We start from the raw sequence: 70,550 nt of genomic DNA, 5'->3' as shown, positions 1-70,550 counted from the left end.
CCCACAGTCTAAACACTTTTGCAGTCTCTCTCCAGTGTGTATTCTCTGATGTATAAAAAGGTGTGACCTCCGTATGAAACTTTTCCCACAGTCTAAGCACTTATGGGGTCTCTCTCCTGTGTGGGTAGCCTGATGTGTAGTCAGTGCTGACTTCCAATTCAACCAGCTCCTGCCCTCAAGGCATTGATAGGGTTTCTTTCCCGTGTGACGTCTCTCATCGTTATAAAGATCTGAGTGGTCATTGAAGCTTTCCCCACAGGCCAAGCATCAAAGTGATTTCTCTCCAGTATTTATTGCCTGAAGCATAACAAGTTGTGGTCTCAGAACGAATCCTTTCCCAAAACCAAGGCATTGATAGCATTTGTCTTCCTTGGGAGCTGTCTGCTGGGCTGTAGGATTCCTGTGTCCTTCTCCATATATAACAGATTCATCCATTTGCTCCCTTGCATGGTTTCCCAGAAGCTTCTCTGAACTCTGCCAATTTCCCCAGGCTTCTCCCTGTTCACAGCAATGGGAAAAATTCCCTTCAGCTCTTCTCATAAAGGACCACTCTAGTTCCACTTCCCCTGCTGAGAGAGAGACAATCCAGACAGGAGTCATTATGCCTGGGAGAAAGAAAGAGGAATAGCACCGAGGGAAAACCCAACATACTAAACCTGCACAGACGGAGCAATTGGATTCTGCCTCCACATCCCACCCAAAAATTCACACAAAAGGAATGTTGGAAAGGAAACTCCTTCAGGGAACAGGACACATGGGAAGCAACATCAATGATATCTGCTGCCTGCAGCCCTGCCCTGGGTGAGATGAGGAAGAACCGAGGGCACTTACTGATTTGACATTTCTGGGATTCTCAACTTTTTCCTTCATTCCCCAGATGGTTTGTGTGTCAGTCCTCACCTGTGCGGGCACCTCTTGAGATCTCTTTTTCCTCGCAGGCCTGTAGATCGGGCACCCACGGCTCTTCCCCTCGTTCCAGCTGGGTGATCAGATCAGGTTTGGGAAGCAGGAATCCTGTTCAGGGAGTGAAATCAGAGCAGATCAGGGTGTGTGGAGGATTGAGAGAGCCTCTGTCATAAAGGACATTCCGTGGGTGGCACCTGTCTCTATGCTGTGCTGGGGGAACATGGAATCCAAGAGGACAGGAACATGGTCACTGAGCCCCTTTGGGGGAGGCAGACGTCTGGGGAGATGGGTGGAATCGGGACACCCTCACTAGGAGTTGCTAGGATCTGTGCTCTCTGGGGGCCTTGCTGACACACACCCCGCTCCAGAGTTAAACTCCTACCTATTTCTAAGCTTGCGGAGCCCAGAGACTTCCAAATGACTGGAGCTGTTACTAAGGAGGGAAGTGAAAAGGGATTATGTGTGTAAATGAGAAACAACACAGACAGGACAATACACGGCTTCTCCACCTTGCAAGCTAGGGGGGTCGGGTGGGGATGATTTAGTATGTGCCTTAGGTCTTGACACCCTAGTCTCACTGGAGAGGGCACAGAGCTGCAAGTCTCTCTCACACGGCAGCTGTGCATTACAGAGCCCAGTCCCCTCCAATCTAATTAACCAGGGAAGAACCTGACCAGTGTCAGACACGCAGACCCCACGGCTTCTAATAACCGAGGGGACGGGAATCCCTTACCCAGCGAGGTCACCGTCTCATAGTTCTCCTGCATGACGTCCCTGTAGAGGGCTCTCTGAGCGGGGTCCAGCAGAGCCCCCTGCCCCTGGGTGAAATACACAGCCACCTCCTCGAAGGTCACCGGCATCTGGAACAACAAGAGTCCTGCACTGACTACCTGCTGCCCCAGCCACAAACCCACTAGTCACGGGGGAAGAGGCCCAGAAAAGAAGAATCCCACCCCCACCCTGCTCAGAGCAGCCAGGAGGCTTCAGGGGGTGGGAGAAGGTGAGAGCTCCTTGTCCCCCCAGCACACGGAGCAGGGCAGGGTCTTCTCATTTCCCACACTCCTGCCAGCCACAGGCTGATACAGGAAGCAGAGCTCTGAGCTGGGGACAGGGACAGGAATCCCAACAGCTTCCCTGCGTATTTCACAGCAGCCTCAGGCCAGTGGGATGTTCCCTGAGAGAGAAATGGGGGAATTTCCCCACCTCCATGGGCCTGTTCACAAAATCAGACCCAGGTTGATCATGTTCCAGCAGGTTTATCACACCCTGTCCCCTCACCCTGGGTGTTTCCTGCCCACCCCCCACCCCCAATAAACCCTCCCCTTGCAGCTCCCTGCAAATCCCCTACCTGAGCTGTCTCCATCACAGCCATTTCCCTTCCCTGTCCCCTGGAAGACGGGACGATCTGGAGCGTCATGTGGACATGATTCCTCAGCCTGTCGGGGCGAGAGGGGAGGTTACAGAAGGGGCTTGAATCCATGTCATACCCCGATTCCCCCCTGCCTCGGCTCCCTCGCTGCAGACAGATGCTCTGCGCTCTGCTGTGCTGGGAAAACCCTCAGTCAGTTTACCACAACACGGACTCGGTCCCTCCCCCAGCACTGAACCCCCTGCGACACCAGTAGGTCCCTCCAAGGGGCCCTTTGTCAGAGTCATTTCCCTGCCCAGCTCCAGCACTTTCCCCAGGTCCCTCCATCACCTGCAGGCTCAGGCTCAGGCTCAGGCTCAGGGGCTGGTCTGGTTAGAGTGGCTCCAGCCACTGGAAAAAATGCCCCTGGGCTGGTCTCAGAGGGGTGTGATGAAATGGGAATGTTCTTAAATGTTTTCTCTGAATACTGTGTGTGCGCCTCGGTTTCCCCATGTGTTACTCAAGTATCAAGCTGGTGGGATACAGGTGTGTGATCACTGCAGAGCCCTCTAGAGGGCAGGTGTGACTGCAGACTGGTTGGCTGGGCATAGAGAACGGCCAAAATTCTGTATCCTGGCAAGCGATGGCAGGAGCAGGTCCTCTGCAAGGAGCCAGCTGAAAGTGTTGGAGAACAGTGAGAGAGGGGGAGGCCAGGTGACCTGTTTTCCTGAGAAAGAGAGAAAGTATGGAGGAGGAGCAGCTGGGCATCACTGAGGATGGGAGCTGGAAATGGATAAGTCTCTTGTTTTGGGACTAAGAACATAAGAACGGCCGTACTGGGTCAGACCAAAGGTCCATCTAGCCCAGCATCCTATCTACTGACAGTGGCCAATGCCAGGTGCCCCGGAGGGAGTGAACCTAATAGGCAATGCTCAAGTGATCTCTCTCCTGCCATCCATCTCCATCCTCTGACAAACAGAGGCTAGGGACACCATTCCTTACCCATCCTGGCTAATAGCCCTTAATGGACTTAACCTCCATGAATTTATCCAGTTCTCTTTTAAACGTTGTTATAGTCCTAGCCTTCACAACCTCCTCAGGGAAGGAGTTCCACAGGTTTACTGTGCACTGTGTGAAGAACTTCCTTTTATTTGTTTTAAACCTGCTGCCTATTAATTTCATTTGGTGACACCTAGTTCTTGTATTATAGGAATAAGTAAGCAACTTTTCCTTATCTACTTTCTCCACATCACTCATGATTTTATATACCTCTATTATATCCTCCCTTAGTCTCCTCTTTTCCAGGCTGAAAAGTCCTAGCCTCTTTAATCTCGCCTAATATGGGACCCGTTCCCAACCCCTAATCATTTTAGTTGCCCTTCTCTGAACCTTTTCTAGTGCCAGTATATCTTTTTTGAGATGAGGAGACCACATCTGTACACAGTATTCAAGATGTGGGCATACAATCAATGTATAAAAGGGCAATAATATATTCTCCTTCTTATTCTATAGCCCATTTTTAATGATTCCTAACATCCTGTTCAGTTTTTTGAGCGCCTCTGCACACTGCGGGGACATCTTCAGAGATCTATCCACGATGACTCCAAGATCTTTTTCCTGATTTGTTGTAGCTAAATTAATCCATCATATTGTATGTATAGTTGGGGTTATTTTTTCCCAGTGTTGGGGTTATTTTTTTCCACTTTGGTTTAGCTGGAGCCCATCCTTCCTGTATAGGCTCCCCCTATCCCAAAAGTTTCCCCAATTCTTAATGAATCTAAACCCCTCCTCTCTACACCATCGTCTCATCCTCGCATTGAGACTCTGAAACTCTGCCTGCCTACATGGCCCTGCGCGTGGAACTGGGAGCATTTCTGAGAATGCCACCATAGAGGTCCTGGATTTCAGTCTATTCCCTAGTAGCCTAAATTTGCCCTCCAGGACATCTCTCCTACCCTTCCCTATGTCATTAGTACCTATATGTACCATGACCACTGGCTCCTCCCCAGCACTACACATAAGTCTATCCAGATGCCTCGAGAGATCCGCAACCTTCGCACCAGGCAGGCAAGTCACCATACAGTTCTCCTGGTCATCACAAACCCAGCTATCTATGTTTCTAATGATCGAATCTCCCATTACTGCCTCTTCCTAGTGACTGGTGTTCCCTCCCCCAGAGAGGTAACCTCAGTGCGAGAGGGTACCCTAACATCATCTGGAAGGAGGGTTCCAACTACAGAAAGGTTTCCCTCTGCTCCCATTGACTGCTCTGCTTCCCTGGGCCTTTCATTCTCCTCAACAGCGCAGGGGCTGTCTGACCAGAGGTGGGACAATTCTACAGTATCCCGGAAAGCCTCATCAACATACCTCTCTGCCTCTCTTAGTTCCTCCAGTTCCACCACCCTGGCCTCCAAAGCCCGTACGCGGTCTCTGAGGGCCAGGAGCTACTTGCACCGAATGCACATGAACGCCACCTGCCCACAGGTAATCATGCTGCACTCAGCGCAATAAACTGGCCAGCCCCCACTCTGCTGCTGGTTTTCTGCCTGCATGGTCTCCTAGTTAATGAAGGGGTTTTGTTTAAATCAAGACGTTTTGACTGTAGTTTAGATTTTAGTTTTCAGTAAAACAGCAGGGGGCCCTTGCCCCCATCCCACTCCCCTTCCAAAACTCCCTACTCTCTGTTAGCAGCCCCTGGTCACTTGTTCATTGCTTTATAAAGCCCTGTCCTGCTTGATAGCCCCGCCCACTGACTGAGGCTCAGCCAATTAACAGAGGCTACTAGGTTTCAAACCTTTCTTTGAAGCTCACAGCTTCCAACTCCCAGCCACAGCACATGGTCCTGATTTTATCTACCTCTCAGCTGGGAGAGCCCAGGGCCAGATCTGGTCTCTGGATCCTCCCCCAGATGGACTTTGCTGAATGTTCCTGATTTCTGTGCTAACAAGCTCTGTTCTAGGCTGTTCCCAGCTTGCCCCCACCCAGCTCTAGGTTCACCCCCCCACCCCCACGGCTGTTCCCCATTCTGATCCCTGGCTCCTAGTCCCAGGCAGGGGGGCTGAAACAATCTGTACAGTGGGGGGCGCTGAGAGCCACTGAACCAAACTCTGAACCCTGGATAGGATGGAAACCCCTTCAAGCCAGGGGGGCGGCAGGGCCCCACCGGCCTAGAGCCAGCGCCTGTGCAGCCTGCTCCCAGCCTCGACTGTGCCCCTGGGCCCCGCTCCTTCCCCGGCCCCCAGCTGCCCCCCCCCCCGCATTCAGTTTGGTCCCTGCCCACCTTCTGACCCCCTCCCCCAGATCTCCCTGAGCTGCAGCCTCCGTCCGCACCAGCGTGGCCAGGGGCAGAGAAACAAAGCAGCGGATGGGGGGGGGAACATGATCCCGCCCCTTTCCCGCCCCCACCGGGAGCCGGCGGCAGCTTTCCCGGGCCCTGGGCGGGAATCGCAGCCAGCTCCGCTGGGAGCAGCCTGGGGCCAAACCTCCCCCTGCAGCCCGGGGGTGCCAGGGGGTGGGCGGGTCTCTCCCACCTTCCCTCTGAGCGGGGCCCTCATCTCTGGGTCCGGCTCCGGTTCCACTCACAGGCTCTAAGGTCAGAAGGGCCCGTCATGAGCATCTAACTGAGGGGCTCTCACGACCAAATTTTTGGTGCCTGCCTGTGAGTGCTGGAGGGTGGTTCCCCCCAAGCCACGCTGCAGAGACTTCAGACCAGCCCCCCCACAAAGGCCTGGGGTCCCCCACCAGAAGGGGGGCTGCATAGGGCCCCAGAATAGCTAGGGGCGGCCCTCTGTTCTTTGCGGAGTTACAGACGTGCAGATGATAGAGATGAAAAGCCCCATTCGCTCAGACAATCGATGGCTTTGGGGCCAGGGCAGGGTCTCTATTTTCGGTGTTTGTAAAATCCCTTCTGATCCTCATTGACGCCTGGGGGTTACCATTTCACTGGTTTGCTTGTTTTCCCTAATTCTTTCCCTGCAGCCTTTACTGTCCCTGAATAGTCTTGTTTCTTAGGCTGCCTCCCCCTTTCCATTCCCAGGACAGGCTGGTTTAGCCTCAGACCTCGGGACACCCCCCTAGGGAGCCACTGCCTGATTCTCAGTCCTGCTCTCAGCTCAGCGTTGTCAGGGCAGTCACAGGCTGGTGCTGGCCTTGAGTTCAGTGGGCCGGACCCAGCCAGCCATTTTTATGCAGAACTCCCCAGTGTGCTGAGAGCTGCATTGATAACACCCGTATCCAGGTGCTCTGCTGTGCTGGGGCCTTTCAGATTGGATTCTGCAGCTGCCAGCACGTGGTTTGCTGAAATCTCATCCACTGGTGCTGCTGCAAACTCTGATCCCTTCCCTCATTCTGTAAAGAGGGTCTAAACTTACCATGCACAGGGCAATCACCCTGGATCCCAGAGTGTGACAGCCCCACCCATAGGCAGCGACTCCCTCCCTGGGTGCTCTGGGGCTGGAGCCCCCACAGGGAAAAACTGGTGGATACTGAGCACCCACCGGCAGCCCCCTATCAGCACCTCCCATCCTCCCAGCGCCTCCTGCCCACAGACGGGTCCAATTAGTACTTCGCCCTCCCCTTCCTGTGCCTCCCACCTGCCGCAACCAGCTGTTTTGTGGCAGGCAGGAAGGAGGCTGAGGGGAGAAGGGAGGAGCGAGGACACGGCACACGCAGGGGAGGGGGCAGAAATGGGCAGGATTGTAGCCTTGATGGAAGGGGTGGAGGGGGGGTAGAGCTGGGGGCAGAGACAGGAGTCGAGCCCCATTCTGCATAATGGAAGGCTCCCCACTGTGTGAGGTATTAGACTGAGAGCTCTTTTCTCTCCTTTCCCCCTCTAGGACATCAGAGGCACCACGAACAGGCACGTGGCTCCTTCTCACCCCCCCCCCTCACACTTCTTGAGCCTGGGCAGGGGCTGGGCACCAGGTGAAGCCACGTCTCCCCAGGGCACCTCAGCACAGTGTGCGGCGCAGGGGTCCCATTTCCGCCACTTTCACTTTGTTCAAATTAACCTTGAGGTTCTCAGCCCATAAACAAAACAGTGAATTTACCCATCCCGTGGGAAAGATTATAAGAACATGAGAACGGCCACACTGGGTCAGGCCAAAGGTCCATGTAGCCCAGTGTCCTGTCTTCTGACAATGGCCAGTGCCAGGTGCCCCAGAGGCAACGAACAGAACAGGCAACGATCAAATGAACAGAACAGGTAATCGTCAATTATGAACTTGTTGTTCCATCCTGGGGGGACTGGCTGCCTGTAGACACTGGGGATGTAACATGGGCCTTTCACTGCCAGCTCTCTGCTTACCATAGGTGCAGACTTTTATTTTTCCCTCAGAGTGCTCCACTCCCGCTCAGCCCCGAGCCCCTCCCTCTCTCCATCGCTTCCTACCCCTGATCCAACCCTTCCCCAGAAGCCCCCCCACACACCTGAGGCTTGCTGCTCTCTGCCCTCACCCAAGCACTTTCTCCAGCTGCCAAACAGCTGATCAACGGCCCCATCGAACAGCTGTAACAGGTGGGTTCTGAGCATCTACTATTTTTTTCTGTGGGGGTTTGAGCTCCAGAGCACCCCTGGAGTTGGTTCCTCTTCTCCTTAGAATAACGGGATTGAGCAGAGACCAAGTATAAACAGGGATATACAATGAGTCTTAGCCCACGTACTGTTGTTAATGTGTATAACAAGGCATGCTCTTGGGGGACACTACTGAGAGGATCAATTCAGGAAAGAGCAGGGCATTCACAGCCCAAGCCTACACCCAACCAGCCAGAGAGGACTTCAACAAGCAATTCCCTCCCGATTCCCAGTATCACCACCAGCCCCACTCTATATGGGGACGAACGGTTATGAAAACCAATACCCTAGTAAAAGAAAAAAAAAAGTTACAAGCCCCATACCCAGGTCAATATACAAGTCAAATCTTACCCACAAATCACGCTGTTGCCAATCCTTTAGAATCTAAAATCTAAAGGTTTATTCATAAAAAGAAAGAAATATAGATGAGAGTTAAAATTGGTTAACTGGAATCAAATACATACAACAATTGCAAAGTTCTTGGTTCAGGCTTATAGCAGTGGTGGAATAAACTGCAAGCTCAAATCAAGTCTCTGGAGTACAATCAAAACAGCTTTGGATGGGTCGTTCAGTCCTTTCTTCAGAGCTTCAGTTTCTAGCAAAGTTCCTCCAGATGTCAGAAGCAGAACAGAAGATCAAAATATAGGGGTTTCCAGGGCCTTTTATATCCTCTGCCATGTGGACGGAAACCCCTTTGTTCTTACTGTGGAAAATCACAGCAGCAAAATGGTGTTTGGAGTCACATGGGCGAGTCACAGGTCCATGCATGACTCAGTTTGCTGGTAGAGCAGCCATTGCTCACATGCTATCTTGAATGTTCCCAGGAAGGCTCCTCAGAAGTGGATTGGAGTCTCCCAAGGTCCACTGTCAGTTAAGTGTTTCTTGATTTGGCTCTTACTCAGAAGAGTCCTTTCTCAAGAAGCTGACCAAATGCTTCACTGATGCTACTTAAAATCAAACACATTGAGAAACAAGCAGATAGCCACTATTCATAACTTCAAATACAAAAACGATACACACATACAGACAGCATAACCATAACCAGCAAATTACAACCTTTTCATAGACATCTTACTTGACCTTCTTTGTATAATATTTGGTGCAGCTCTAGGACCTTGGTTGCAACAATGATCTATACGGTCACAGTTCATTTCAGTAACATCACAATGGGCAAATCGGTAAGGCCTAAATTTTAAACAATGGCCTAATTCTGTATGTCTTGAAATACCTCCTCAAAATACGGGACTCCAGGGCACGTGTTCCAGCTGCATCCACAGGAGGAACTGGAGTCAGTGGGCGCTGCGGGTGCCCAGCCCCTTGGAGAACCAGCCCCTCAGCACTTAGGTCAGTACCCAAATTAGGACCCTAAATCAAAAGAGATTCTTGACATTTGGATCCAGCCCCTCAGTGGGCTCTGGCTCCTGTGCCGGCTAGAACGGCTGTTTGTGCCTCCTCCCCAGCAGCTGCAGGCACAGGGAGCGCCCCTGGGAGGGGCGGGAGGGAGTGGGGTTGGGGCAGGGACAGGCTGGAGGAGGAAGGGGCGGAAAGGGATAGGGGGGTGTGGCCAGGGTGAAGCTGCATCTCTTGTACTCTGCACCCTGGCAAAGCCCCTTAAGACCATTAAAGCTGCGATGCGGCTCTGGGTGGAGCTCAGGACTTGCCTGGCTGCTGCTAAGGTCTGCACTGGCCCTTGCAGCCACTGAATAGGGGCCTGCTGAACCACCCCTCTCTCTGCCTCAGTTTCCCCATCTATACAATGCCTGTGTGTCTCTTCGCATTACAGTCTATGGAGGACGAGGGCCTCACGGTGCTGAGCTCTGAGCAGACGCTGAGCAAGTAGCCCCAGAAAGCGAATGAGTCAGTGTCCTGATCCTGAAAAGTCTCAATTTACTGAGAAAGGGGCAAAGCACAAAAATGCCACCCCAGCTGTCTGACTGAATGTCTCTCAGTAACCAGCTGCACACGGTACATCCCCAGGGCCCGGGGAGAGAAATGACAGGTACGATATGAACCATTCCAGTCTTTTTCCTTCCTGTAACCCTGTACCAAAGCACTGAATCTGCTCTGCTCTGCAATGCTGAGTGAAGACCCAGGTACCTGAGGAAGCAGCAGGGGAAAGGTGTTTGAATGATGCCTGCAAATCTCAAGCCCCGCGGAGACCAGCAAAAGATCAGCACTTCCCTCTGCTGAGCTGCAACGTCTATTAACCACGTTGTTAAACTGCTGCGACGCTGGACCCGGGTAACTAGCTGCATCCGCAGCAGCATCTCTGCCCAGCAAGGCTCCCCCGCCACAGCTGAATTCCCTCCCCTTGTCCCCGATGGCGGCTTCCCAGACTGCCCCAGGCCTCCTCATCCCATCCTGCAGCCGCAATGGGCAAGTGGCCTGAGAGGTCTCTGTTTATCCCACACCAGGTACCCTGCAGCCCCTAGTGCCAGCTCCCCGCACACCCGCTGCCCTCGGCCGTTGGGCCCCAGCCCTCACTTGAGGAACAGGAGCTTGGTATCCCCGCAGTCCCTGGTCTCTCTGCCTGGACTGACAAACAGGGAGAAAATGGGGGCAGGGCCTTGCTGGGAGTGGTTGTGTTACAGGGGCACCTGCCCCACTAGGGCCCAGGCTGAGCTCCCAGCACATTCCACAGGCCCCTGAGCCGCCATCAGATGGACTTTCAGCCTCGGTCCGTGTGGTGGGGGGGAGGCTCTGGGTTACTGCCCTGGGGGGGGGGGGGGGGCGAGGAGATTTACCTGCTCACAGGCAATTTTAATAGTTCTAAAGCTTCAACTTTTTGAATCTCAGTGTCCAGTGTCATTAAATAGTTCTGGTCTGACCAAAATATTGTCTGATCCCCCCATAATTTCCCACAACCATGAAAATTTTAATTGGAATGAAATGCTTAAAACCCAGATTGTTGTGCAGCTGTGAAAGTTTAAATCGATAAATATAAAAATAGCTTAAAATAAAGGTTTAACCAGAGGAAGTTAGAAGCAGCAAGAAGGAAAATGTGAATGAAAATAAAACAATAAAGGGAGAGCCCAGCAGAAATGGTGGAGAAGAGAAATGAGAAGAGTGACAGGAAAATATCCCTGCCAGGGGAACCAGCCTGGGGGCAGCAAGAGGGGAAGGGATAAAATTACAGGGGAGTGAGTGGGGAGGAAAGGAGCAGCCATGGGGGATGATCTGTGACAGGGAGGGGAGGAGAGTGGGAGAAAGACAGGACAATAAACAGGGATCAGAAGTGAGGGTTAGAAAATAGAAAAGGACAGTATGGAAGGAAAGGGAACGTGAGCAGGATGGGGAGATTTATTACATGTTACTGAAAGTGAGACTGTAACTCATTAATTCCCTATATTAATCCCTGGCCATTGGTGCTATTTTAGTGCCATAAAGAAAACTGTTCTCAGTAGCTGGGGATCTCCTTGCCGTGCTTTGGATATTAAGGCTCCTTCTCAGCTCCATTTACTTACCACCTCTAGTTACTTAGTGTAAATAAAACATTACAAACAATTCTTGTTTGTTCCACTTTAATGTTCCAGCTGCACACACACGCACTGTCTCTTGCTCGTCGAATACGCACACACTCTCCCCCTAACACACACTTGTTGTTACTTCCTGTTGAAATGAGCAAGGCATCTATGTTCTCTGCCATTTTATTCTTTCGAAGTTGGTGAAGGATTGCAGTGCTGTTATTTTGGGGGGTGAGGATTGACTGGTCTGTGCATTTCATAATTTTATTTCTCTCTTATGCTTAAATTTAATTCTTTCAGCTTTATTTAATTATTTAATTCCGGGGCTTTTAACATCACTGCCCATTGTGCTCGCCCCCATTGGCGGTGCTGCCGGTAGAGTCCAGCAGCTTCCAGATGTTACAGGCAGGGCCACCAGTGGGGGGAAGCAAAGGGGCAGCTGCCCTGGGGAGGCCCCAGCAATTTAAAAGGGCTCAGGGCTCCCAGTCGCTGTGGCAGTGGCGGCCATGAAGGGCTGGCTGTGGGACTCTGGTCCCCGGTCCTGCCCCTTCGGGGGGCCAGAGCCACCCCCCACCTTACCCAGAAGGGACCTGCCATACTGGTAAGTCCCTCTACTTACTTTCACCCCTGCCTGGAATCACGTTTAAAGTTGTCCTCCCTCCCCCTCAAAAGAAATCTGAAATGGTGCCTTGGTGAGCCAGGAGTGGCCAGGGGGCTGTGGGAGGGCCATGGGATCTGGCAAGATGCAGTCACCATGTGATGGCATGAAACCCTCAAATTAACCTGCTATTTCCTCATCTTGGAGTCACAGCTCTCCCAAGCTGCTCCAACTAATTCCTCCACCATTTGGTCTAGCTCAGGGGTCCGCAACCTTTCAGAAGTGGTGGGCCGAGTCTTCATTTATTCGCTCTAATTAAAGGTTTCGCGTGCTGGTGATACATTTTAACGTTTTTAGAAGGTCTCTCTCTATAAATCTATCAGCTGTTGTTCTATGTAAACTAAACAAGTTTTTTAAAATGTTTAAAAAGCTTCATTTAAAATTAAAATGCAGATCTTATCAGTTTAGTGCAGTGGTTCTTAACCTGGGGTGCACGCACCCCCTGGGGCAGGGCCGGTGCAAGGATATTTTGCGCCCTAGGCAAAACTTCCACCTTGCGCCCGCCCCCTCCCCCCCCCCGCACATTGGTTCATTGAGGGGCAAATCCCAGTGAGCCTTTATAGACCCCAGGGGCCAGCCTGCCTAGGGGCTGCTCCCCAGACCAGGTTCCCCCCTCCCCGCCCCCTGAATTCCCCTGCAGGGTGCACAGCCCCCCCAGGAGCCCTCCCCTCCCCATCCTTGTGGCTCCCGCCCCGAGTCCATTCACTGGCTTTGCCGGACTTGGGCCACTGCAGCAGCTCGGTAGGGAGGAGCCGCCTTCCAGAGGCACTGGAGAGCCAGAGCGTCCTGCTTCCAGCAGCACCGAGCCCCAGCCATGGAGGAGCCGGCGCGGTGCAGGGGGGCAGCAGCCCTGCAAAGGTGGCAATGCTGCTAGCGGGGAGCAGCTGTGCCCTCCTGCCCCTCCTGCCCAGGCTGCAGCCTGGTGCCCCCCTGGGGGCTCCTGCAGGCTGCAGTTGCTGTATGTGGGCACCAGCCCCCTGGATCCCCCCTCTCCTAGGGTTACCATATTTCAACAATCAAAAAAAGAGGGGAGAGCCCTGCCCTAGCCCCACCCCATCCTCCCTCCCACTTCCCACCCCGATTGCCCCGGTCAGAACACCCAACCCCGCCCCCCCACTCCCAGGGGCGGCTCTAGGAATTTTGCCGCCCCAAGCACGTGCCTGTGGGAGGTCCGCCGAAGCCGTGGGACCAGCGGACCCTCTGCAGGCAAGCCGCCGAGGGCAGCCTGCCTGCCGCCCTCGCAGCACCGGAAGAGCGCCCCCCGCGGCTTGCCGCCCCAAGCACGTGCTTGGCGTGCTGGGGCCTGGAGCCGCCCCTGCCCGCTCCTTGTCCTCTGACTGCCCCAACCCTTATCCACACCCCTGCTCCCAGACAGACCCCCCCGGGGACTCCCACACCCCATTCAACTACTCCCCAGCCCCTGACAGGACCCCCAGAACTCCCGACCCATCCAACCCTCCCCCTGCTCCCTGACTGCCCCCCGGGACTCCCCTTACCAGGCCCTGCAGGTCAGACACTGGCTCCACGTGGAGTGCTGAGGCAGCAGGACGGGGGAGCTGTGGGAGGGGCGGCGGCGGCAGCTCACACTTCCAGGAGCCGCAGAACCTGAGCGCGGGGAGCCGGGGGCAGTGATGAGCTGCCAAAATCTTAACAACCGGTTCCCTACTGGGTCTTTGGTGGCACTTCGGCAGCGGATCCTTCAGTGCCGCTGAAGACCCGGAGCGAGTGAAGGACCCACTGCTGAAGTGCCGCCAAAGACTCTGAGCCCTGCCCGGTGAGTACAAGCCCCACGTGTTTTTTTAACTTTTTTTTTTTTTTTAAATTATCCCTGCCGGGACCCCGTCGAAACTGTTCGAATCGGGCCTTGCACTTCCTAAAGCCGGCCCTGCACATCGGGGTTGCAAAATTGTACTGGGGGCCGGGTAGGGAAGGCTGTGCCTCCCAAAACAGCCTGTCCCCCCAATCCGACCCCCACCTATGTCCTGCCCCAACTGCCCCCCTCAGAACCCGCAAGGGCCACAAGCAACCCATCAACCCCCCCTGCTCCTTGTCCCCTGACTACCCCCTCTGAGACCCCCCCCACACTAACTGCCCCCCAGAACCCCTCCCCACTCCCTACCCAACTCGCCCCACTCCCTGTCCCCTGACTCCCCCAACCCCATCAGATCCCCCGACAGATCCCGAGAACCACCACCCCAACAGATCCCCAGAACTCATGTCTACCCGAACCCCCTGTTCCCTGTCCCCTAACTGTCCCCTCCAACCGCTCCTTGCCTGGCCCCTGCCTTATCCAACCCTCCTCCCAGCCCCGGCCAACTCCCTCACCATGCTGCTCAGGGCAGCGTGTAAGGATGCCGTGCGGCCCACTAGAGCTCACAGCCCCGCCCCTCCTTACCATGCCACTCAAAGCGGCAGGAGCTGCAGAGCTTCCCAGAGCGCTGGCGCCAGCGGGTCGACACGCTGCGGCTCTGCAGGGGGACAGGAAGCGGGGGAGGGGCCAGGGGAGCCTCCCCCACTGGGAGCTCTGGTGGGCCAGAGACAGGACGTTCCTGTGGGCCAGATGTGACCTACGGACTGGAGTTGTTTGCCCGCCCCTTTAACAGCTGGTTCTACACCGGCTTCTAAATTTAACAATTGGTTCTTGCGAACCGGTGGGAACCAGCTCCAGCTCACCATTGGCCGGGGGTCGTCTGCCTGGGCTGCGGCCCGGTGCCCCCCCCGGGGGGGCTCCTGCAGCAGATGCATGCGGGCGGTGGGCCCCACGCGCCCCCCAGCTCACCTTTCACCGTGTTCAGGCTCTGAAGCTCCCGGGAATGTGAGCCGCCGCCACCGCCCCTCCCGCAGCAGGCTCAGTGCCCTGCACCCTGGCAACTCACGCTCCCGGGAGCCACAGAACCCGAGTGCAGTGAGAGGGGAGCCAGGGGGTGTGCCTGCCGCCAGTCTGGGGTCCTGTCCGCTGGCCCCGCTCAGCCTCTGCCGGCCTGGGGTTCCGTTAATTCAGCCAGCTGTGCGCTGAGTGGGGCCAGCGGCTAGATCCCCGGCTGGCAGCCGTGTGCCAGGAAAAATAGGCTCGCGTGCCAAAGGTGGCACGTGTGCCGTAGGTGGCCGACCCCTGGTCTAGCTACACCTCACACCAGTAATACAGCTGAGGTGCATACAGATAATTTCCCAGTGACTAGTGACAGCCCCATGAGGGCAGGGTTAACGTTACACTGGCCAGTACCTTAACTCTGTATTCCTTGGTTTTCAGAAGTTTGAGTTTTGATGAACTTAAACCAGGTGGGGGAGATGGTCACATAAAAGATTCTAACTCCTGTTGTTGAGAGAGACGAGCTTTGGAGCTGCATCAAGCTCTTCTTTAGGGCTGTGTTACTGGAAAGCTCATCGCTGTCCCCAAAAGAAGTTGATCCAATAAAAGATCTCACATCATCCACCTTGTCTCTGTAATATACTGGAGCCAACATGGCTGCAACAACACAGCAAATCACTTCTGATGAACCTGATGTTTTGAAAGGACTGTTTATTACATCTAATACACTATACTTATTGTTTGGACAGATTATTAAAAACACAAGGAGTAAATAATCCTGTGATATTTGTTTCCGTCTTTATGGAAACTTAACAGTATATCTACATTCAAAGTGATTTGCCGTCAAATATATCGCAGATTGTTTTCATAGCAATGTAACATGAGACTTTTACAGCTTGTGGAATTAGTCATCTCTTTGTTTTGCTGAATTTTATTCAAGAACAGTGCCACTGACACTGAGGTGTTTAAAGCCTATTTTGCTTCAGTCTTCACTAAAAAGGTTCATTGTGACCAGATATTCAACACAATTAATATTAACAGCAAGGGGGGAGGAATGCCAGCCAAAATAGGGAAAGAACAGGTTAAAGAATATGTATGAAAGTTAGATGTATTCAAGTTGGTGGTGCCTGATGAAATTCACCCGTGGCTCTGAAGGCACTAACTGAAGCCATCTCGGAGCTATTAATGATTATCTTTGAGAACTCCTGGAAGAGGGATGAGGACCCAGGACTGGAGAAGGGCACATTGTACTTATCTTTAAAAAGGGGAACAAGGAGGACCCAGGGAATTACAGACCAGCCAGCCTAACATCAGTTGCTGGAACATATATTTAGAGCATTCTCCTATGAAAGGTGGGAGACCCCAGTTCAAATCCTTTCTCTCCCTCAGAGGGAGGGGAAGTGAGTCTGGGTCCTTTCATATTGCAGGTGAGTGCACTAATCACTGGGCTGAAAGCGATGAGAGGCAGGCACCTCCTCCTCTGGCCAGATTCTGAATGGGACCTGAACTGATGGTCTGCCTCTGAGCAGACCTGCTGAATTGGGCCTGGAAAGTAAGATAAGTGGAGCATCACCTATTTTTCCTGGGTTCATGGGTACTAGGGATTGGGCAGGAGATAGGCATGTGGGTGCCGGGTCAGTGGCAGCAGTGTGCATGACTAGAGGCAGAATCAGGCACTTAGGGGACTGCTACTGCAAACATTTAGGCTCAAAATGAGTTTAGGTTTTTGCTACTAGTAGCAGATTCTGATGGGAAGCAGCTCCTGACAGGCTGACCAGCTCAGCTGCCTGGATCTCAGCCCCTTCCTTCCCCACCTGGGCTTCAGTGGAGTATCCCCCTCCTCCCTGGCTCAGACCCCCTTTCATGAATCCTGCCTTCCCCTGTATGAAATATGGAGCAATAATATATGAGAGAGCCCGCAAGGGCCTGATCCTGCAAACCCTCCCGTTTCACACATCACGTTGGTCTCAGGGGGTGCTGCTGTGACTAAGGGCTGCTGGGGAAGTGGCTGGGGAGATGACGGGGTTGCAGGGGATATCGGTGGCAGGGAGCATCTGTGCGGAGCAGCAGGGACACAGCACCAGATCTGGGCTCTGCTCCCGTTCCCTGTTTTGGAAGGAGCGGGGCTGGGGTTAGGGGAACTCACGTGATTCACAAGAATCCAGCCCTTTGGCTCAGCGCCCAGGGACTCTTCCTCTCCCGCTTCCTGCTGATTACAGCAGTGACGGGACCCTGCTGCCTTCAGCACCAGCCCGGAGCCCCCAGAGACGTTACTGACATTCAGATTTGGCCATTAAAACTCCCTCCGAGGTCGGGGGCGGGAACCGGCCCCTGGGGCAGTCCCGGGCTCTGCCGACACCAGCTCCGGAGCCTGCAGCTGAGCGGGGAGAGACCCGGGGGAAGGGCCGGGGCCGGGCAGGAAAGTGACTCTGCACCAACAGCCCCTCCTCGCCCCAGCTCTGCTCCGGGGGGTGGGGGCCGCGAGTCCCAGAGCTGCTGCCCTACCTGACATCCCGCCCCCGAGCGCCTGCAGGAGCCGAGCCAGCTACAGCCGGGCAGTGCCTGGGTCACATTCAGTCCGCTCTGACCCCTTTCCCCCATTGATCAGCTGTTGCTTCCCATCCCGTTCACACTCAACTTAGTCACTCCGGATTTCAGCCCCCCCCCATTCTGTCTCCACCCAGGGCGGTGGCATGAGGAGGGTATGGAAACTGGCTGGTGCTTTTTGCTGCTGCTGCTGCTGCGTTATATCACCAGCCGGGCAGGGCTGTGGCAGACGGTGCTGGGCGGGGGAATTACTGGGAACCCAGCGATCTCTGGGGGCAGAACAGCAGCGGGGGCGGGGGAACTGATCCCCCTACACTGGCTCCCCCGGCAAACTCACCCTGCCAGGCCCCTCCCCCTAGCTTCGGGCCCTGCCGGGGCGGCTGCTACTTTCACAGGAATTTGCTCCGCCCCAACCAGCCAGGGACACGGACCGTTACTTTCACTTCCCCCTTAGTTTTGTACTTCCAGTTTGGAGCGTGCGGAAGGCCCAGGCAGGGGGGCTCCGCCCCGTCAATTCAGCCAGAGATGTCACACAAGTAACGATGACGGATCCCGTCTCAAACCCTCCGGCTCCGTGACCCGTGTGCGGAACTGGGGCTGCAGCCTCGGTGAGTGACATGGGGACCAGGGCTGGATTTAGGGGCACGTAACCGAGGCGACTGCCTGGGTGCCAGGCGGGGTTGTTTGTTGTTAGCAATAACAGGAAAAATCGAACGTTTGAAGTGAAATGTTTCAGCTTTTCCTTCTGTGGCTCGTTTGTCACTAACCTCCGAGAGGATGTTCCAGAGCTTTGTAGAATTTTGTGGAACTCTTCCAGACTTTCTGGTTCAAAGCTTCTTTCTGGGATTCAGCAGGGAGGGGAGCTCCGGGTTTCAGATCCCCGGCTGCACGGCTCTGGCTGAGATCTCTGGACACAGGGCACTGAGGTCCCTTCAGATGGGCTGTTAGCACCAATGGGCCTCACTGAAGGGATTCTCTGTAGAAACTGGCACCTCCTGACTCTGAATGTCAACCTGGCTGTGGGAATGTCCCTGCAAACTCAGAGATTTCTCTGAATCTGAGCACAGACTGGGATGCTGGCACAGAGCTGGGCTCCCTTTGTGACAGGTGTGTGTGTGTGTGTTTGTTTTTCTCTCCCCCTCCTCCCCTTTGTTATTAAGTCACTAAACTGAAGTTCCAGAGGGAGGGGGTGAAAGATGAGAAGAGAAAACCCTTGGTCCAGATTCAGTGAATCCCTTCACATCCCCCCAGAGCTCTGTCAGTGGGAGTCACTGTGGGGAGGCCACGAGTTTGTGCCCTGGAGCCCTGGTCAGGTTCCCTTCTGGGCCAATGCTGGCCACTCTGTGGGCAACACTGGCCCTGGTGGCTGTAGGGGAAGTTCTGGTTCCTGGGAGGATTTTACATCACTGCACAGCCTGGCAGGGGTCGCATGGCTGGGTGCAGCGTGAGCCGAAAGCACTTTGTCTCTAAGGATACATCTCCACCACAGATGGGTGGTGCGATTCCCACCATAGACAGACAGACACATGCTCAAGCTAGTGCAACAAAAACAGCAATGTAGCATGGGTAGTGGCTCAAGCCAGCTGCCTAAGTACTTTCCCACCCTGATCCTGGTATGTGAGGTAACCCGAGCTGCTGTCTGGGCTACCAAAGCTACACTGCTGTGTTTAGTGTGCTAGTTCCAGTAGAACTAGCACATGTCTGTCTACACCATGGGGAAGCTCGCTCCCAGCTGCAGTGGAGACGTATACTTAGAGTGCTTTAAATGTTGCAGATCCTGGGGGCACAGAGACGTGGTGATCATGCTCAGAATTCATTCCTGATATAGCGCCAATGCTGGAGGCAATGAGGGTGGGTCACTGACATGTAAAATCATCAGGGCCAGGAACTGATCTGCTCTTTGGGAGATCCCCAGAGGTCCCTCGCCCAGCACAGGTGTGGTTGGGAGATGGAGCCACTTCTCCCCACAGGAATCAGTGGTCATTCATACCACATTCAATGCCCCTGCCTGCACTGGCTTGTTTTCCTTAATAGTAGTATCTAAATGCCCCAAGCAAGATGGGTGCCTGATTGTCCTGGGCACCATACACACCAGTAGTGAGGGACCGTCCCTGCTCCCGAGAGTGTATTAAAATCTACATTAGACCAGACAGCTCCACAGGTGCCAGCCATGGCATGAACGTGGTATGGACCAGTTGCTGGCACAGTGACATCTGACCCTGCTTAGGACCAGGACAGACAAGGACTGTGGTGGAAATCCCTTCCCATGTACATTAGGCAGCAGTGAGGCTTGTTACCTCCTCCCCACTGCCCTGTGGTACTGTTCTGTCACTGCATCACACTCACTCGCCATCTGGTTTGTTATTTCTCCTGTTCCACAGACCCAGCTACGATGACGGGGAAGGTTCCCTCGTTCTCCCCCGGCTCCAAAGTGAGCTCCGCTCTGCCCGGCTACGTCGCTCTCTGCCTCGCTCTGCAGGTTCATAGGCTGGTGTCAGGTAGGAGCTCTGGCATCCTCGCTGGGGTTGCTGCTATTGATGATCATCACTGTCTATCCCACATCACTGCCTTGTCTTGTAAACCACGTCTGCTCAACCTGCCCACAACCAGCAATGTGGAGAAACCCCAAGGCACTGATGGGTCTGTAGTAGCCATGTTTGCTACCTATACGCAATCTTGTCAGGCCTAGCTACACACACGCTGCTGCTCTGACTGGCAGCTTCTAAGACATAGAACATGGTGAGCATCATTATGGTGCCCACAAACTTTAAAATTTAAAGGGACACTACCCAATTCCTTTACACTGCACTGTGTCAAGGTTCCTTCCTCACTCTGAACTTTAGGGTACAGATGTGGGGACCTGCATGAACACCTCTAAGCTTAACTACCAGTTAGATCTGGTTTTGCTGCCACCACTCCCAAATACTAACTCTCTTCCCTGGATAGTCTTGAGAAACTTCTTCACCAAGTTCCTAGTATCCAAACCCTTGGATCTTAACACAAGGAGAATTTAACCATCCCACCTCCTTTCCCCCACCAATTCCTGCTGAGTCCAGATCCAATCCCCTTGGATCTTAAAACAAGGAAAAATCAATCAGGTCCTTAAAAAGAAGGCTTTTAATTAAAGAAAGAAAGGTAAAAATCATCTCTGTGAAATCAGGATGGAAAATAACTTTACAGGGTAATCAGATTCATAGAGCCCAGAGGAACCCCCTCTAGCCTTAGGTACAAAGTTATAGCAAACAGGTAAATCCTCTTAGCAAAAAGGAACATTTACAAGTTGAGAAAACAAAGTTAAACCTAACACGCCTTGCCTGGCTGTTACTTAAAAGTTTGAAATATGAGAGACTGGTTCAGAAAGATTTGGAGAGCCTGGATTGATGTCCTGTCCCTCTTAGTCCCAAGAGCGAACCACCCCCAAAACAAAGAGCACAAACAAAAGCCTTCCCCCACTAAGATTTGAAAGTATCTTGTCCCCTTATTGGTCCTTTGGGTCAGGTGTCAGCCAGGTTACCTGAGCTGCTTAACCCTTTACAGGTAAAAGGATTTTGGTGTCTCTGGCCAGAAGGGATTTTATAGTATTGTACACAGGAGAGCTGTTCCTTTCCTTTATAGTTATGATACACTGCCAGACTGTATACGTCATAAATCAGACTCTTCAGCCCCCAAAAATCATGAATCCCCAACTCTCTGGTTATGAATCAAAAACACACAAGCCATTCATACTGCACTAGGTACATCTGACTAGGGCTGAGAGCTAAACCTCATGTCTCAGTGAGGATGTGAGATATTTGCTGTCTTCTTTATTTTGTACCGTTGGTGAAGGCCTTATAGTGACCCACTCCACCCCCAGGGCTGGCTCCACAGCTACTCTGGCATTTTGGTTCCCTCCTGCTGTGGTTTCCATCCTGCTAATTGAACTTGCTCTCTCTGTCTCTCCTGATGCTGAGGCTCTGCCCTGAGACCCCCTTTTCTCAGCAGTTCTATAACGGCTGGTTCTCTGCCCCCTGCACTTTTCTATCTGCCTCCTCCCCTCTCTCTGTTATCGGAGCTCTAACGTTACCTGCATAGTGATGAGCTGTTTTCACATCTTTACACCTTGCAGACCCTTACACCATCCCTACACTAGTTGCAGATACCCCTGCACTTCAGCATCATGAAAAATCCTTGTGTATCAGTGAACCAGACCTTGCAATATCCATTATACCCAAGGTGCGCATGAGAAGTCAGAGCCTTAATCAGAGAAAATATGGACAGTGTATAACACTCACACGTGTTCTCTGTGTGACAGATATTGCAACCACATGTGGTATTTTGGGGACTATTGAATTAATGTTATGTATGTTCTGTGTGTCTTTGTATCCCCTTTATAAATAGTATCTATATGTGCTATATCAGCGATTCTCAAACTGTGGGTTGGGACCCCAAAGTGGGTCGTGACCCTGTTTTAATGAGGTCTCCAGGGCTGGCATTAGACTTGCTGAGGGCCCAAGCCCGAGCCCCATCTCTCAGGGCCAAACCCTGAGCCCCACTGCCTGGGTCCAAAGCCGAAGCCCGAGCCCCACTGCCTGGGGCTAAAGCCAAAGACCAGTGGCTTCAGCCCTGGGTGGTGGGGCTCAGGTTACAGGCCTCCCTGACTGGAGCTGAAGCCCTTGGGCTTTCGCTTTGCCCCCCAAAGCCAGGGTGGTGGGGCTTAGGCTTGGGCTTCGGGGTCGTGTAGTAATTTTTGTTGTCAGAAGCAAATCGTGGTGCAATGAAGTTTGAGAACCCCTGTGCTATATGTATCTTTGTGGGCTCTGGATTGTAAACTACTCCATGGGGGAGGGTTACCCCATTTCCTCCAGTATCTACGAACCATGGGGAGTAGTTACTCCTGGGACAGATAACAGCTCCAGAGAAGTACCACCCCCGGGGAAATTGCTTAAAGTAGTTCAGGGCAGGTCCCAGAAGCCCAAGAGAACAAAGATTTTTGGTATAAACCCTCGATTTAAACTGGTCGGAGGCCTGGGATCTTGGGCTACAAACTGACGTGATTTGTTAACCAAAAGAACAAACCCTTCGAGACAGTTTTGAAAGACTTTGGACCCTACCGGTGAGTTGCATGTGCCAGATGAGAATCCTTTGGCATAAGTATAATGTGTTCAGACCTTTGATTGGTTTATGGTAAGTTTTCTCTGTCAGGCCTTTATCCTTCAACGTTCTCTGCTTTGGAAGGGCCGTTAGGTTACTGGTAACTACTGGAACACGTTGTTCATAGTCCTAGGCGTGAAAGCAAAGTGCACGTGTTGGTCTTTGGTCAGGCATGCTGGGAAAACCACAGTTACTTGAAGGGGTCTACAAGCCTAAAATCCTAGTGTGGATGGACAAGGATGTGGGTCCCTGCCCAGGGAGAGGTGATGGATGGAGACCTGAGACCTAGGAAGATATTCCTTGAGCAGACCACAGAGGGGGTCAGAGGTGCAGTTACCCCAAGCCTATGACTCTCTGCACTCATAGACATGTGTAGGGCATTGCCTGGGTAAGGAGTGTTCACTTCTAACGCAGGTCGCTCTCTTACTCTATGTCTTACTGCTCAGTTAATGCCACTCCCAGCCCCTCGCTGATTTACCTTCCATTTTTCTTTGCACATTTCACAGCACAGTTCACAGTGACTGGACCTGGCCATCCAATAACTGTGTCCCTAGGTGGGGAGGCCATCCTGCCCTGCCACCTCTCCCCCAGGATGAGCGCTGAGAACATGGAGGTGAGATGGTTCCGATTCAAGTTCTCTGCAGTCGTGCACCTGTACCGTGATGGGCAGGATCAGTACAGTGCGCAGATGCCAGAATATCAAGGAAGAACTGAGCTCTTGAGAGACGATATCACCAATGGGAGAGTTTCCCTGAGAATACGCGATGTCCAACCCTCCGACAATGGACAATACAAGTGTTTTTTTAAATCCAGTGTCTCTTATGAAGAAGCTTTATTGGAACTGCAGGTGGCAGGTCAGTGACTTGTTCTGATACTTTGACATCTTCAACAGGGTAATAAGTGGAGTCCGAGGGTTCATTGTGAGATGACACCTGATTTTTCTCATTATGGTGAGGGGTAGCTCTGCTCTGGTTAAGGTTGATTCTAGTTTACTGTTTAGGGCTATTTTTTTCTGTGGGTTCTAAAATCCAGACACATGCTCAGAGTCTCTTGAAAATTTTTGTGACTCATTGGACTCTGAGGAGGGGTTAGTGGGCTAAATTTGAGGTCATTTGAGCAAGAGGTTAATGAGATACACAAACCTCCCTGAAAGGACAGATGATATTAACATGTTGTGGTTATTAAACTTTTTTTGCACACCTGGGGCCAAACAATGGCTGATCCTCCCCACACTGATGTCACCAGCTGGGATTGATTTTGGTGGTGTCTGGCACCCACAGGGTAACAGTGCTCGAGGCACAGGGTCCAGTAGCCCTGCCCCTTGTCTAAGAGTGGGAGTGTTGAGGAATTCCCCCCCCCCAGAACAGGTGAAGGCAGGAGGCACCAATCCAGGTCACGGCACCGCTGCCCAGCCTCACACCACCACTCTCCAGCTTTGCGGTGCCATTCGCTGTCGCAGATCCGCTTGGTTCCACCCCGGGCCCTTGCGGTCCCGATCCTGTTCCTCAGACTCAGAGACGGGGTCTCGGTTTTCGGAGTGGGACTGCCACCGTTCAGACTGTGGACGCCCTGATGTGGGGGCAGGGCCATGGCAGGTGCACTGGCAGGGGCCCACTCAGTGGCTATTCTGGACCTTGTGGACATATCACCAGGCCCAGGGTACACAGTCTGGGGTTTCCCAGTCAGCCGCCTCTGAACCAAGGGTACCAGAAGCCTCGGCCAGTCAGCCCACTCCTAGGGGTGCAGAGGAGATGTTGTGCCCCTTTCCCCTCTTGAAACCCCTTCCAACTCCAGTTCATGAGGCTGAGCCTGAGGTGGTCAGCGACACAGGGCATTGAGCTCCCGAGGAACAGGAAGGTTGAGATGATCCTCTCCCCGCCTTGGCCTCTTCATCTTCCTCCCCTGAAAAGGCCGTAGTAGGCACCTCTGTCTCTGGGCTGCTCCCCATAGACATCCGCGCCCACCAGGACCTCCTGTGCAGGGTGGCACGCAACATGGGTCTGCATGCCAAGGAGGTCGTAGAATCAGAGGACCCAGTAGTAGACATTTTGGCCCCAGAATGTCCGTCGAGGGTGGCCCTGCTCCTCATTAAGACCGTTCAGGCCAATGCCAAGACCATCTGGCAGACCCCGGCCTCCATTCTCCCTACAGCCAAGGGGGTCGAACGCAAGTACTTCATGCCCTCGAACGGGTACGACTATCTCTTCACGCACCCGCAGCGCTACTCGCTGGTGGTTGTGGCTGTGAATGAGAAAGAGAGGCACGGGCAGCAGGCCCCAGCGCCCAAGTTGAAGGAAGCCAAGCGACTGGACTTGTTTGGCCGCAAGCTGTACTCCATGGGGAGGGGCTCCAGCTCAGGACTGCTAATCAACAGGCACTCCTGAGCTGTTATAACTTCAACTCGATGCTCAAATTCAAGGAGCTTGTGCCACTTGAGTCCAGGGAGGAGTTTGGGGCCCTTGTTGACAAGGGCAAGACGATGGCATGGACCTCTTTGCAGGCTTCACTGGACACTGCAGACTCAGCCACACGTACCTTGTCCTCCGGGATTGCCATGAGGCGCACCTCCTGGTTGCAAGCCTCTGGCCTACCTCCTGAGGTTCAGCAGACGCTGCAGGACCTGCCCATTGACGGGGAGGGCATGTTCCTGGAGCAGACTGACTCTAGGCTGCATAACCTTAAGGACTCGAGGGCAACCATGAAGTCCTTTGGTATGCACGCCCCGGCAACCCAGCAGAAGCACTTCAAGCCCCAGCAACTGCAACAGCACTCCTACCCTCCTTGGCCAAGGCAGGACTTTTACAGGTGGATAGGAAGGAATGGCAAGAGGAAACCTTCCAACCCCCCCGTCAGGACAAGGCCAGGGCCCAACCAAACCATCGTTGGATTCCAAGTAGGCCTTTTGAAGGGACACTCGAGGACATCGTACTGGACTTACCCCCGGATCCTTCCCCGCCCTTTTTGAATCATTTATCCCACTTCCACCATGTGTGGTCTCAAACTACCTTGGACTGCTGGGTGATTTACATAGTGGAAGCAGGATACTCTCTCCAGTTCTGCTCCTATCCACCCCCGTTCCCCATCCCTCTTCAGAGACCCCTCCCACAAGCAACTCCTTATTCAGGAGGTTCAGGCGCTCCTCGCCATGGGGGCAGTAGAGGAGGTTCCATGGGAACTATGGGGCCAGGGGTTCTACTCCCAATATTTCCTTATCCCCAAGGCCAAAGTGGGCCTCAGATCCATCCTGGACCTGCGAGGGCTCAACAAATTCTAGGTAAAGTTGAAGTTCCACATGGTCTACCTAGGCACCATTATCCCTTCCCTGGATCTTGGAGACTGGTATGCTGTCCTTAACATGAAGGACACGTACTTCGACATAGCGATTCATCCGGCGCACAGGCGCTTCCTGTGCTCCGTAGTCCACTGCGAACATTACCAGTTTATGGCCCTTCCATTTGGCCTTTCAGCAGCCCCCCGAGTGTTCACCAAGTGCATGTTGGTCGTGGCTGCCTTCTCCCATCGATGGCAGGTGCAAGTATATCCCTATCTGGACGACTGGTTACTTTGGGGCCGCACCAGAGCACAGGTGCAGTCCCACCTCCACCTGGTCAGGTGTACGTTTGAACGGCTGGCTCTCCTTCTCAACGTGGAGAAGTCGACTCTAGAAGTGACCCAGAGGATAGAATTCATCGGGGCGGTGCTGGACTCCATTCAGGCGCAGGCCCTCCCACCGGAGTCCCATTTCTGAGCTATCGCAGGCATCATTCAAGGCCTTCAGCACTTTATGACCTCGATGGCAAGAGGGTGCATGAGTCTCCTCTGCCACATGGCTTTATGCACGTATGTGACCCGACATGCCAGGCTCCGTCTGAGGCCGTTGCAGGCATGGCTTGCATCGGTCTACCGTCCGTGGCGCGACAGCTTGAATTCAGTGGTCAATGTACCAGGGCAGGTCCTCGCTTCCCTCCGCTGGTGGCTCAACCCCCGAGCAGTGTGCGGTGGAGTCTCCTTCCACAGCCCGCTGCCTTCCTTGTCCCTGGTTACGGACGCGTCAGCAATGGGGTGGAGTGCACATCTGGGGAATCTTTAGACTCAGGGCCTGTGGTCACAGGACGAGCACTCCCTCCATATCAATGTCCGGGAGCTGATGGCGGTGCACCTTGCTTGCCAAGCCTTCCGGGCCCAGCTGCAAGGTTGCTGCGTAGCGGTTCTAATGGATAATACCACAGCCATGTTTTACATCAACAAGCAAGGGGGGGGCATTCCTTCCCCCTCTGCCAGGAAGCCATTCGACTGTGGGAGTTCTGCATAGCCCACTCCATTCACCTGGTAGTGTCCTTTCTTCCAGTATCAGAGAGGTAGCCGTGTTAGTCTGGTTCTGTAAAAGCAGCAAAGAATCCTGTGGCACCTTATAGATGTGAAAGTAGAATGAATTATATTGTAAAAATAAGAATGGATTAAAGAAATGTTGTATGTACCTTTAAGCAGAAATAAGAAATGTTGAAATACAGGTGCCAGGAAAAGAAACATTAGGCATAAACAATGGTGCTAATGGCGAAACATTAACAGAAGATGGGTAATAGTTAGTAAGGAAATAAGATATGCATGCCTAGCCCAGGTAAACTTATCTGATTCTGCTTCCTTTGTTATCTTGTTAAGTTCTCACCCTTTATCTGTATAAATAAGATAGTTTGTGTCTTGCATGGTGCTCACATTATCTGGGTGTCATTAGCAGAGCGCTGTGCTAATAAAACAGAGTGGTCTGACAAACTGTGAGTCCTGAGTCTAACTTTGACAATTTGGAGGTTCCACCGAGATGGCAACCGTCTTCACTGGGGCTGTGTGATTCCTGACTGTTTTTGTAGGACGACTGTGGCAGCCGGCACCTGGCCATTTGGCCCGAGCGGTCCTCCACCATAACAAAAAGGTGCACGACCACAGTGAAGTCTACGCCATTGAACCTGTTGGTTCCCACTCTGTTCTGGTAGGGATCTCGGGATCTGACATCAGGAATCTGGTCAGGTAATTATTTCTGTGTTTTGTCTGGACTGAAGACTGTCCTGTCTCTGTGTCTATCTGTCTAACTGTGGAGTGTTTGAGTCTGGGTGCCATCTCCGTCCGGGGATCGGCCGACCAAGGGGTTCCTGTCCCTGCGGTCTGAGTGAGTGGAATCTGCACAATTGCAGCCGCACCACACTTTGGGTAAAACCCTGGGTGTGAAAGCAAGGGCAATTGAGGCAGTAGCCTGTGGGCTCCTTTTGTGTGTTGCACTGGGCATTGCTCTGACGAACCCGAATTTCCTTCTTGTGCGATTGGTGTGTGAAGTCCTCCTGTATGGGTAACCAGACGTCTAAGTCGGGACAGTTCCCTAAAAGGAATGCCGGCTCATGTATTGTATTTAGGATGGGTAAGAAGGGTCTGGACTCCTGTAAATTTCTGGAAAAATGGTCTAGGCTAACTCAGGGGGATCCCAAAACTCAGTGGCCACTGTTAAAATCTTGGAACAAGACCGAGTGGACGTCTTAAAGGACAAACTCGGCCAACCTAAAACTAAATTGGCTAAAGAAGAGGTTAATTGTTTCATTCAGTGGTGGGAAGAGGCAAATCGTAGGTGGACAAAATAAAAAACTTGCATCTCTCAAATATTCAAATAATAAGTTGAAAGCTTTATTAAAAGCCTCCTCTCCCACCACCAGACCGAGCGCTCCCCTTTACCCCGTTCTCAAAAACCCACCCCGGATCGATCCAAACCCCTTAATACTCCCATCTCATTGTAAAAAGGACAAAAGCCCCTTGTTCTGTTCCCCTTTGTTGTCTGCCTCAAAAACTGATTCTTTAGTGTTCCACTACCAGTTCTGCAAGGAGGGTGGGCTCCTCAACTAGCCCCCACCCTTCCTGGTCCCTTTCCTTAAACATTTATTTCAAAATTGTGAAGTGACCACAATATCACTCACAAACGGTTCATTGGAAAAAAAAAAAGCAGGATCAGGCCCAGAAAAGCAGGCAAGCAACAGATAAAGAAACTGAAAAACAGGTTGGAATCCCTGAGGGCCTAGTGTAAGAAGTAAGAAAAGCAGTAAGTGCAGGCATGAACCCCTGGAACAATACTTAAAATGGTGAAATCTGAGGTGATAAAGGTGTTATTTTGGGAGATAAATTAGTGATTTAAGGAAAGAGAGTGAAAAGTTAACTCTACAAAGGCTGGAGAGAATTAAGCAGTTAAACTTTGTGAAAATGTTAAAAAGGACCATGTTAAAGAGAGAGAATTCTTGGTTTCTTTGCAGCCATTCTGAAGGGAAAATGGGCCCTTTTCCAAAAGAATGCCTGTAAATAATACAAATATATAGAGAGCTATGTAAAAACAAAGCAGTGTAAAGGAATAGAAAAAGTGTATGTATCTATTTGTCTGTGAAAATATGTAAAGTTCTAAGAATCTAAACCAGCACATCTGGTTTGTAAAACTCCTGTTTTGTAGGTGTAAAAAATTGTTTTTGTTTTTGTTTTTAATGCCACTAAAAATTCATTTGACTCTTAATTCAAAGTTGCAAAACTGACAGACCTTTTTGCAAGACACAGGTAATTAGTGTTGTTTGGCTTTGGGATTTAGCATTTAACCCTTAAGGGGTAACTTGATTCTTTATAAAATTTAAAATGTTTTTTTAATAAAAACCAAGTCATGGCTGCAATAGGGCAGTCAAAATCAGGAGAATAGGGAGAGATTCTGGAGTCTTTTTGTTTGTTTGTTTGGGGTTTTTTTTTTTGGTAACAATAGCAGATAAGAGCTGTAGTGAAAGAATAAAAAAAAAATTAACAGTGCCCCTCTGAAGCAACAGCAGAGGTGGGGTGCACAAAAAAAAAAAAGAAGCAATGTTAAAAACACTGAGCCTTCAAATGGCTCTGTGTAATCAGACTGTCACTTTTGATAAGGGTACATGAAAAGAAAAAAGAAACAGTTACATCGTATGTAAAAATTGATATGGCTAATGTTTAAAAAAAAAAAGTTGTAGTATAGAAGGACTGTGCTTTTTCCCTAGGACATGTGCAGTGTATATTGTAAAAAGGGGTAAAAGAAATACAAATGACATATGCTACTGAATTAAAATCCTATTAGGGCTCCAAAAAGAGCCGCAATAGACTGTTTTCTTTTTCAGATCTGTGTGTGTTTTGTAAGCAGGAGTTGAAAGTGGAAAGAAATCAAAACTCTGGTGGAAGTTGATTGTGTCCCTTTTAAGACAGAGTCTCTGAGCTCTGCTGATGGCTTTGAATCCAAAAGCCAAGCCTATGTTGATGCAAATTACCTAACTGATAAAGGAAGGTGAAAACTGCCAGCACAAAATAAATTGCCTAAATAAAAGACATGGTATAACAAGATCCCTTTAAGAGATTTGATGCTAAATGTTACTGTTAATATTAAACATTGAAATAAATTTAATGTTAGTAAGTACCCCTGTAACAACGTATAGTGTGTATGATTTTTTGGAAAAATCCTTGAAGGTAATATGGTAATGATGCTTCTCAGCTATTACCTGTGAATAAACTTAAAGCTTAACACAGCAGGAAAAACATTACAAACTTGGTCTGCTATATAAGAAGAAAAACTTGAGGTACACCATCTCATGAATTTAATAACTAAACAGTGAAATAATTTCCCCATAACCCTTAAAAAGTAGAAGCCATTAAAACCTGGCCTGCCTATATAAAAAAAACAAAAACAAAAAAAACACACACACAGGAAAATATGGGGGTAATTCCTCTGTTTTGCCTGCAATCAGCAAGGGTATTTGTAAAAGAAAGGAATCTTTTAAGCAACAATCAATGCCACCCTGAAAGGGGTAGAAAAACGTTATTTTTGTCTTTCAGAAAATCAGAAAAAGCTAATACCAGCTACAGAACAACCTATTACAAAAACAAATAAAAGTAAAAAAAACATACTGCAATAGCTATGGAATGTACTAAAATGCAGATGTTTAGAACATAAGATGTTTTGGGTAATATCAGAGAATATTAAGGTTTTAATACATATGTTAAAGCAAAGAAAAAGATAATTGTTTAATACCTATCAATATAACTGGATGCAGTATGTCTCCAGTACGGTAAGACAAAATTTGTTAAGTGAAGAAATTGTTGTTAAAATTGCACACCAACAGGCTCTGGAAGCAAAGATATGGAAAGTTAGCCCACCCCACAGATTGCACCTGGGATCCTTCTGGCTACCTCAAACCTCAAGCCAGTGGGCTGGGGAGGAAGGGAAACTATTGGACACTAGAGGTTGTACCAAGTGGACTCCTCAAAAGTGGGTCTGCTTATCCATGCCTGTTGCTCCAAAGCCCTGTAGTAAAGACGTCTCACTAGGATCCTATATGTGGGATAAAATTAATAATTAGACCAAAGTATTGTATAACGGGCAATGTGTGTGTTAATTCTTGGAAAGAAGTGTTTTAAAAGGATAAAAGTGTTAGCAACCCACCAGTAGACAAATGTACATGTAATGTAAGTACTGTGTTTACCAATAATCACATTTACTATTTGCCACAACCAAAAAGTCTCATCTTACTGTAAGCACTGATTTAGCTGAGTTCTCTATCAGTCTTGGCATTGAATGGCAAACAGTTACCAATTATCTGTTTAAAAAGGTAAAAAGGTAACATAGTTCCTAAAAACAAACAAACAAAACAATGTGGGAAACAGAACCATTCATATTATCTGGATGGTCTCCCACAACTACTGGCATACTAATGTTACTACCCCTAATTGTTTTTGGTTTTAAATTGTATGTGTTTAATTGAAATGTTTAAAATATGCTGGTGGATAAAACAAATGTATGCAAAGCTAGAGCCACAGGGCCAAATCACCTCCCAGTATTTTACTACATAAGAAGTGACACTGGCGATTGATAATCTTAGTGTCAAAAGTGGGATATGTAGGAGCTGGACTTTATAATGTATAATTTGATTTCATCCTGCCAGCCACCCTTTTTGAATAGCAGAAAGAAATGACCCTCTGGGACTATAAGATTCTGTTTTCCCGTATGCATTACAAATTGGGCCCTCTCTAACTCTTTGTTTTAAGAATTAGGTAGTAAGAGACAGGATTCTCTATTGTGTCTATGTTAAGTAAATTAGAGAAACATTGAAGGCCTGGGTCTCAATGTAAATTGTCTTGGTTATTAATTGTAAAACTTAGCAAAGTTTAATTTGCAATGCCTTTTTGCTCGATATAAAATACTACTGTTTGTATTCTCAATCTGTTTGTGTGAATAAGGAATGAATGCATCAGGAAAAGATAAGGTGTGAAGGCCATTGTTATAGCCAGAGTCAAGGAAAGAAGCAAAAAGACTTAAAGAGTATCAAAGAATCATCAGGCACTGCTTACTACCCAGACGGCTGTTAAACTGTCTGGCATCTGCAGTATGAATACATGCTTTGCCATGTAAGAATGCACCACCCCCAGCGAACCAATCATCACCTCAGGACCACGCAGAGTCAATTTTGACTCCAGAAGATGACGTAGAGGAACAGCCTGCAATACCTTACAATCTACGTTCTCGTAAGGGTTGCCAGAAGCAGACGACTACCTAAAGCAAGGCCCAAGAAAAAGCAGTAGTGAGCCTAGCGCCTGCTGCCTGGTGGACATAAAACTGTGACTACAGTTCCCTCAGTTGAGGTTGTCAGAACCAGAAGGGCCCTGCCTCCAACATGCGCCTCTGGTGGTGCCTGTTCCTCGGCTGTTGGTGTCTGTAGGTCTGGGGAGTCCACAATGACAATTCTTTTATCCAGTAGCAAGTGTGGATAGCTCAGACCCTTAATATTTCTAAATGCTGGGTCTGCAGCCACATCCCAGCCCACTCTCACATAGGCGGCGAGTTCTATGGGCCCGTGGAGCCCAGGCCCCACCAATAATCCTAAAGGTGGGCCCAGCTCCAGCAATGTTTGGGCCCCAGGCCCTGTGCTTTGGGGTCCCCCCGTAGCAATGCCGGGCGCTCTCACCGCAGCGGCAGCTCCGGGGAGAGCCCTCAGCAGCGACAGGGCTCACAGCCCATTGGCCGGGAACCCCAGCCAATGGGAGCTGCCAGGGGCGGTGCCGGAGCTGCCTGGCCACGCCTCCACAGCAGGGAGGGGGAGCGAGCCACCGGCAGTGGCTGAGCCCTGGGCAGAGCAGCAGCAGTGTCTGTCCCTATCAGACAGACTCAGCCGGTGAGCTGTGGGGGCAGCCAGACACATGGACACAGCCGGGGAGGGGGGTTTGGTGGGGACAAATAGACACAGCCAGGGGGTTGTGGGACAGACAGACACAGCGGGGGGGGGGGGACAGACAGACACAGCCGGGGGTGGTGGGGGCAGCCAGCCAGACACAGCCAGGGGGTTGTGGGACAGACACACACAGCAGGGGGGTGGGGTGGGGGCAGCCAGCCAGCCAGAGCCAGGGGGTTGTGGGACAGACACACACAGCGGGGGGGTGGGGACAGACAGACACAGCCGGGGGTGGTGGGGGCAGCCAGGCAGACACAGAGAGGGGGTTGTGGGACAGACACACATGGGGGGGGGACGACAGGACAGACAGACACAGCTGGGTGTGGTGGGGGCAGCCAGCCAGACACAGCCGGGGGTTGTGGGACAGGCAGACATAAGGACACAGCCAGGAGGGTTGTGGCACAGACACACACAGCTGGGGGTGGTGGGGGCAGCCAGACAGACAGAGCTGGGGGTTGTGGAACAGAGACACAAGGACACAGCCAGGGGGTTGTGGGACAGACACACAGAGCGGGGGGGGGGGACAGACAGACACAAAGACACAGCCGGGGGGGGCATTGGTGGGGACAAACAGACACAGCTGGGGGGTTGTGGGGACAGACAGATGGAGCCATGGGCGGGGAAAGGAGGAGCAATGGGCACCCCAGGGCTGGTATAAAATACACAGGAGGGGGGGGGGCTTCCTGAGGGGACTACAGCAACACCCCCCGCAGAGCAGACCCAGGTTGCAGCTGGCTCCATCCATCACAGCCCCCTGCCCCACAGAGACCCACACAACCCTCTGCCCCCTCGAGAGACTCCCAATGACCCCTGTGCCCCTGTCACTCCTCTCCAGAGAGCCCTCCCCTTTGTGCCAGCCCACTCCCCTCCCCCACTGCCTCCCCTCCTCCAAAGCTCCCTACAATCTCCCCCTTTGCCTTCCGCCCCCCAGCCCAGCCCATTCCATTGGCCGGGAGGCTCCCAGTCTATTGGCTAGCAGGGCCCATGGGAGCTGCACCTGAGGCAGGGTGCCTGCCTGCAGATGCAGACCTGCCTGGCTGTGCCTCCACAGCACAGGGAGGGGGAGCCACAGGTGAGCAAGCCCTGGTCATCATCATCATCACAGGCCCAGTAATTCTCTGGATATTTAATTTCACTAAGGCAAAATGTATGCAATTTTATGGGTTGAATGATTGAATGACATAATACCCACCTGCCCGCATTGTCCATCACTAAGTCCAGTAATTTTGTCAAGTGTTTGTTGCACAACATGGTGGTGCCTACCCCTATCTTGTGCTTCAGAGGGTGATGGGGTCCAGGGCAGCCTGTTATAGCCTGTTATAGAACTACCTGATTAGTAATTGGATATGTTGGCTGGCATCTTTTTTTACGTGTTCGCTCCCCCTGATGTTAGAACCTGGCTACACCACTGGGGAGGGGAGCTTCCTAGACCTGTGCAGCTTGGGCTTAGGTGAATTTTGTGATACTGTGCCCCTCCCCAGCTACCACCCTGCAGTCCCCACTCCTGCACCATGCTGGGCAAGGGGCAGCCCCATCCCCAGTGAGGCTATGGTGAGGGGTGGCAGCAGGGGAGGCCACACGTGATGGCAACCTCCCTCCTCGGTACCCACCATAGGGGAGGCGAGTGGGCTTTCTGGACCTGAGAGGGACCTAGGAGCATGTGCAGTGAACTGTGGGGGAGAGGAGGGGTCCCTCCCCTGTAGCTTGCTGCTGCCAGGGAGGGTGGAGGGGAGTCCTCTTTGGCCCTAGCCCTGGGGCAGCCTGTCTGCACCCCAAGTTCCTTATCCCCAGCCCTGCCCCAGAGTCCTCACCTGACGGGAAAAACACACATTTTAAATTTGGTGGTCAGTTTAGAGTATCATAGAATATCAGGGTTGGAAGGGGCCTCAGGAGGTCATCTAGTCCAACCTCATGCTCAAGCAGGACCAATTCCCAACTAAATCATCCCAGCCAGGGCTTTGTCAAGCCAGGCCTTAAAAACCTCTAAGGAAGGAAATTCCACCACCTCCCTAGGTAACCCATTCCAGTGTTTCACCACCCTCCTAGTGAAAAAGTTTTTTCTTAATATCCAACCTAAACCTCCCCCACTGCAACTTGAGACCATTACTCCTTGTTCTGTCCTCTGCTACCACTGAGAACAGTCTAGATCCATCCTCTTTGTAACCCCCTATCAGGTAGTTGAAAGCAGCTATCAAATCCTCCCTCATTCTTCTCTTCTGCAGACTAAACCATCCCAGTTCCCTCAGCCTCTCCTCAGAAGTCATGTGCTCCAGCCCCCTAATCATTTTTGTTGCCCTCCACTGGATTTTCCAATTTTTCCACATCCTTCTTGCAATGTGGGGCCCAAAACTGCACGTAGTACTCTAGATGAGGCCTCACCAATGTTGAATAGAGGAGAATGATCATGTCCCTCGATCTGCTGGCAATGCCCCTACTTATACAGCCCAAAATGCTGTTAGCCTTCTTGACAAAGGCCAGAGGAGGGAGTGTTTAGTGCCTGTGCGGACTTCTGGGAAGTGCATGGGGTGGAAGGGGATGCTGGGATGCTCTGGAACCACTCCTTCAAAGCCATTCAGGACTCTGGGGGAGCCTCCTCTCTGAGCAGACTGTCTCCAGGGCAAGAAGCTTACACCTTCCTGGGTCTGACCTCAGAGCATTCAGCCCTTCCACACCATGCGCCTTCCGCAGTGAGTCCGCCCAGGCGGGGTCCTGGGGCAGCCAGAGGTCCCTGCACCCCAACTCCGCAGTCAGATGTGACTCTCAGCCAAACTGTAAAACAGAAGGTTTATTAGATGATGGGAACACAGTTTAAACAGAGCTTGTTGGTACAGAAAACAGAACCCCTCTGTCAGGTCCATCTTGCGGGGTGGGGAGCCCAGAACCAAGTTCTGGGTCTCTCCCCATTTCCCCAGCCAGCTCCAAACTGACACTCCCTCCTCTGGCCTCTGTGTCTCTTCCGGACAAGGAGGCCACCTGATCTCTTTGTCCCCAACACCTTCAGTTGGCATCTTGCAGGGGAAACTGAGGCACCCACACAGTATTCAGAGAAAATATTAAGAACATTCCCACTTCATCACAACAGATGCAACAAAATATAATACTGTATATTGAAGTAGGCAAGTGCTGCTTCTGACTTTCCACTTTTAATTGACCCTTGTAATCTTGTGGCGCTGACGCGTTGTAGCTTCATTTTATATCGGCTTACAGGGCGGGAGCGGGGGGGGGCACCACCATTTTGGGCCCCACCAAAAATTATACAAACCTGCCGCCTATGCACTCTCAAACTGATGTTCCTGTCCTGGCTCAATTCCCCAGACCTCACTGGAGGACCTTGTCCGTTTAACACAATATGGAACAGTAATGACACCTGGGAAGAGACTATTGGCAGTTCCTTTAACCCACTTGGGGGAGTAATACACCAGGCAAAAAGGCTCCTGAGGTTAAAAGAAGTAGTTAAAATAATGGCAAATAAAACTGAAGAAAGTTTGACAGCCCTGGCCAAAGAAACAGGGGCGATCTGACAGGTGTCCCTCCAAAACCATCAGGCATTGTACATAGTTCTGGCGGCCAAAGGAGGGACCTGTGCTCTCATTGGAAAACAATGTTGTGTGTTTATACCTGACGATACCAATGAGGTAATAGATCATGCTAGCCACTTAGAACAAATCGCATATCTTCCCCATGAAGAACCAAGTTCTTTATGGAAGTGGCTAAGTATTCTCTGGCATAGGAAACTGGTTGTTTCAGGGAGCCCTGACTATCCTGTTTGGAATCCTAATAATTTTTGTATGTTTTCAGTTAGTCTCCTGTTGTACCCAAAATTGTGTAAGGCATGCCACTCAGGTGACTGCCCCAGAACAGAGTGCTAATATGATGATTTTGAATATTGCTGATGAACAAAGAGATAAAGAATGGTTAATACGTGGAACCCAGTAAAATTTTGGTCATGGCGTGAGCTTGACCAAAAGGATGGATTGTGAAAGTAGAATGAATTATATTGTAAAAATAAGAATGGATTAAAGAAATGTTGTATGTACCTTTAAGCAGAAATAAGAAATGTTGAAATACAGGTGCCAGGAAAAGAAACATTAGGCATAAAAATGGTGCTAATGGTGAAACATTAACAGAAGATGGGTAATAGTTAGTAAGGAAATAAGATATGCATGCCTAGCCCAGGTAACCGTATCTGATTCTGCTTCCTTTGTTATCTTGTTAAGTTCTCACCCTTTATCTGTATAAATAAGATAGTTTGTGTCTTGCATGGTGCTCACATTATCTGGGTGTCATTAGCAGAGCGCTGTGCTAATAAAACAGAGTGGCCTGACAAACTGTGAGTCCTGAGTCTAACTTTGACATAGACTAACAGACGTTTTGCAGCATGAGCTTTCGTGGGTGAATGCCCACTTCTTCGGATGCAAGAGACATCACCCACGAAAGCTCATGCTGCAAAACGTCTGTTAGTCTATAAGGTGCCACAGGATTCTTTGCTGCTTTCTTCCAGGGATCCAGAACACGCTTGCGGACCGTCTCAGCAAGTCCTTCCATATGCACAAATGGTCTCACCGACCGGATGTCATACACCCCATCTTCCAGAGGTGGGGGTTTCCCCAGGTCGACCTGTTTGCCACCCAAAGCAACAGGAAGTGCCTGGCATTCTGCTCCTTCCAGGATCGCAGCCCGGGCTCCCTCACGGACGCATTCCTGCTACCCTGGACAGGTCACCTGGTCTACACCTTTCCTCCGTTCCCTCTTGAGCACAAAGTCCTGCCCCAAATCCGCAGGGAGGGGGCAGTGGTAATTCTGATAGCTTCGGCGTGGCCTTGCCAGCATTGGTACACTATGCTGCTGGAGCTATCAGCAGACATACAGTCACATTGCCTCTCCTCCCCAACCTACTCACTCAGGACTACGGCAGCCTCTGTCATCCCGACCTATGGTCCCTCTACCTCATGGCTTGGAAGCTGCATGGCTGAACCCCACAGAGCTTCTGTGTTTGGACCAAGTAAGACAGGTTCTGCTAGGCAGCAGGAAGCGGTCTACTCGAGGCACGTATCTAGCAAAGTCGAAAAGATTTTCATGTTGGTGTGACCAGTGCTGCACACCCCTCCTCCAGGCACCGATACCCCTCATTCTGGAGTACCTCCTGCACCTGAAACAGCAAGGCCTGGCGGGGTCCTCCATCAGGGTGCACCTCGCTGCCATCTCGGCCTTCCATCCAGGCGTATCTGGCCGCTCTGTCTTCGCCAACTGCTATGGTTGGTCGCTTTCTCAAGGGCTTGGACTGTCTCTATCCTCAGCTCCGTCAGCCTATCCCTGCATGGGATCTTAACCAGATCCTTTCGAGGCTCATGGGGGCCCCCGTTCAAACCACTGGCCATGCTCTCTCCTGTATCTTTCCTGGAAGACAGCTTTCCTGGTCACCATTTCGTCCGCGAGATGCGTCTCCAAGCTGACGGCCCTCATCTCGGAACCACCTTACACGGTCTTCCACAGGGATAAGGTTCAACTCGGACCACACCCGGCCTCTCTCCCTAGGTGATGTCGAACTTTCACACCAGCCAGGACATTTTCCTACCCGTCTTTTACCCGAAACCTCATGCTGGTCCTGGGAACAGCAGCTGTATTCCCTCAATGTCCGCAGAGCCCTGACTTTCTACATCGAATGCACTAAGCCATTCAGAAAATCAACCCAGCTATTCGTAGCAGTAGCGGACCGGATGAAAGGCCTCCCAGTCTCCTCTCAAAGAATATCCTCCTGGATCACGTCCTGCATCCGCACTTGCTATCAGCTCTTACCGTGCACTCCACTAGGGTCCAGGCCTCGTCAGCAGTGTTTCTGGCCCAGGTGCCGATCCAAGAAATCTGCAGGACAGCAACATGGTCCTCGGTGCATACGTTCACATTGCACTATGCCATCATCTGGCACACCAGGGAAAACGCGGCCTTCAGTAGAGTGGTGCTGCAATCAGCATTCCTTAACTCTGACCCCACTGCCTAGGTAAGGCTTGGGAGTCACCTAATTGGAATTGATATGAGCAATCATTCAAAGAAGAAAAAAAGGGTTACTCACCGCTTGTAACTACTGTTCTTCAAGATGTGTTGCTCATATCCATTCCACACCCGCCCCCCCTTCCCCTCCATTGGAGTAGCCAGCAAGAAGGAACTGAGGGGGCGCCGGGTTGGCAGGGTCATATATTGAGCGCCATGGAGGCACCACTCCAGGAGTCTCCACAGCTGACCCAACGGGTGCTGCTAGGGGAAAAACTTTGCGACAGCCGTGCCCCCGGCGTGCGCACACCTAATTGGAATGGATATGAGCAACACATCTCGAAGAACAACAGTTACAAGAGGTGAGTAACCGTTTTTTCTTGTCCGTGGCTATTGTGCATATCTCATGAGTCTGTCAGACCAAAGCCTTCTGAATCACACACCTTCTGGGAGGGGACTCCTGAGCCTGTCCTCTTCTGGGGGGAGGGATAGCTCAGTGGTTTGAGCATTGGCCTGCTAAACCCACAGTTGTGAGTTCAATCCTTGAAGGGGCCACTTAGGGATCTGGGGCAAAAATTGGTCCTGCTAGTGAAGGCAGGGGGCTGGACTCCATGACCTTTCAAGGTCCCTTCCAGTTCTAGGAGATTGGTATATCTCCTTTTATTAACTGGGCAAGAATCTTGAGTTTGGAAATGGCTTATATTGATTTATCTTGAGTCAATTCCTTCCTGATTTCCAAGTGTCCACACAGGGATTTGCTCTTGATTAACTAAATCATTTCGGCTAAATTGGAGCAAGTTTATGCATAGAAAAACCCTGATATTAACATTAACTTTTCTGGAAATGGGCCATTTTCATTACCACTACAAACAGTTCTTTTTCTCTCCTGTTGATAATGGCTCACCTTAACTGATCACTCTCCTTATAGTCAGGTTTCAGAGTAGCAGCCGTGTTAGTCTGTATCCGCAAAAAAAAAAAAACAGGAGTACTTGTGGCACCTTAAAGACTAACAAATTTATTGTAGCATGAGCTTTCGTGAGCTAAAGCTCACTTCTTCGGATGTAAATCAAAGATTTACAACCTATCCTTAAAGATGATCCCTCACTCTCACAGATCTTGGGAGACAGGCCAGTCCTTGCTTATAGACAGCCTCCCAACCTGAAGCAAATACTCACCAGCAACCGCACACCATACAACATAAACACTAACCCAGGAACCTATCCTTGCAATAAAGCCCGATGCCAGCTCTGTCCACATATCCATTCAAGTGACACCATCACAGGACCTAATCACATCAGACACACCATCAGGGGCTCGTACACCTGCACATCTACCAACGTGATATATGCCATCATGTGCCAGCAATGCCCCTCTGCCGTGTACATTGGCCAAACCGGACAGTCTCTACGCAAAAGAATAAATGGACACAAATCTGACATCAGGAATCATAACATTCAAAAACCAGTGGGAGAACACTTCAACCTTCCTAACCACTCAGTGACAGACTTGAAGGTGGCAATTTTGCAACAAAAAAACTTCAAAAACAGACTCCAAAGAGAGACTGCTGAACTTGAATTAATATGCAAACTAGATACCATTAACTGTGGTCTAAATAAAGACTGGGAATGGTTGGGTCATTACACCAATTGAATCTATTTCCCTATGTTAAGTTCTCCTCACACCTTCTATGGGCCATCTTAATTATCACTTCAAAAAGTTTTTTTTCCTCCTGCTAACGATAGCTCATCTCAATTGATTAGACTCTGCCTGTTGGTATGCATACTTCCACCTTTTCATGTTCTCTGTATGTATAAATATCTCCTGTCTGTGTGTTCCATTCTATGCATCCGAAGAAGTGAGCTTTAGCTCACGAAAGCTCATGCTACAATAAATTTGTTAGTCTTTAAGGTGCCACAAGTACTCCTGTTTTTTTTTTCTCCTTATAGTGTGTATGGTAACACCCATTGTTTCATGTTCTCTGTGTGTGTGTGTATATATATATATATATATATATATATATATATATATATATATTCCTACTGTATTTTTCACTGCATGCATCCGATGAAGTGGGTTTTAGCCCATGAAAGCTTATGCTCAAATAAATTTGTTAGTCTGTAAGGTGCCACAAGTACTCCTGTTCTTATTAACTTTACTGTATATCAAATAGGAATCTGAGAAGATGACCTGGTCAGCTGCACTCGTGGACTCACATTCAATTATTAGTTTAATAGGAAATGGCTTTTGATAACAGTGTAATGAAGCTGTTTGCTCATTACTAGGCACTGTAGGATTATCACAATTTCATTTACTTCTTCTGTAGATTTGGGCTCTGCTCCTGCCATCTCTGTGGAGGGACATCATGACGGAGGGATACTGGTTGTGTGTCGATCATCCGGATGGTACCCACAGCCCAAGGCTCAATGGAGAGATCTCCAGGGGCAGCTCTTACCATCAGCCTCTGAAAACATATCCCCAGAGGCCAATGGCCTGTTTCAAGCAGAGATTGCCATTGTTCTAACTGAAGAGTCCAACCAGAAAGTGTCCTGCTGTGTCAGGAACCCCCGACTCAACCAGGAGAGAGAGTCAGCGATTTCCATAGCAGGTCAGTGCCCATCTGTTTCACACATGGATAGACTGAGATGCTGCAGACATGGATGGAGAGTATTTATCATTGTGTCTCCTGTATATTGGCCTGGACCTTCAAGGTGCTGAGCACTTCTTGGAAAGTCCTAAGCAACCTCAGTTCTCTTTGGATGTAGCTACACTGCAATTAGACACCCGTGGGTGGCCTGTGCCAGCTGGCTCAGGCTAAGGGCCTCAGGCTGAGGCTGTTAAATTCTAGTGTAGACATTCGGGCTGGGGCTGGAGTCCAGGCTTCAGACTCTTGTGAGGTGGGAGGGTCCCAGAGCTCGGAATTCAGCCTGAGCCCAAATATCTACACTTCAGTTAAACAGCCCCTTAGCCCGAGCCCCATGAGCCTGAGTCAGTTGGCACGGGCCAGTAGCGGTCGCTAATTACAACATAGATGTGCCCTCTTTGTCTCTAGTAGGATCTGAGGGTGTTTAGCACCTTGCAGGCTGGGATGTCATTGGCCAGATTTTCATAACAACTCAGTACCCAGCAATCATCATTCTTCTCATTGGGGCTGGGGGAGGGAATTCTCCTTTGTTCGTGTGGTATAGTGAGGACTGTGTTGGAATTGCAAGCTATCACTTTAAGAGTGGGGTGTTTCCAGGTCCTGTTTTCAGGCTCGAGGGCTCTGTAGGAAACTGTGTGAGCAGAATCAGGGCTTGTCGACAGGGACAGTTAGTTTGTGGTGAGCTGGGGTGTAAATCTGTCTCACACTGGCCTGTTGGGCACTGTCTGTCTGTATGGACTCTGCTACATGCACTAATAATTCCGTAGTGCACTTTGATCTACCCTGCTTTGAAACCGGAACAGAGCAACGTGCACCAAGAAACTTTCAGTGCATGCCAGCAGGGCTCACATGGATAGTTAGTGGGCAGCAGGCTAGTGTGAAGTGGATTTACACCTCAGCCTGCAGTGCACAAACTGTTCCTATAGGTGAGCATTGTTTTTCCCCCCTCATTGAGTAACAGGCCTACCCTGTCCTTGGGCTTCCTCTTGCTTCTAATGTATTTGTAGAATGTTTTCTTGTTACCCTTTATGTCTCTAGCTAATTTAATCTCGTTTTGTGCCTTTAGTCTTTCTAATTTTGTCCCTACATACTTGTGTTATTTGTTTATATTCATCCTTTGTCATTTGTAATTACAGTTTTTTTAAAATTCAGAGCATACACACCGAGAGTTGAAAACAAAACATAAATACTCTTCTTGAAAGGTTGCAATGTAACCCTGCTTTATTTCTAACACTGTAGAACTCTAACACACCACTGCCAAGTACAGAGACAAAGCAGGCTGCTCCCTAAGGCAGAGAGGCGGAACTCAACCCACCTATGTGTAGGCTGATTCTTTGCAGATTGACTGCAGAGGCCCCAGATTGTACACTCCTTGAAGGGCCCCATAGCCTGCAAGCAACACCAGGAATCACCTCAGGATTTAAAGTGACACTTGTAATTTTTACACAGTTTTCAATACACCGTTAATCATGTAGCAATGACCCTCTATTCAGCCATTGCTTTAGAGCCAAGGCAACAGGAATCTGGAGGAATGTTTACTCTGAAAATCCAGGCTTACATTTTGTTTTTATTAAAGTCCTTCATTAACATATTTTGAGCCAGGTTCTCTTGTGTGGCTGACCCTCCACTGAGCACAGGAGAGTTGGGGGTGTCAGGAAGCTGGTCACAACTCTCTGATTCTGATGGCCAGTCATCACTGGCTACAGCCTGGGGAACAGTTAGAGCAGCCTAGGGACTGCTTGAAGTTATGTCAGTGGGGTTTAGCCTTATCTATAGTTATGGGTTAGTTTAACCAACAACCCACCCCAAGGTGACGGTTTAATCTAATTTAATCTGAGAGTTCAGCCTCCAACGTCAACTACAGTAGAGAGATTATCAATAGAAGGGGGACCCTATGGTGCACAGCAGAGACTACATACACTAAGTCCTGAGGCCTAATTTGGCTAAGTCAGATATTTTACAGGCCTGAAGCCAGTAGGCCTGTGTTATAGCACTGATTAATATTTATTAGGGCTCTAAATCGATTACAAAAATTAATCGTGATTAATCGTGCAATTAATTGTGCTGTTAATAATAGAATGCTATTTATTTAAATATGTTTGGATGTTTTCTACATTTTCAAATATTTTGATTTCAATTGCAACACAGAATACAAAGTGTACTGTGCTCACTTTATATTTATTTTTATTACAAATATTTGCACTGTAAAAACAAAAGAAATAGTATTTTTCAATTCACCTAATACAAGTACTGTAGTGCAAGTTCTTTATCATGAAAGTTGAACTTACAAACGTAGAATTATATACAAAAAAACTGCATTCAAAAATAAAAGAATGTAAAACTTTAGAGTCTACAAATCCACTCAGTCCTATTTCTTCTCCACTCAGACACGCAAGTTTGTTTACATTTGCAGGAAATAATGATGCCCACTTCTTGTTTACAATGTCATCTGAAAGAGAAAACAGACATTCGCATGGCTTTGTTGTAGCCAGCTTTGGAAAATATTTATGTGCCAGATGCGCTAAAGATTCATATGTCCCTTCATGCTTCAACCACCATTCCAGAGGACATTCGTCTGTTGGGATTTTGTGGTTCCCAATGAGTCTGATGCTGGGTAGAATCAAGGGACTTCAATTCGATGTGATGCGATTCAATTCAATGCAATTCAATTCAGTTCAACAAGGCTTTATTTAATGTGAACAAAAGGAAGAATTGGTACAAAAAATCAGAGTCCCTCCAGCAAGAAGACCCTCCCCTTGGTATTTTATAGCACATGGCACTTACATAACAAGTTACATAACATGAACTACTAACCCAGAGGTAGGCAACCTATGGCATGGGTGCTGAAGCTGGCACACGAGCTGATTTTCAGTGGCACTCACACTGCCCGGGTCCTGGCCACCGGTACGGGGGGCTCTGCATTTTAATTTAAATTTTAAAAGATGCTTCTAAAACATTGAAAAAAACGTATTTACATACAACAATAGTTTAGTTATATATTATAGACTTATAGACAGAGACCTTCTAAAAACATTAAAATGTATGACTGGCACGCGAAACTTTAAATTAGAGTGAATAAATGGAGACTCGGCACACCACTTCTGAAAGGTTGCCGACCCCTGCTCTAACCAATAAGAGTTAACCTTTCCATATATGGATTTCTTTATCACATGCTCATAGTTTTCCATTCCACATGCTGAGGTCAACCCCCTCCCCCTGGCCTTCTCTAGAATGTTCCTAGGGTGGTGAGCCACAGCATGCTTCCCTATGCATAAGCACCCTGCAAACCACATTTTATCCAAAATGAACATAAGCATACCCTTCACATCCATGCTGCTAACGGGTTCTGCTCAATAACGATCCAAAGCAGCACGGACCAACACGGGTTCATTTTCATCATCTGAGTCAGATGCCACAAGCAGAAGGTTGATTTTCTTTTTTGGTGGTTCAGGTTCGGTGGTTTCCGCATCAGAATGTTGCTCTCTTAAGACATCTGAAAGCATGCTCCTCACCTCATCCTGCTCAGATTTTGGAAGTCACTTCAGACTCTTAAACATTGGGTCAAGTGCTGTAGCTCTCTTTAGAAATCTCACATTGGTATCTTCTTTGCGTTTTGTCAAATCTGCAGTGAAAGTGTTCTTAAAATGAACAACATGTGCTGTGCACTTTGTATTCTGTGTTGTAATTGAAAATGTAGAAAAACATCCTAAAATATTTAATAAATGTCAATGATATTCTATTGTTTAGCAGTGCGATTAAAATTGCGATAATTTTTTTTTAGTTAATTGCATGAGTTAACTGTGATTAATTAACATCCCTAATATTTAGATCTCACCTCTATATCCTAAATATATCTGATACATTTCAGCATTGGCTACAGGCGGATAGTTGTAGCATAGCGGAGCTCCACCCTATTCCTTCCCTGCCCCCGACATGCCACCTCCCATTAATTAACCATGTTCCATAACCAGGCTAAAGCTTGGACTTTCATTGGCTTAATAATAAAGCACAGAGGAGCCACATCTCCCTGTGTATTTCCCTGTGAGTCTTTTAACTAGTCACAGTGTCACCACTGTCACAGTGTTCTGCCTTCATTCTGCACGTGTTTGCTCCCAAGTCAATGGCACTTTCTCTTGCAGAGCTGTTTTTCCCGAAGGTCAGTCCCTGGATGGTGGCTCTGGGTGTGAACCTGTGTCTCCTGGCTGTTCTAATTCCCCTGGCCAGTTACTGCGTCTGGAGGCAACACAGAGCAAAAGGTGAAGTAACAAGAGGGGAGAATTTGGTGAGAGAGAGAGAGAAATTGATTGATTGACTGATTGAAAACCAAAACCAAAAGGAGAGATACTAGGGGTGCAAACTCTAACTGAAGCTATTCTGGTAGGTTTTTTTCCCAACATGACGTAATGTCATTTTCTTAAAATAGCCTATTAAACTCTCAAGGATTGCTTTCAATAGTCACTGGGAGATGGATTCTGATTCCGGGAGACTGCAGGCCTGGAGGGTTGGAAACCCTAAGGCCTGGTCTACTCTGGAGGGGTGTCTTCACTGCAGTAAGTCAATGGCTGATGTTTCCCTGTCGACTGCACCTGTGCCTCTCGCCCTGGTGGAGTACCAGAGTCAATGGGAGAGCGGTCAGTGGTCAATTTGACGTGATAAATCGACACCTGCTGGATCAATCACTGCCTGTTAATCCAGCCGGTACTGTAGACAAGCCCTCTTAGATATACAGGGATTCAATATTTGGAGGAGGTTTCAGGCAGTGGGAACCAGGCTGAGCATGAAGGGGGAGCTGAACAAATTATAACTTTGTCTAAACTGAGAAGTGTCAAGTGGTTTCACTCCTTCAGATCTCACTCAGGGATCCCAATCCAATGTGATTCTGAACTATTCCACGGGGACCAGCATGGCTCAGACAGAAACACCATGTGGGGCTCAGTGAGCTGGGCTTGGAGCACTGACAAATGTAACTTGGCTGCTTGCAGGAAAAACAGAAAGCAAAGGAGGAAAAAAGGATGTTTCTTAGGGCCAATTCTGCTCCCCAGTAGGTGCTTGCACTCCCCACCCCAATCCAGCTGAGTAGGAGCTGTAGAAGGGGAAAGCAGTGGCTGTCAAGATGGACAGACTAGCAGTTGTCTTAGCTACACTTAGGGCTACACTGCGGGGGGTATCAATCTAAGATACGCAACTTCAGCTACGTGAATAGCGTAGCTGAAGTCGAAGTATCTTAGATCGATTTACCTCAGATCCTCATGGCGCGGGATCGACGTCCACGGCTCCCCGTGTTGACTCCGCTATCGCCGCTTGCTCCGGTGGAGTTCTGGAGTTGATGGGAGCGTGTTCGGGGATCGATATATCGCGTCTAGATGAGACACGATATATCGATCCCCGAAAAATCGATCGCTACCCGCTGATATGGCAGGTAGTCTCGACGTACCCTAAGACTTGTTCAGCCTGAGATCCTGCTGACCTGAACATCCAGCTAAACAAAGGCACCTCCATCCCATTCTCCTTCCCTCCGCAATCTACCGAGACCCTAGGAGGAGTTGTTACCACTTATCATTAGGACCAGGGGCAAGTACCACCTACAAGGTAAGGAATTGGCCTAGGATTGAGCCAACCAAACCCTGTCCGTATCCAGGTCAATGCCCCATTCCCGTCGCTCATTGCCCTTCCCTATCCCCACAGGCAGGAGCTGGGGAGAGCTGCGGCTGTTCAGGGGATGGGCACAGAGGGGAGCAGCCAGATCAGACAGGAGTGTGACAGGGCCCAGGCAGCAGGGATGGCTCCTGGGGGAGACACTTAGAGCAGCCCCTAGAGGTGATGGTCACTGGGCCCAGGCAGCAGGGACGCTGAGTGCAGGAATGTAGAGACAGATCTGTCTGTGTGTCCTGTTTGTCAGTCTGTCTGCCTCACTTTCATAATTACAGAAAAATTACATGAATGGCGGGAACTGCACCATAAACACGATCGGGTGAAATCTCACCTCTCGCCCTTTTCTCTCCCTAGATACCCTACGACCTGATATTGAGAGCAAGAAAGGTCAATGTCTGGGCCCATTACATTATCTGACAGTAGAGTTATCCCATAAGCACGACAGGGTGAAATCTCACCATTATTAATTAACTATTGCAACAGTTTCCCAAGGGTCGTGGTAGATTCTCCAGCACTGGCAGTTTTTAAATCAAGATAGGATGTTTTTTTAAAAGATCCTCTCTAGGAATTGTTGTGGGGAAGCCCATGGGCATGTGTTACACAGGGGTCAGACTAGGTGATCACAATGGTCCCTTCTGGTCTTGGACTCTATGAATTGATGTCCTCTCACCCTGTTCTCTCTAGAGACCCTGCTGTCTAGGCCAGTTACATTAACTGATATTAACATTATCCCCAAACACGACAGGGGGAAATCTCATGTCTCTCCCTTTTCTCCCTCTAGAGGCTCTGCGATCTGACATGAAGAGACAGAAAGGTCAGTGTCTGGGACCAGTGGGATGGGTTGAAGATTTCACGTCATGTCAGTCAAGTTAGCTCTCTCAAGCCAACTTAAGTCAATTGAAAGCCACGTTTAATGCAGTGGAGTCTCAGTTTAACAATTTTAGATCAATTTTAGCAGGTGGAGTTACAGCCTGTTTTAATAAGTAATAAAGAACCTCTCCATATCGGCACCAGAGCCCAAGCAGTGAGTTCAGGGCTGCTTGTGCTGACACAGACGGGCTCTGAAGGGGAAGGGACCACTTTTCCTAATAAACCCCATGGGAATTACAGAAATGGCACCCCAGAGCCATAGCCATGGCTGGAGCGCACACCCCCTCCTGCATCCCAAACTCCTGCTGAATCCCCTCCTGCACCCCAAACCCCTCACCCCTGGCCCCACCCCTGAACCTGCACCCTCAGCTGGAGCCCTCACCCCCCCTCCCCTGCATGTCAACCCCCAGCCCCGAGCCCTCTCCCACACCCTGGATTCCTCATTTCTGGCCCCACCCGGAGCCCACTCCCGAACCTATGCCCCAGCCCAGAGCTCTCTCCCACATCCCAGACAATTTATCCCTAGCCCTAGCTGGAGCCCAACATCCTGCCCTAGCCAGGTGAAACTGAGTGAGGATAGGGGACAACGAGTGATGGAGTGACGGGGGATGGAGCAAGCCGGGGACCAGGCCTTGTGGAAGGGGCAAGGCCTGAGGAAAGGGATGTTTTGTTTTGTGCAATTAGAAAGTTGGCAACCCTAGACAGATTGGGTCCCTGCCTCCATAAGAAGCCAGCTCCTGTGCTGTGCACTGCTTAGCATCTTATGAACAAATCTTGCAAAACGTTCGTATCACCAGTGAGGAAGATGTCACTGTTAGCTTGACTATTGTGCATTAAGTTTTGAGACTCAACATTAACTCACAATGTCTTACTTTCCAGAGGAGTACGAGGCAGTGAAAGGTATGTGTGTTTTTACTAGTTTTGATTATGCTTTATATTAGAAAACGAACACTCAGAACTATGTGTGCAAAGAAATGTTAGTGTAAAAAAGTAATGTGTTACTGTTATAGGTAATGTACACGACAAGGGGAAATCCAGATAGTATCCAGAAATAATGGGTGGAAAAATTGTGGTATTGAAATATGAACATTAACAGTTTTATTTTTCACATTAATCCTTGGAAATACTCTTAAACACAAACAAACAAACAAACAAACAAACAAACTTCACTCCCTCACACCACAGACACCCTGTAACAAGAACAATAATTATTTATACCAATAGGGCCCAGCTGTGTGAGTTCTCCACGGACATGCTCCCACGCCAGGGCACCAGCCTACCAAGCATGTGCTTGGGGCGGCACCTCGGGAGGGGGCGGCAATCGGGGGTTGTTTTTGGTTTGGCCAGGCGGTGCTGGGGGGGGCACGGGGACTTGGGCGGCGTGATGCGACACTCGGGGGGCGGGCGGTGCTCTTTTTTTTTTTTGCTTGGGGCGGCAAAAATGTTAGAACCAGCCCTGTCCCATGCCCATTGGTTTGCTTGGAGCAGAATTGGGCCCCTGAGTGGGTCTGATCCCACTGAAGCCAGCAGCAGTTGCAGGCGCTCAGCACCTCTTGGGGTCACCTGCTTATCCACATTATGGAAACACTTATAAAGGAAGAGTTCTTTGAGCTGGAAACCCAGATTTTCTGCTGTGCCAGGATCTGCTTGGGGTAGGGGGTGGGGGCAGTGAGGGGGCAGGTTATGGCTCCCTGATTCTCAGGCTGCCCCAGGGGCTGCTCTAATTTGCTCCAGCTGACTGTGGTCCCTGAGATTGGTGATTGTGCTCTGCCCCAGCACACCTCCCTCCAACCCCTCCCACCCTGACAAGCCTCCTACACCAGGTTGGAGGTGGTGGGAGTTAGCACAGGAGCCAGATACGCTGCTTTACCGCAGCTGAGCTCTCTCTACACCAGGGGAATTCTCTGATATCCAGGGCCTGGTTCCTGCCAGTCTGCGCCAACCTTCCACACAGTGACTGGAGCGGGGGAGAGAACTGAACCATTTATCACTATGGGCCCCTGTAAATGTGTGTGTCCGGGGCTCAACCCTCACCGGGGAGGAGGGGAGCCACACCAGCCTGCTGCTCTTAGTCGCGTCCTGTCCCAACTCTTCAAAGCTGAGCAACAGTTCACACAGTCACTTACGGCTTAGGCCTGCTGCTGCAAGGCTGAGCAACAAAGAGTTAGTATAGAAGCCCAGGCCCTGGATCTGGGCGGGGCAACAACAGTCAGAGCTCAGTCCCTTGGTTGCAGGGGCTGAGCAACAGTAGAAACAGTTCAAGGAGCTCCAGGCCCTCTGGAGCAGGGGCTGAGCCACAATACAACTAGTTCAGAATTCAGGCCCTCTGGTGCAGGGGCGGAGCAACAAACAGTTAGGTTAGGGAGGCTCAGGCCCTCTGGTGCAGGGGCTGATCACTGGGGTGAGGGGGAAAGACTGCCATCCGCGAGTTGGGTGGCAGGGGGGGGATGCAGGCCCACCCACTCCACTGTGTCCCAGCCCGGGGCCCTACGCAGCGGCTACCACCGCTGACGGTCAGTGGGGATCCTGACCGTAACACACGGACATGGGCGTTGGTTGATCTGCAGCCTGACTAGGGTCGGCTGACCCCGGGCCACTTCCAATTCCCCCCTCTGGGCCTACCTGGTCCGTGGTGTCCGCTCCCAGGAAGTCCAACAGCTTGGGCTCCTCGCAGCCCGGGCTGGGGGGTAGATCCGGCAGTTCCTCGGGGAAGTCCGGCCAGTTCTGCTCCGGGGGTTCCTCGGGGTAACAACAAGGGAGAGGGGAAGTCTCCAGCGGTTCCTCCTCGTAGACGGCACGGGGAAGCTCCGGCGGGTCCTCCCAGTAGCGAGCGAGGGGAAGCTCTGGCCAGTCCGGGCAACTGCTCTGGGCCCCAGCGGCTTCCCAGTTCCGAGTCCTCTCGGGCAGGTCTGCTCCCGATGGTGGCTGGGCTCTGACTGAGCTCTGGTGGCCGGCTGTTATGCTTCCGGGTCACCGCCTGACCCTCTGAGGGGTGGGCTCACTGCTCTGTAGTCCCGCCCCTTCCGGTGTCCGGGGCTCAACCCTCCCCGGGGAGGAGGGGAGCCAGACAGGCCTGCTACACTCCCCCCCCGCGAAGTCTGGCTCCCACTTGTTGGGGCCAGATCTTTCCATTTCCCCAAGGCAGGATAGGAAGTTGTCGTTGGCATGGTCCTTACCTGCCCGATGCTGAATGGTAAAGGCATAGGGTTGCAAGGCCAAGTACCAGCGCATGAGACGGGGGTTGTTATTCTTCATGCGCATTAACCACTGGAGGGGCGCATGGTCCGTGACGAGGGTGAATGGGGCACCCAGAAGGAAAAACTGGAGGGCGTCATAGGCCCATTTCACTGCTAGGGCTTCCTTTTTGATCACGGCATAATTCCACTCGCGGGGGAATAGTTTCCGGCTGAGGTACAGTACCGGGTGGTCTCCTCCGTCTACCTCCTGGGACAGGACTGCCCCTATGCCTGTCTCTGACGCGTCCGTTTGGAGGATGAACCGCTTGTTGAAATCCGGGCTATACAAGACCGGTTCCTGACACAGGCAGCCCTGGAGCGTCCTGAAGGCAGTTTCGCATTCAGGGGTCCACCGCACTTGTCGGGGGCTATTCTTGGTTAGCAGCTCGGTTAGGGGTGCGGCGATAGATGCAAACTGCGGGATAAACCACCGGTAATACCCCACTAGGCCCAGGAATTGCCGCACCTGGCGTTTCGTCGTTGGTGTTGGACACTCCGTGAGGGCTTGTACCTTTCCCACAAGGGGTTTTATTCGTCCTCCTCCCACGGTATAGCCGAGGTAGGTGGTCTCCTGCCAAGCTATCCGGCATTTCTTGGGGTTGGCTGTCAACCCCGCCTCCTGCAAGGTCCTTAGGACCGCAGCGACCCGGTTTAGGTGATCCTCCCAGTGGCGGCTGTAAATCACTACGTCGTCCAGATAGGCGGCCGCATAATCCTGGTGTGGCCGTAGTAGATGATCCATTAGCCGCTGGAAGGTCGCCGGGGTGCCATGGAGACCGAAAGGCATTCGGGTGAACTGATAAAGTCCCGATGGAGTGGCAAAGGCGGTCTTCTCTTTGGAACCCTCGTCGAGCAGGATCTGCCAATAGCCTTTGCTGAGATCCAGGGAAGTAATAAACTGAGCTTCCCCAAGGTGGCCCAGGAGCTTGTCCACCCTGGGCATCAGATAGGCGTCAAAGCGAGAGATGGCATTTACCTGCCGGAAAGCTATACAGAACTGGCGGGTGCCATCCAGTTTGGGCACCAGAACCATCGGACTGCGCCACTCGCTTCGGGATGGTTTGATAACCTCCAGGGCCAACATGGCCTGGACCTCCTCCTCGACCTCCTGGCGCATCCCATACAGTAAGGGCCGGGTGGTTTCTCGTATTGTCTTTCCTGGCTCGGTCTGGATCGCATGACAGGCCAGGGTCGTGTAGCCCGGTACCGCCGTAAAGGTCTTCCTGAAGGCCCGCAGGAGACATTTGGCCTGCTTACGCTGTTCCTCCGTGAGCGAGTTGCCCAGTGGGGGCTCCTCTGAGTCCCCCGTCTGGGTCGCATCGGGGCCCAGTTCCGGTTCGGGCGGATAAGGGTTGATTAGCAGACCCTCCCGGTCGCGCCAAGGCTTTAACAGATTGACGTGGTATAGCTGGATCTTCTTTCGTCGATCTGGCTGGTGAACCTCATAGGTAACAGGTCCCACTTTTCGAGTTACTTCATAAGGCCCCTGCCAGCGGGCCAATAGCTTTGACTCACTGGAAGGCAGGAGCAGTAGGACCCGATCCCCGCGAGCAAATTCCCATGCCTGCGCATCCTGGTTGTAGTTTCGTCCTTGCCTCTCTTGGGCTATCCTGAAGTTCTTCCGTGCCAGGGTCCCTGCTTGAGTGAGGTACTCTCGCAACTGGAGGACGTACCGGAGGAGGCCCTGGGTTGGGGAGGCCGACTGTTCCCAGGTCTCCCGCATTAAGTCCAGGAGGCCCCGTGGCCTCCGCCCATACAACAATTCAAATGGGGAGAACTTTGTTGATGCCTGGGGAACCTCCCAGACGGCCAGCAACAGGGGTGGTAGGAACTGATCCCAGTGGCGCAGCTCCCCTGGGGGGAATTTCTTCAGCATGTCCTTGAGGGTGCGGTTAAACCGCTCCACCAACCCATCGGTTTGCGTATGGTATACGGAGGTGTTGAACTGTTTCACCCCCAGGAGCTTGCAGACCTGTTTGAGTAGCCGGGACGTAAAATTAGTACCTTGGTCAGTTAGGATTTCCTTGGGCAACCCTACGCGGGCAAAAATCTTTACCAACTCCCCAGCAATAGTCCGGGCCATGATGCTCCACAAGGGGATAGCCTCTGGGAAGCAGGAGGCATAGTCCACGAGGACTAAGATGTATTGGAAGCCGGCCGCGCTTCTGGGGAGTGGCCCCACTAGGTCCATGGCGACCCGTTCGAACGGGGTCTCGACCATGGGGACTAAGGGCACCTTGGGTACCCGAGGCGGAGTGGCCAGTTGACACTCCGGGCAGGAGTTGCAGTACCGCTTCACGTCTTGGTGGAGTCCGGGCCAAAAGAACCGCGCCAGGATTCGGGCGAGGGTCTTCTCATGCCCTAGATGTCCAGCAGCTGGCACGTCATGGGCCAATCTCATCACAGCCCGTCGGTGACAGCGGGGTACCAGCAACTGCGTTTGCGGTTCCCATGTGTGGGGGTCTCGGTCGACCTGGTACAGTCTGTCCCGGTGTAGTTCGAAATGGGGCCACTGTGTGGCCCAATGAGGATCGATCACAGACCCATCTACTACCGCGAGTTGCTCGTAGGCCCGGCTAAGAGTAGGGTCCGCGCGCTGGTCGCGGCAGAAGTCAGTGTCGAAGCGGGGTTTGGCTAGGGCCTCTCCCTGCGGTCCACTGGCTTCCTGGCCTCCTGCTTCGTTCTCCTCGACGTCCTTCTCAGCCTCTGGTGGAGGTTCCTGGGGTTCGGCCTCTAATGCCGGTGTTGACCGAAGGACCTCCTCAAAGGTGGGCCAATCCCGCCCCAGGATCACGGGGTACGCCAGGCGGGGAGCCAAGCCGACTACTAACTGTCGGGTGATGCCATCCACCGTTAGCTGGACTCGAGCGCTCGGGTAGGGCCAGACGTCCCCATGAATACACTGCAAACGGATTGGCTTCAAACGGGGGTCAACCGGGGGTCCCAGAGCCTGGCGAACCAACGTGTGGCTGCACCCAGAGTCAATCAAGGCCTGCGTGGCTTGGTCCTCAACCATCACCGGGACCGTGAGTATGGGGACCTGTGGTAGTCGGGCCCGGCCGTCCCCTGCGTAGACCTGCCCAAAGCTACAGTCCATTTTGGGGCAGTCCCATTGTAGGTGTCCTGCCTTCCTGCATCCAAAGCAGGGACCGAGCTCGGGGCACCTGCTCCGAGGGAGGGCTGCTCAGGTACTTCGGGGCTCCCTGATTGAAGGCCGGGGTTGCCAGCCAGGGAGCTGCGTCCAAGCGCTGGGTCTGGGACCCCGGCCGGGAGTCTGATCCGTGGCCCGGATATCGCGGGCTGGGCAGGTTGGTTGCCTTCTTCTCACTATGGGGGTGTTCGGGCCCAAAGGTAGGTGGCCGGAAGGTCGGCCCTATGGAGGCTTCCGCGGCCAGGAAGCCTTCCATTAACGAGACGGCATCAGCCAGGGTCGCCGGCTGGTGGCGGAGTACCCAGGCCCTTCCCCGGGCAGGCAGGGTATGGACAAATTGCTCCAAGACAACCTGTTCGGTTACCTCCTCTGCTGTCCTGGCTTCTGGCTGTAGCCACCGGCGACAGGCCTCCTTCAAGGTCTGGGCCACCATCTGGGGACGGGCGCCTGCAGGGTAGGTCTGGCGCCGGAACCGCTGTCTAAAGGTCTCTGGACTGACTCCAAAGCGTCCAGGACCGCAGCTTTCACTCGGTCATAGTCCCTGGCCTCTTCCGTCGCCAGTCCGCGGTAGGCCGCTTGGGCCGTCCCGGTCAAATACGGGGCCAAAAGAGTGGCCCATTGGTCTCGGGCCCACCCCACGACAAGGGCCACATGCTTAAAAGTGACCAAAAAGGCCTCGGGGTCATCGTCCGGGCCCATCTTGGTCAGGCACAGGGGGGCAGCCAAACGTGGGCCCCCCCCAGTACCCTCACCCGCTGGCCAGTCAGCGGGGCAGGGTGCGGTGCCCATGAGATGCTGCAGCTGGCTCCCTAGCTGCTGTACTAGCTGCTGCTGCTGCTCCAGCTGAGCCACATGCTGCTGCTGCTGCTGCTGTTATTGGAGATGAGCAGCATCTCGTTGCTGCTGCTGTCAAGGTGGGCGGCATACTGCTGCTGCTGCTGCAGCTGGGCCGCCTGCTGCCGCTCCTGGCTCTCCGCCAGCAGCTGGAACAGCCGCTCCATATCCATACTCCTGGCTAGGAAGGGAGTGAACCACCCGCCTACCGGCCCCTTTTCACAGGGGCAAGGGTTCAAGTCCCTGGTCAGGTGCCACTTGTAAACGTGTGTGTCCGGGGCTCAACCCTCCCTGGGGAGGAGGGGAGCCACACCGGCCTGCTGCTCTTAGTCGCGTCCCGTCCCAACTCTTCAAAGCTGAGCAACAGTTCACACAGTCACTTACGGCTTAGGCCTGCTGCTGCAAGGCTGAGCAACAAAGAGTTAGTATAGAAGCCCAGGCCCTGGATCTGGGCGGGGCAACAACAGTCAGAGCTCAGTCCCTTGGTTGCAGGGGCTGAGCAACAGTAGAAACAGTTCAAGGAGCTCAGGGCCCTCTGGTGCAGGGGCAGAGCAACAACAGAAATAGTTCTGGAAAGGCCCAGGCCCTTTGGTGCAGGGGCTGGGCAACAACACAAATAGTGCAAAAGGCCCAGGCCCTTTGGTGCAGCGGCTGGGCAACAACAGTCCGGGCTTAGGCCCCCTGGTGCAGGGGCTGAGCACTGGGGTGAGGGGGGAAGACTGCCACCCGCGAGTGGGGTGGCAGGGGGGACGCAGGCCCACCCACTCCACTGCATCCCGGCCCGAGGCCCTAGGCAGCGGCTACCACCGCTGACGGTCAGTCCAACAGCCTGGGCTCCTCGCAGCCCGGACTGTGGGGTAGATCTGGCAGTTCCTCGGGGAAGTCCGGCCATTTCTGCTCCGGGGGTTCCTCGGTGTAACAGCAAGGGAGAGGTGAAGTCTCCGGCAGTTCCTCCTCGTAGGTAGCACGGGGAAGCTTCGGCGGGTCCTCCCAGTAGCGAGCGAGGGGAAGCTCTGGCCAGTCCGGGCAACTGCTCTGGGCCCCAGCGGCTTCCCAGTCCCGAGTCCTCTCGGGCAGGTCTGCTCCCGACGGTGGCTGGGCTCTGACTGAGCTCTGGTGGCCGGCTGTTATGCTTCCGGGTCACCGCCTGACCCTCTGAGGGGCGGGCTCACTGCTCTGTAGTCCCGCCCCTTCCAGTGTCCGGGGCTCAACCCTCCCCGGGGAGGAGGGGAGCCACACAGGCCTGCTACAGCCCCATTCTGCCCCCCTGACTCACATGAGTGATCCTCACAGGTGCAGTCCCTGTGATTTCTGGGGGGAGAGTTTGCAGGATCAGGTGTGATAAAGCAGAAGCTCTAACTCAGGGGTGGCCAACCTGTGGCTCTTAAGCCACAAGCGGCTTTTCAGAAGTTAATATGTTTCCCCTTGCATAGACACCAACTCTGGGGCTGGAGCTACAGGCGCCAACTTTCCAATGTGCTGGGGGTGCTCACTGCTCAACCCCTGGCTCTGCCCCAGGCCCTGCCCCCACTCCACCCCTTCCCGCAAGGCCCCCGCTCCTTCCTTCCCCCTTCCCTGAGCCTGCCATGCCCTCACTTCTCCCTCTCCTCCCAGAGTCTCTTGCATGCCACAGGAGGCATGGGGGAGGAAGGGAAGGTGCTGATCAGCCGGGCTGCTGGCAGGTGGGGGGAGCTGATGGGGAGCTGCTGATATATTACTGTGGCTCTTTGGCAATGTACATAAGTAAATTCTGGCTCCTTCTCAGGTGCAGGTTGGCCACCCCTGCCCTAACTACTGATTGGGAGCCTAATGCTGGTGTCCTTACTCAGGCAAAATTCCCTCTGAAGCCAATGTAACTTGGATTTAGAACTGGGCACTTATGTAATTGAGAATCTCTCCTATTGATTCATTTATGTTTTTTTTCCCTTTTCTCCCCTCTCGTTCCCATGGATCCTCTGGAAGAACTGGGTAAGCTCCGTTTCTGGTTTGTGGAGTTTGTTTTTCACAGTGTGTGACTTGTCGAGTCTGTATTTCGAGTCTAAATTCTCATGTCTGATTATTTCAGGACTCACCAGAGCCCAAAGCTACGCAGGTAACTGATGCTGATACTGCTTCAGTCACTCTCAGTTCCATTCCCCTGGGGTGTTCAGTCCCTCCTCAGTCCTCTTACAGCTCTCACAATAACTAAGGGGTCGGGCAAAATGTCATTGTCTGTGTGAAAATCTGAGGGTTTGGTTATTCACACTCCTGCTAAGGTACCTGCTGTTGAGGGGGAGCCGGGGCAAACAGACAATTGTTTTCCTGCTCTCTGATTCATAGATTCATAGAATATTAGGGTTGGAAGAGACCTCAGGAGGTATCTAGTCCAACCCCCTGCTAAAGGGGAGGACCAATCCCCAAATGGCCCCCACAAGGATTGAACTCACAACCCTGGGTTTAGCAGGCCAATGGGCGATGGGTCAGGAACGGGGCCGCAATTGGGGCCAGAAGTTGGGGGCCATGGCTGGGAGTGGACCTGCAGTTGGGGCCAGGAGCTGAGGGTTTCAGCCAGGGGCGAACCATGTTTGGGGCTGGGGCTGCAGCTGGGTTCTCAGCCGGAAGAACCAGCCACCGACTCAGCAGGGCCGGGAGTTGGTGGCTGAGGTCAGGGCCGGAGATGCAGCTGGGGCTGAGGGTGGGGCCGGAGTGGAGCTGGGGGCAGAGCAGGGCTGGGTGACATTCCCTTCCCGCCACCCATGGGGGCTGGTCCAGGCCCTGTCAGGCCCCCCAAATGTTCCTCCACACCCTCTAGTGGGGCACAACCCACAGTTTGGGGAGCACTGCTCTAGGAGCCCCTTCCAGGCTCCTTGCTCTGGTGAGCTCTCCTGGGAGCTCCTCTCCTCAGCAGCTTCCTGTCCCTGGGAACCCTTCAGCTGAGCCCTGGTTACCCTTTATCAGCCTCATTAGCTGTTTTGCTGCCGACTAGCCACCTAGGGATTTAATTACTTCCAGGTTGGTCTGGGTTGTCTCATTCTCCCTTACAGGAGCCTGTCACAGGTAATCTGGTCCCTGACTCCCCTAAAAGGGACCAGCCCTCGTGATACATTTCCCCCCACCCCCAGAGCCAACCTGTATTCAAAGGGAGGCTTGACCATGGCTGACACTTGGTTATGTTCTGCTAGAAAAGTTTCAAACTCCAGGGAAGTAAATTGGCCGCTTCCAGGAGCTGCACAGACCTAGGGCAGGGAGGAAGCCTGCCTTAGCCCAGAGCCCCTGCTGCGCCACCGACCAGACTTTTAATGTCCCAGTCGGCGGTGCCAACTGGAGCGACCAGGGTCCCTTTTCGACCAGGCGTTCCAATGGAAAAACAGACACCTGGCAATCCTATGGACAGGTGCTAACCCTAGGTCCTGTCCACACGGCCCAGTAACACCCTGCTGAGCCAGGTTCAGGCAGCCACATGCCAGCTCAGGCTCCTGGCAGGTACGCTGAGCTGCCAGCTGCCATGGTCACTAACAGTGTTAACTCTGTCATGTGCCACTCACCAGGCTTAGAGCCCCTTGGACCCAGCCCCAGGAACTGCTGTAACCTAGAACCATAGCAATGCAGGGCTGGAAGGGACCTTGAGAGGTCACCTAGTCCAGCCCCCCCTGGGGTAGATCAGGGACTAGACAATCCCTGGCAGGGATTTGTCCAACCTGTTCTTACAAACCTCCAGTGACAGGGATCCCACAACCTCCCTTGGAGCCGGGGCCAGAGCTTCACTGCCCTGAGAATTAGAAAGTGTTTCCTCCTCTCCAGCCTCAACCTCCCTTGCTGCAGATTGTGCCCATTGATCCTTGGGCAGACCCTTGCTCTGCCCGCTGGGGGCACTGGCTGTGTCACCAAGCCTGAGCATCGCTGGTATCACACTGAATGGCTGGTGGCACTGGGCTGGCTCAAGGGGGCAGTGAGGGCAGCTGGGGCCTTTCACTTCCCAGTCACCGATCCCAGCCCAGGCTCAGAGTCCAGTTCCCAGCGGACAGGAGCTCACGTTGTAACTCGCTTTAACGGCAGCCTCACCAGCCATCTCTGGAGGGAGGCCAAGGCCAGACCTGGCTAAAGGGACGATTCCTCCCCAGGGAGAGGCTCCGGCAGATGTCAGGGCTGAGCCATGTTGGCAGGACAGTGGGGGACTCACACGGCCTCTGTCTCCTTATACCCTCAATACACAGAGCTCCAGCAGCCGGGGTGTAAAACCCAATTCGTATCCCCAGCACTGAGCTCACAGACACTGCCCGAAGGGTCCTCTCCTCCTGGGGTTCGGGAGTGAGTAAGGGGCACTGGAAGAGGGGGGCCAGGGGGCCATGACCCCATCACTTTTACCAATGGGAGGGCTATTCCCTCCCACTTTTTACCAGCTGTAAGGGTGAGCGACGCTGGGGGAGGGGCCGAGAGGAAAGACCAGGGGGTCAGGGTGTTGGGGAAGAGGTGGGGTGAAGGCAGGGGCTCAGGAAGAAGGGGCAGTGTGAGAGCAAGGGTTCAGGGGTGTGGGGACAGGAGCTCAGGGAGAAGGGCTGGCACGAGTGGGTGACCCCTCTACTTTGAGGGAGCTTCCCTCACTCCTGGGGAGAGCACCATCCTGGATCCTGATCCACGGGCACATCTGTGTATTTGCCGGGTGCACAGAGCTCTCTGTGTGGAGACTCTTTCACGCTCACCCAGGAACCTGTGCTGGGAGGCCCCACTGCCCAGGAGGCCGAGGGATCTCGCTCCCCTGCCCTGGGGGTGAAGGGAGGGGCCCTGGGGCTGCTGTTCCCCATCCCAGGAAGGGGGTGAAGGGGATGTGGACACAGACAATGTCCCCTCTTGCACTGTGAGGGGCAGACCTGGCTCCACCCTGGGCTTCAGAGCCTGAGCTCCAGCCAGAACCTGAAAATCTATGTGGCTATTTTTAATTCCAAAGAGGGAGCCCCGTAAGCCTGAATGTGTCCACCCTGTTCCAAGACTCGCTGCTGCAGGCTGTGTAGAAGGACCCAAAGTGTCTCCAGAGTCTGGGTGTGAAAGTTCCCAGCGTGTCTGTCCCAGGGCTGGTTAATGAGAGCGAGGGGGGTGGCTGGCACAGTCGTTAGATGGAGACACCTGAGCTCCTGGGGCTCTGAGACGGTCTCTGTGACTGTTATCCGCTCTGGGAGATGCCCAGGTGCAGCTGCAGAGGATCTGGCCACTAGCAGTGTCCATGGGACAAATGGCTCTGGGCAGAGAGTTCAGGCTGGAGCCAAGTCTCCATTTCTAGCCTGATTTGTGGGGGTGAGATCAGGGGCCCAGGGGGCATTTGTCTGCAAAGGGGAAATTAAACAGCAGCTCTGGAGTGTTTCATAGCTGATGTCCTGAGCCTGGCCTGCCTGTAACTGCGTTTCTGGGGGTGTTGACAGTCTCTCATTGCAAGTCACTGGGATTGGGGCTCCTACGTTGCTCAGACAGGTTTGCAGTGGAACTGGGTAAAATGTTTTGGACAAATAGTTTATTTGCTGCAAAATTATATTTCGGGTCAAGAGAAACTATTCGTGAATCCATGTCGGGTTTGCTGACTAGTTTCAATTAAGAGAAAAAGGTGCTGCCTCTTCCCTTGTACCTTTTAGCCCAGTGGCTGGGCCCTCAGCTGGGAGCCCCAGGTTCAATCCATGAGATGCCATGAGAGCTCGACCCGCTGGGCTCCAGGTGTCTCATGACGTCCTCCTGTGTCTGAACACTGCCATGGGCACTGGGCCGGAGCATGGGGGTGAGAATGACTCTGCAGCCCAGTGGGTCAGGCCCCCACCTGGGAGCCCAGAGTCCAGCTCCCCTGCTCCAGTGACCCTGTAATTATTGATCCATAACCCCAGTGAGGGGAGGGGTTACGGCCCCTGGCACAGCAGTGTCTCAGGCCATGTCTGCCGGGGTTTCCTTGCACTGATGTAGCTGCACCGGTGCAAACCCCTAGTGCAGACATGCTGTCAGGGCCGGCTCCAGGCACCAGCCTACCAAGCATGTGCTTGGGGCGGCACCTTGGGAGGGGGCGGCGATCGGGGTTTGTTTTTGTTGTTTTTGGTTTGGCCAGGCGGCGCTGGGGGGCGGGGGGACTTGGGCAGTGCGACGCGGCGCTCGGGGGGGCGGGGACTTGGGCGGTGAGATGTGGCGCTGGGGGAGGGGACTTGGGCAGTGCGACGCAGCGTGGGGGGGCGGGGACTTGGGGGACACGATGTGGTGTTGGGGGGGCGGGGGCTTGGGCTATGCGATGCGACACGACGCTCAGGGAGGGGCAGGGTGGCGCTCTTTTTTTTTTGCTTGGGGCGGCAAAAATGTTAGAGCCGGCCCTGCGTACTGTGCAGCTGTGAACTGGAACTGGTCCCCAGTGCAGATTCTCCCAGATGGAGGGGGCAGTAAGTGGGGAAATGCCCCCTCCCTCCCCACTGCCCTGGCCTCATTAGCAACAGCCCATTAGTCCACATTTATCGCCCCCCCCCCGAATCTTCCACTGTAATGCCCCCCAAGTGAGCCCAATGCAAATAACTGCCCCCGTGGGGGTGGGGCTCAGCCTGGCGAGGGGAGGGGCTGGCTGTGGGGTTTTCCTGGCTGGAAGGTGGGGCCTGTGGGGCCTGCCAGCATGGAGAGTCCCAGCTGCTCCCCCTGGGGCAGGGCTGCACCCCCAGTGTGTGTGGAGACAGCACCGACCTGTTTTGAGCAAGAAATCAATCAGACGTGGCCCGAAAGCAACAGAAATTCCCTGGGGCCTGCCTCTCCCTCTCCCCTCTCTGGCTCCTGCCCCTCCCTTACCCTTCCCCCACCCCTGTGAGGGACCCTGGACCCTGCGTCTATTCTGACCCCTCACCAACATCCCTCCCGCTCTTCTCACTCCCTTTCTGCTCCCCTGGGCCCCTGCCCCTCTACTCCCACTTTGCTTCCCTGGCACATGCCCCTGCCCTCCACCCATCATCTCTGCCCCACTGGAACAGCCCCTCCCTTCTCCCCCAGCCCTCCTGGCATCTGCCCCTCTCCCCCAAACATCCTCTGCACCCTGGAGCCCATCCATCACTTCACATCCCCTGCTATGTCCTGGCATCCACCTCTCCCCTTTCCCTCCTCTGTGCCACGTCTCCCACCCCTCCCCTCACCCTCCTCTGCTGTCCTGACTTTTGCCCTTCTTACTCCCCTCAGTCCTCCTGACACCTGCCCCTCTCCCCACCCTCTCTGACCCCTGGCACCCGCCCCTTCCCTCATCCCCCTGTGCCCACCCCTCCTCTAGCCCCACTCTGACCCCCTGGCACCTGCCTCTCCCCAATCCCCTCCCCTAACACCTCCCTCTGCCCACCTGCCCTGCCTCTCACCCCTCAATGCCCCCTGGTGCTTCTGCCTCCCCTCCTCTGCCCTCCCTGTGCCTGCCCTTCTGCTCAACCCCCTCAATCCCCTGGCACCTGCCCTTTCCCTCTTCCTGCCCCCCAACACCTGCCCCTCCCCTAGTCCCCTTCCTTCCTGGTGCCCAGCCCCTCACCACCCTCTGCCCCACTGACCCTGCTCTCCTCTCGCCCCTCTGCCACCATCACCCAGGCCACCTTCTCTTTGTCACCCCTGCCCCTCCCCTCCCCCTCTGGCTCCGTGACACCTGCACCCCTCACCACCCCTCCAGTCCCCTGGTGCCAGCTCCTCCTCTGCTCCAAGTCCCAGCTCTACCCTGGCCCCATCTGCCTCCCTGGTGCCTGCTGTTTCCTTTGTCCCCTCTGCAGGGCCGGCTCTAACATTTTTGCCGCCCCAAGCAAAAAAAAAAGAGCGCCCCCCCAACACCGCATTGCGTACCCCAAGTCCCCCCCCAGCACCGCGTCCCACTGCCCAATTCCCCGCCCCCCCCCACGCTGCATCGCACCACCCAAGTCCCCACCCCCCAGCGCCAGGTTGCACCACCCAAGTCCCCGCCCCCAGCACCGCATCGCGCCGCCCAAATCCCCGCCCCCCCAAGCGCCACGTCGCATCGCAGCGCCCAAGTTCCCGCCCCCGCCAGAGTCGCGTCGCACCGCCCAAGTCCCCGCCCCCCTGTGCCGCGTCGCACCACCCAAGTCCCCCCACAAGCGCCGCGTCGCATCACACCGCCCAAGTCCCCGACCCCCGAGGGCTGCGTCACATCGCACCACCCAAGTCCCCGCCCCCCCGAGCGCCGCGTTGCATCGCACCACCCAAGTCCCCACCCCCCCGAGCGCCGCGTCGTATCGTACCACCCAAGTCCCCACCCCCCCACTCCTCCTGCCCTTCCCCTCATTGTCTCCTCACAGGCAGAGGGGCCCTGACTCCCCTCAGGCAACAACCATCCCCCAGTGATTAATGGGGTTGCAGGTTAATTTCCCTTTAATCCCAATGACCAGCCCCGTCCCCCGGCCCTGACTCTGTGACTCTCTCCCCAGTGGACGTGAGTCTGGATCCAGACACGGCAAATCCCTGGCTCCTCCTGTCTGAGGATCGGAAACGTGTGAGACACGGAGACAAACGCCAGGATCTGCCCGACAACCCTGAGAGATTTGATACTTATCCTTGGGTTCTGGGCACTGAGGGGTTCGCGGGTGGGAGGCGTTACTGGGAGGTGGAGGTGGGAGACAAGAGAGGCTGGGAACTGGGGGTTTGTAGGGAATCTGTGAGCAGGAAGGGATGGGCCATAGCCACACCTGGGAATGGATACTGGGCCGTGCGGGTGTGGGATGGGGGATACAAGGCCCTCACCTCCCCCTGGACCCCCCTCCCTGTGAGCATCTGGCCCAGCCGGGTGGGGATTTTCCTGGACTATGAGGTGGGCAAGGTCTCGTTTTACAATGTGACTGACAGGTCCCATCTCTTCACTTTCACTGACACCTTCTCCGGGACGCTCTGCCCTTATTTCTGTCCTGGTCTCAACCCTGGGGGTACAAATGCGGCTCCCCTGATAATCTGCCCGGTCCCAGCTGAGGCCGGAGGGAATCTCGGTCCCTTACAGTGACTCGGCGGCACAGACTGGCCCCTCCCAGCCCTGCTGCTCTTCCCGCTCCCAGTGGCGGGGGCCAGTTACTGCAGCAACTGGACATTTTGTGCTGACTGGACGCTGCCAGTTTCCCTTTTCAACTGGAGGTTCCAGTCAGAAACCGGACACCTGGGAACCCCCAGCCCCCACCTTTCCCCATCCCCCACCCCAGGGGTAGCAGATGGTGGGGAATGGGGGATATTTACCCCTGTCAGAATTTTCTGTCCCTGTGAAATCTCAATGTAAATATGAAAGAAAAAAGATTATTTTAATTTAGAAAATATTATTGTAACAAGGTGGAAATACAAGAATATTTTAATTTACATTTCAACAGTATTTCAAAAACAAGCATCTAAATATATTTGTAGAAATGGAATTATTTACATTTTTTTATCTTTCCCTCAAATCTATAGTGAAGTTTAACTTCTCTAAATAACGTCATTTGTATTTCAACTGTGGAATTTCAAGAAATCCAAAATATTTATCTTAACAACTATTAAATTGTCTGACTGGGATGTTCAGTGACAATGTACATGTGTTATAAACATCACAACTACACACATGTGCAGCTGCTCTCTCTGTTCCCCCCACCACCACCCCCTTTATTGTCTTGACTGGTTCTCTCTGGAAGGCAGGGCACATGCACCCACCTCCTGCTCTTCATCTTTGAAAATTAATAGTTGAAAAAATGATAGAATTAATTAAGCAATATATTTAAGTTAACTCAAACAAGATTATAAAATAATCTTTGAACTTCTGTCAGCATTAATTCATGTGATTTTTAACTTTCTAGCTACATATAATAGGTAATCAAGATATGACCCTTCCTTTCTTTTTCTCACTTCAATTAACAAAACACGGTCCCCAACCTCAAATGCTCTCTTCCTATCGATAGAAATCTCTTCTACATTCTCCATTTTTTAGTTTATTTTTCTTTAGACATATTATTTGCAGGCAATGTACTGTCACTGTGCACTATTGATTTCAATGTACTGCCAGGCTCTTCATGTTCTTGGTTATAAGGACACAACAAATGTATTCCTTTACTCAATCATCACAAATTAACTTAATTGTATTAAAGATGCCGGCACTTAATGACACATGAAATTTGGTGAAAATTTTTGGCAAACTTTTCTTTTTTACCATAAATCAGTTGAAAGGGTGATATTTTTGTTGTCATGTGAGGTTTAGAGTACAAAGAAAATAAAGTTTCTCCAGGAAATTCATCACAATTCCTCTGGGTTCTGTCCACCACCTTCTCTAATGCTCTGTAAAAATAGTGACTGATTGATCTAATTCCTTGAAATTAGCTGTTGAACCTAATTTCTTGAAGAGATAGCTAAGCAGAGTCTGAGGGGATGCACATCACATGTCATTGCTAGGACTCCTTTTTATTTTAAACTTGATGCGTTATGAATATTTTCAATGTAATAATTCAGTTTTGAAGATTTATTCACAATATGCCATTCATGGCAGAGTGCCCTAAACGTACCTTGATTACAGTGGTCTACAATTTTTGAGAAGTCGTCCGCTTCAGAGATAAAATGTGCTATTTATTATGTATTTTGATGTGCTGAATTCAAATATGACAATTAAAATAACTGATTGGCTACTGTTTCTAAGTTATGTAAGTTTTTACATTTTATGTCTATGTATATTGTGTAGATAGTAGAGTTTTAATCATAAATTGTAAACCTCAATGTGTTTATGGTTGCTTTACATGATAATATTTCACCTGTCCTGTTTATGTAACATTTTAAAAATCAGCAAAAGGGTTATATAACTAAAATTTATTATGAAACAAAAGGCAAAAAACTGTTATATACATACTTTAGTCCTATTCAGTGTCTACTCGGTGCTTCTTGGCTTGTCTCTGGTATTCATTAAATGGAGCATCTCTTGTCACTGTCCAGCAATAGTCTGCAAGCATTGATGGGCTCCATTTGCCCTGATAGCATTTCTCCATTGTTGCAATGTCCTGGTGAAATCGCTCGCCATGCTCATCGCTCACTGCTCCGCAGTTCGGTGGAAAAAAATCTAGATGAGAGTGAAGAAAATGTATCTTTAGTGACATGTTGCAACCAAGGCTTTTGTATGCCTTGAGGAGGTTTTCCACCAACAACCTGTAGTTGTCTGCCTTGTTGTTTCCGAGAAAATTTATTGCCACTAACTGGAAGGCTTTCCATGCCGTCTTTTCCTTGCCATGCAGTGCATGGTCAAATGCATCATCTCGAAGAAGTTCACGAATCTGAGGACCAACAAAGATACCCTCCTTTATCTTAGCTTCACTTAACCTTGGAAATTTTCCACAGAGGTACTTGAAAGCTGCTTGTGTTTTGTCAATGGCCTTGACAAAGTTCTTCATCAGACCCAGCTTGATGTGTAAGGGTGGTAACAAAATCTTCCTTGATTCAACAAGTGGTGGATGCTAAACACTTTTCCTCCCAGGCTCCAATGACTGTCGGAGTGGCCAATCTTTCTTGATGTAGTGGGAATCTCTTGCACGACTATCCCATTCGCAGAGAAAACAGCAGTACTTTGTGTATCCAGTCTGTAGACCAAGCAAGAGAGCAACAACCTTCAAATGGCCTCAAAGCGGCCACTGATGTTGGTCATAGTTTATGCACCTCAAAAGTTGTTTCATGTTGTCATAGGTTTCCTTCATATGGACGGCATGACCAACTGGAATTGATGGCAAAACATTCCCATTATGCAGTAAAACAGCTTTAAGACTCGTCTTCGATGAATCAATGAACAGTCTCCACTCATCTGGATCGTGAACGATGTTGAGGGCTGCCATCACACCATCGATGTTGTTGCAGGCTACAAGATCACCTTCCATGAAGAAGAATGGGACAAGATCCTTTTGACGGTCACAGAACATGGAAACCCTAACATTACCTGCCAGGAGATTCCACTGCTGTAGTCTGGAGCCCAACAGCTCTGCCTTACTCTTGGGTAGTTCCAAATCCCTGACAAGGTCATTCAGTTCACCTTGTGTTATGAGGTGTGGTTCAGAGGAGGAGGATAGGAGAAAATGTGGGTCCTGTGACATTGGTGGTTCAGGACCAGAAGTTTCATCCTCTTCCTCGTCTGACTCAAGTGAGAATGATTCTGGTGCATCAGGAACCGGCAGTCCTTCTCCGTGGGGTACTGGGCGTATAGCTGATGGAATGTTTGGATAATGCACAGTCCACTTTTTCTTCTTTGACACACCTTTCCCAACTGGAAGCACCATGCAGAAGTAACAATTGCTGGTATGATCTGTTGGCTCTCTCCAAATCATTGGCGCTGCAAAAGGCATAGATTTCCTTTTCCTGTTCAACCACTGGCGAAGATTTGTTGCACAAGTGTTGCAGCATATGTGTGGGGCCCACCTCTTGTCCTGATCTCCAATTTTGCAGCCAAAATAAAGGTGGTAGGCTTTCTTAACCATAGTGGTTATACTGCGCTTTTGTGATGCAAAAGTCACTTCACCACAAACATAGCAGAAGTTATCTGCACTGTTCACACAAGTATGAGGCATCTCTGCTCACTTTGGCTAAACAGAAATGTGTCCCTTTGCAAAATCAAACACTGACAAATAAGAAAGCACGACACTGTATGATTTCTAGAGCTGATATAGGGCAATTTGTTCAGCAGAGTGATGTAAGTTTCATTATGATTGCATCATCCATGACTTCTAGGAATAACATGAGGCAATTCATATCATGTATGATGCAATACCAGCTTCAGATTGCATCATTCATTGTTTTGCCTAAAAAACAAGTACTGTCCAAACCCAGTCATAGATTTATTCATAGATCCAGTCAAAGATGTATTTTAGTCATTTCTGGTTTAAATTGAGATCCCTTCCCTTTATAACTCATTTATCCTCCGCTATTCCCAAGTCAAGGGTCGTATATACTGACCCAATAGCATATGTTGAAAACTGGAGCCAGTCAACAATTTTAAGCATCATTTTCATTCTCAGTGACCCAGACTTAGTAAAGTTTGACTACATTTATTTCAGAAGCATTTTGGCTGTAGAGCAGTGGAAGATAAATACCCTAAAATTATCTTTTAATAGATTCATTTGTGCTTTTTATCCAGTCTACTGGTATCTAGGTGGCATGGGCTCCTGAAGCTTTGTGTTTTTCCTAATTTTTAACACAGGGAAATATTAATCTAAAAATAGATAATTTTTCCTTAAAATCTCCTTCAGAAATTCCTTTCTCTATTTCTCACTGACTTATTTGTAATTACTGTGGTTTCTTATCCAATCTTATTGTGTTATTACATTGGGAAATATGTTGGCAAATAGGTTAATATACAACATGGTTTTTATTGTCTGACAAGACACAAAAATGTGTTGTCACAATTTACAGCATGATGTCTCATGAAGCGATTGCAGGCAATGTTCATTTTTAAATTTCTAACTGTGAATGGGCTCCCCCATCAGTTCCTGCAGCCCCTGGCTGGCAGACCTCTGTGTGAATTAAGCAGCAGGTAGTCTGCCAGGGAACCTCCACCAAGTGTCTTTATGACTTTTTATGGTGCATTACAACATAGCAGCAGTTACGAGGAGCCTCCTTCCTGCTGCAATTGAGAATTTTATACTGCTGCTTTCTTCTCAGTGCTGAGCTAGTGACCTCCTCAGGCTCCCTACAGGTGCAAGTGATCCCCTCTGCCCTTCCAAACCCAAACACTCAGTCCCTCCTACTGTAACTGCACCCTGTGCCCTGGGTGTTCTCAGTGACCAGGGTGCTGGCTTCCAAAGGGCTCAGTTTGTAGCTGCTAACAGCCCCTGTCACACGGCCATGATTGTGTAATTGACCATATCGTGAAAATGTAAACTGTTACCTCATGATTCCGTTCAGAACCTAGATCTGCCAGTATCTGCTCTGCACAGCCATGTCGATATATAATTTTACATGTTGTCTTCTCCCCTCGTGCTCTCATAGTTCTAAGTGGAAATTCTACCTCTTTTGAAAAATCATCTGTAGCTGTCAGTAAATACTGGTATCGCTTCTGTCATACTGGATATAGCCCGATTAAATCTGCTTCCCGCAATTCCCAGGGTTTAACAACCTATGTGCAAGAACACAGCTTGCCCCAACCCTGCAGCGCAAGGACACAAGATTGAGAGCTGCCCTGATGGTGAAGAAGCAGGTTGCTATTGCAATCTGGAAGAATGCATGACGATTTGATCCCACCACTCAGTGCTTGTTTCCCGAGCACAAAAGCGGCATCCCAGAGTGCTGAGCATGTCCGTGAATGCCACAAGCAATCTCGTGTCGTATGTGTTACTCAAGTTGATATCGTCAGAGTCCTTATTGTCAGTTTGGATCCTAGGAATAACTCGACTGCCAAACGTGAAGTGCTGCATTTTCCTCAGTGTTGACAGACTGCAGCACTTTCCCTACTGCAGTCTCCGAAGGCTGGTTTAACTCAAAGCGCTCTGCATTTGCAAGTGTAGCCATGCCCTTAGGAACACCTGTACCCACCCCGTCTCCTTTTCACAGGGATTTGGCATCTCTACTTAGCAAGTGAGGTTCAGTTGAGGGTGACTCACCTCAGTCAGGACAGGCTAAGCACAGTTCTGCTGCCCTTTGTTAATGAAATAGGGCTAATGACATTCCATTACCCCGCATTCAATACTGGAGTATTGTGTAAACCCGCACCAGCCAAAAGTGATCATTTTGGCAGAGCAGTTCCCTCTGCTGTGCACCTAGGCATAGTGGGCATATATAAAACACGGTCTGTCCCTAAAGTCTTTCCCCCAGCTCATCAGAAGATGTCAGGGAGAGCTCATTCCAACCCTGCATATGAATTTTCTAGTGTCGATCAGGCCTCAGCAGTGTGATTTTGGTGCACGCTCCCAGCATGTCTGTTCTTAGCTCCCAGGGATTCTCCAGCTGCTGGCTCACCTGGGGGCAGAGAGAGGGGCTCTGATCTCTGTAGAGAGACAAGACTCCTCACATCCCAGCTCAGATGAGGGGACTGGAGAGAGGCTCAGACACCCCAGGAAGGGTTGGCCCCACCAGCTCTTGACTTGAGGTGTAGCAGGGAGAGGGGATTGATTGATTGATAACACCTAGAAGGGCAGGGCCCCCCACATCTCGGTAAATATATGGGAGGCAGAGACAAGGCCTCCTGGACAACAGGGGGGTTGGGCCCCCCAGATGCTAACACATGCATAAGAAGCACTGAAAGGGACTCAGACAACCCCAGAGGGACGGGGCCCCTGTGTGTCCTGGCATAAGTACAGGGGTCAGGGAAAGGGGGCTCAGATTCCTCCAGAAGTGCAACCCCTGCCTCCCCCCAATGTTTATTAATAGAGATAAGTAGAAAATTCCACATTTAGGAACAAGCGACATGGACCATACCAACAGAATGGGGGGGGGGGGGGCTGTATCCTGGAAAGCAGTGACTCTGGAAAGGATTTAGGGGTCACAGTAACTCTAATGGGTTATTCCTGATTTACACCAGGGTCCAGTGTGTTTTCCTGTCCCTGCCCCATGGTGTGTGACTCTGG

General features: G+C 51.6%; 2 protein-coding genes across 2 annotated transcripts; one reads left to right on the top strand and one right to left on the bottom strand.

Moving 5' to 3' along the window:
- Positions 1 to 25: 25 nt before the first annotated feature.
- LOC123346121 (zinc finger protein 251-like) lies at positions 26 to 1,691 on the bottom strand. The gene is made up of 3 exons (XM_044983348.1): positions 1,640 to 1,691; positions 901 to 1,014; positions 26 to 569 (listed from the first exon to the last, which is right to left on the bottom strand). Exons 1-3 carry the CDS (start codon positions 1,671 to 1,673, stop codon positions 268 to 270), a joined length of 450 nt encoding a protein of 149 aa, XP_044839283.1. The 5' UTR covers positions 1,674 to 1,691; the 3' UTR covers positions 26 to 267.
- An 18,005-nt stretch (positions 1,692 to 19,696) lies between these two features.
- LOC123346665 (butyrophilin subfamily 1 member A1-like) lies at positions 19,697 to 64,012 on the top strand. The gene is made up of 10 exons (XM_044984139.1): positions 19,697 to 19,802; positions 22,941 to 23,288; positions 40,996 to 41,277; positions 45,453 to 45,569; positions 47,320 to 47,352; positions 47,747 to 47,779; positions 48,715 to 48,735; positions 57,019 to 57,024; positions 57,122 to 57,148; positions 63,447 to 64,012. Exons 1-10 carry the CDS (start codon positions 19,697 to 19,699, stop codon positions 64,010 to 64,012), a joined length of 1,539 nt encoding a protein of 512 aa, XP_044840074.1.
- The last annotated feature ends 6,538 nt before the right edge of the window (positions 64,013 to 70,550 follow it).

Source organism: Mauremys mutica, chromosome 12 (genome assembly GCF_020497125.1).
Source record: "Mauremys mutica isolate MM-2020 ecotype Southern chromosome 12, ASM2049712v1, whole genome shotgun sequence".
Classification (NCBI taxonomy): Eukaryota; Metazoa; Chordata; order Testudines; family Geoemydidae; genus Mauremys; species Mauremys mutica.
The sequence above is the reverse complement of the archived record's forward strand: the minus strand, read 5'-3'. Positions and strand labels throughout refer to the sequence as shown.

Bases quoted from the DNA above. Each gene is read 5' to 3' on its own strand.
- LOC123346121 (XM_044983348.1), bottom strand. From the start codon at position 1,673: ATGCAGGAGAACTATGAGACGGTGACCTCGCTGG. The intron at 1,015-1,639 runs GTAAGGGATTCC...CTCCCTGAACAG, and splicing joins TGAGACGGTGACCTCGCTGG to GATTCCTGCTTCCCAAACCT. The intron at 570-900 runs GTGAGGACTGAC...TCTCTCTCTCAG, and splicing joins CTCAAGAGGTGCCCGCACAG to CAGGGGAAGTGGAACTAGAG.
- LOC123346665 (XM_044984139.1), top strand. From the start codon at position 19,697: ATGACGGGGAAGGTTCCCTCGTTCTCCCCCGGCTCCAAAGTGAGCTCC. The intron at 19,803-22,940 runs GTAGGAGCTCTG...CACATTTCACAG, and splicing joins GGTTCATAGGCTGGTGTCAG to CACAGTTCACAGTGACTGGA. The intron at 45,570-47,319 runs GTGAAGTAACAA...TTCTCTCCCTAG, and splicing joins GAGGCAACACAGAGCAAAAG to ATACCCTACGACCTGATATT.